This window comes from Salmo trutta, chromosome 3 (genome assembly GCF_901001165.1).
Source record: "Salmo trutta chromosome 3, fSalTru1.1, whole genome shotgun sequence".
NCBI classification, from domain to species: domain Eukaryota; kingdom Metazoa; phylum Chordata; class Actinopteri; order Salmoniformes; family Salmonidae; genus Salmo; species Salmo trutta.
This window is the reverse complement of record NC_042959.1, coordinates 16,241,613-16,313,701: the sequence shown is the minus strand read 5'-3', so window position 1 is coordinate 16,313,701 and position 72,089 is coordinate 16,241,613. Positions and strand designations below refer to the sequence as shown.

At 41.9% G+C, this 72,089-nt stretch overlaps 3 protein-coding genes and 1 long non-coding RNA gene across 7 annotated transcripts; all 4 read right to left on the bottom strand.

Annotated features, from left to right (window-relative positions):
- Positions 1-7,706: 7,706 nt before the first annotated feature.
- Positions 7,707-8,631, bottom strand: LOC115169300 (uncharacterized). Its single transcript, XR_003870839.1, has 2 exons — positions 8,207-8,631; positions 7,707-7,824 (listed from the first exon to the last, which is right to left on the bottom strand). It is a non-coding gene; the product is annotated as an uncharacterized LOC115169300 (long non-coding RNA).
- A 14,082-nt stretch (positions 8,632-22,713) lies between these two features.
- On the bottom strand, positions 22,714-25,921 carry LOC115169286 (uncharacterized). 2 transcript variants are annotated; one of them, XM_029724769.1, is made up of 6 exons: positions 25,699-25,921; positions 25,153-25,515; positions 24,617-25,000; positions 24,073-24,189; positions 23,664-23,710; positions 22,714-23,399 (listed from the first exon to the last, which is right to left on the bottom strand). In XM_029724769.1, the coding sequence occupies exons 1-6, from the start codon at positions 25,739-25,741 to the stop codon at positions 23,280-23,282; spliced, it is 1,074 nt and encodes a 357-aa protein (XP_029580629.1). In that variant the 5' UTR covers positions 25,742-25,921; the 3' UTR covers positions 22,714-23,279. The 2 variants fall into 2 exon arrangements, with proteins under 2 accessions (XP_029580629.1, XP_029580618.1); XM_029724758.1 differs by having other exon boundaries at positions 23,664-23,713; positions 25,699-25,918.
- Positions 25,922-36,355: 10,434 nt separating this feature from the next.
- On the bottom strand, positions 36,356-40,453 carry LOC115169277 (uncharacterized). Of its 2 annotated transcripts, none has more exons than XM_029724737.1 (6): positions 40,351-40,453; positions 39,679-40,029; positions 39,120-39,476; positions 37,404-37,520; positions 37,213-37,271; positions 36,356-36,980 (listed from the first exon to the last, which is right to left on the bottom strand). In XM_029724737.1, the coding sequence occupies exons 1-6, from the start codon at positions 40,391-40,393 to the stop codon at positions 36,849-36,851; spliced, it is 1,059 nt and encodes a 352-aa protein (XP_029580597.1). In that variant the 5' UTR covers positions 40,394-40,453; the 3' UTR covers positions 36,356-36,848. The 2 variants fall into 2 exon arrangements, with proteins under 2 accessions (XP_029580597.1, XP_029580605.1); XM_029724745.1 differs by having other exon boundaries at positions 37,213-37,268.
- A 9,915-nt stretch (positions 40,454-50,368) lies between these two features.
- LOC115169260 (uncharacterized) lies at positions 50,369-56,021 on the bottom strand. Of its 2 annotated transcripts, none has more exons than XM_029724724.1 (5): positions 55,781-56,021; positions 54,756-55,103; positions 52,050-52,178; positions 51,670-51,731; positions 50,369-51,425 (listed from the first exon to the last, which is right to left on the bottom strand). In XM_029724724.1, exons 1-5 carry the CDS (start codon positions 55,821-55,823, stop codon positions 51,294-51,296), a joined length of 714 nt encoding a protein of 237 aa, XP_029580584.1. In that variant the 5' UTR covers positions 55,824-56,021; the 3' UTR covers positions 50,369-51,293. The 2 variants fall into 2 exon arrangements, with proteins under 2 accessions (XP_029580584.1, XP_029580589.1); XM_029724729.1 differs by having other exon boundaries at positions 51,670-51,728.
- Between the last annotated feature and the right edge of the window lie 16,068 nt (positions 56,022-72,089).

Here is a 72,089-nt window from a genome sequence, read left to right as displayed (position 1 = left end):
ATTAATTTTACTGACTCAAAAAGATCCCACCATGTCGAACAAACAAATTATCTGTTGCCATTTTTAAATTGAAACGTCCTGTTTCCATCATAGCTGTCATTATTTATTTTATATGGTTACACACTTCCTTTTCCATTTCTTTTCTACTTCTCTCATTTTCTGTATCCCCCATCTCAATTCTATTCAATTCAAGGGGCTTTATTGGCGTGGGAGAAACATATGTTAGCATTGCCAAAGCAAGTGAGGTATATAATATACAAAAGTGAAACAAACAATAAAAATGAATAGTAAACATTACACTCACAGAAGTTCCAAAAGAATAAAGACATTTCAAATGTGTATATACACAGTGTTGTAACAATGTAACGTGACCCTGGACAACACCCTGTCGTTCTCCACTAACATCAAGGCGGTGACCCGATCCTGTAGGTTCATGCTCTACAACATTCGCAGAGTACGACCCTGCCTCACACAGGAAGCGGCGCAGGTCCTAGTCCAGGCACTTGTCATCTCCCGTCTGGATTACTGCAACTCGCTGTTGGCTGGGCTCCCTGCCTGTGCCATTAAACCCCTACAACTCATCCAGAACGCCGCAGCCCATCTGGTGTTCAACCTTCCCAAGTTCTCTCACGTCACCCCGCTCCTCTGCTCTCTCCACTGGCTTCCAGTTGAAGCTCGCATCCGCTACAAGTCCATGGTGCTTGCCTACGGAGCTGTAAGGGGAACGGCACCTCCGTACCTTCAGGTTCTGATCAGGCCCTACACCCAAACAAGGGCACTGCGTTCATCTACCTCTGGCCTGCTCGCCCCCTACCTCTGAGGAAGCACAGTTCCCGCTCAGCCCAGTCAAAACTGTTCGCTGCTCTGGCACCCCAATGGTGGAACAAGCTCCCTCACGACGCCAGGACAGCGGAGTCAATCACCACCTTCCGGAGACACCTGAAACCCCACCTCTTTAAGGAATACCTGGGATAGGATAAAGTAATCCTTCTAACCCCCCCCCCCTAAAAGATTTAGATGCACTAATGTAAAGTGGTTGTTCCACTGGATATCATAAGGTGAATGCACCAATTTGTAAGTCGCTCTGGATAAGAGCGTCTGCTAAATGACTTAAATGTAAATGTACAAATGGTTAAAGTACAAAAGGGAAAATAAATAAGCATAAATAAAACGCACTAGACGACCAGTTCTTATAGCTTTTAGCCGTACCCTTACCCTATTCCTCCTCTGATCCTCTGGTGATGTAGAGGTTAATCCAGGCCCTGCAGTGCCTAGCTCCACTCCCATTCCCCAGGCACTCTCATTTATTGACTTCTGTAACTGTAAAAGCCTTGGTATCATGCATGTCAACATTAGAGGCCTCCTCCCTAAGTTTGTTTTACTCACTGCTTTAGCACATTCTGCCAAACCGGATGTCCTAGCCATGTCTGAATCCTGGTTACGGAACATTTTCTGACAAGATAGAACTGCCAAAGGGGGAGGAGTTGCAATCTACTGCAGAGAAAGCCTGCAGAGTTCAGTCATACTATCCAGGTCTGTGCCCAAACAATTAGAGCTTCTACTTCTAACAATCCACCTTTCCAGAATCAAGTCTCTCACTGTTGCCGCTTGTTATAGACCACCTTCAGCCCACAGCTGTGCCCTGGACACCATATGTGAATTGATTGCCCCTCATCTATCTTCAGAGCTCGTACTGTTAGGTGACCTAAACTGGGACCTAAACTAGGACACCCTACAATCCTACAATCTAAGCTTGATGCCCTCAATCTCACATAAATTATCAATGAACCTACCAGGTACAACCCCAAATCTGTAAACACGGGCACCCTCATAGATACCATACTGACCAACCTGCCCTCTAAATACACCTCTGCTGTCTTCAACCATGATCTCAGTGATCACTGCCTCATTGCCTGTGTCCATAATGGGTCTGCGGTCAAACGACCAGCCCTCATCACTGTCAAACGCTCCCTGAAAACTTCAGCGAGCAGGCCTTTCTTGTCGACCTGTATCCTGGAAGGATATTGACCTCATTCCGTCAGTAGAGGATGTCTGGTAATTCTTTAAAAGTGCTTTCCTCACCATCTTAAGCGTCAGCTGTCAGAGCAGCTCACAGATCATTGAACCTGTACATAGCCCATCTGTAAGTAGCCAATCCAACTACCTCATCCCCATCTTATTTTTTTTCTCCTTTGCACCCCAGTATCTCTACTTGCACATTCATCTTCTGCACATCTATCACTCCAGTGTTTAATTGCTAAATTAAACAACTACGACCTATTTATTGCCTTACCTCCCTAATCTTACCTCATTTGCACACACTGTATATAGATTTTTTTCTGTTGTGTTATTGACTGTACGTTTGTTTATTCCATGTGTAACTCTGTGTTGTTGTTTGTGTCGCACTGATTTGCTTTATCTTAGCCAGGTCGCAGTTGTCGTAGCTCATCGTTCAGCCTGCCAGCCTCTTCTCTCTGACGGTTTTGTTTTGCTTATCATTTATGGTCACTGTCGCCCCCATGTGGAGATTGTCAATTACTGCAGCCTGAAGATCAGGATCATGCTGATTATGGCAAATGTTTAAATGTTCCGTTGTACATGTGCATTTATGCTTACACAAGCACACATGCCAAGGGAAAGAAAAGCAAGTGTCCTGGAAGGCTGCGACCTGTTCAGAATGAGTCTGATGTCAACAGATAATTTCCATGTCAATGCCTGGAGGTCAATAAGAATTGATGTTGACCTCAAGACATATGTGTCTTACACCATTGTAGTGTCAATAGGTATGAAGGAGTCTATTCCATAGCTATGTTATCCATGGAGGAGCTAACCTCAGAGTGAAAAAAATGGACCCGGAGAAGAAGGCTTACGTTTTACGTGTCCATATTCAATTGTGTTTTTTGTTTGTTTCTTTGTGCTGTTAGTAGCTTATTTTTTTACTTATTTTGTACATATTGTAGCTACCGTCTCTTATGACCGAAAATAACTTCTGGACATCAGAACTGCGATTACTCACCAGGAACTGGCAGAATCCTTTTTTTCCTTTATCGAGTCCGACGAGCCCGATGTGAATGACATACTGCTTTTCCGGGAACAGACACAGATCCCCGTCATTTGCTTGAAGAGAAGGCGAAGTATAAGGGTCTGGAGGGCGGGCGGGCTGCCTTCTGAGAATTTGTAGGCAATCGAACAAGCCCCCACTGCCTTCCACTCTGCTAGCAAACGTACAATCTTTGGAAAATAAAATAGATGACCTTCGCGGAAGATTAAACTACCAACGGGACATTAAAAACTGTAATATCTTTTGCTTCACAGAGTCGTGGCTGAATCAACATAGAGCTGGCTGGTTCTACGCTGTAATGGCAGGATAGAACAGAGGCGTCTGGTAAGACAAGGGGCGACGGACTAAGTATTTTGTAAATAACAGCTGGTTCACGATATCTAATGAAGTGTCAAGGTTTTGCTCACCTGAGAAAGAGTATCTCATGATAAGCTGTAGACCACACTATCTACCTAGAGTGTTTTCATCTGTATTTTTCATAGCTGTCAACATACCACCACAGACTGATGTTGGTACTAAGACCGCACTTTGAATGAGCTGTATTCGCCATAAGCAAACAGGAAAATGCTCACCCAGAGGTGGCTCTCCTAGTGGAAGGGGACTTTAATGCAGGGAAACTTAAATCCGTCTTTCCAAATTTCTATCAGCATGTTAAATGTGCAACTAGAGGGAAAAAAACTCTGGACCACCTTCACTCCACACACAGAGATGCATACAAAGCTTTCCCTCACCCTCCATTTGGCAAATCTGATCATAATTCTATCCTCCTGATTCCTGCTTACAAGCAAAAGTTAAAGCAGGAAGCACCAGTGACTAAATAAATGTGGTCAGATGAAACAGGACTGTTTTGCTAGCACAGACTGGAATATGTTCCGGGACTCCTCCTATGGCATTGAGGAGTACACCACATCAGTCATTGACTTCATCAATAAGTGCATCGATGACGTCATCCCCAGAGTGACCGTAAGTGCATACCCCAAACGGAAGCCATGGACTACAGGCAACATCCACACTGAGCTAAAGGCTAGAGCTTCCACTTTCAAGGAGCGGGACTCTAACCCGGAAGCTTATAAGAAATCCCGCTATGCCCTCCGACGAACCAGCAAACAGGCAAAGAGTCAATACAGGGCTAAGATCGAATTGTAATACACCGGCTCTGACGCTCATCGGATGTGGCAGGGCTTGCAAACAGTTACAGACGACAAAGGGAAGCACAACCGACAGCTGCCCAGTGACACGAGCCTACCAGATGAGCTAAACTACTTCTATGCTCTCTTCGAGGCAAATAACACTGAAACATGCATGTTGCGGAAGACTGTGTGATCACGCTCTCCGCAGCCGATGCGAGTACGACCTTAAAACAGGTCAACATTCACAAGACTGCAGGGCCGGACGGATTACCAGGACGTGTATTGCGAGCATGCACTGACCAACTGCAAAGTGTCTTCACTGACATTTTCAACCTCTCCCTGTCTGAGTCTGTAATACCAACATGTTTTAAGCAGACCACCAGATTTCCCTGTGCCCAAGAACACCAAGGCTGGTCATGGCTCACATCAACACCATTATCCCAGAAACCCTCAACCCACTCCAATTTGCATATTGCCCTAACAGATCCACAGATGATGCAATCTCTATTGCACTATTCCACACTGCCCTTCCCACCTGGACAAAAGGAACACCTATGTGAGAATGCTATTCGTTGACTACAGCTCAGCGTTCAACACCATAGTGCCCTCAAAGCTCATCAATAAGGTGAGGGTCCTGGGACTAAACACCTCCCTCTGCAACTGGATTCTGGACTTCCTGACGGGCCGCCCCCAGGTGGTAAGGGTAGGTAACAACACATCCGCCACGCTGATCGTCATCACAGGGGCCACTGAGGGGTGCGTGCTCAGTCCACTCATGTAGTCCCTGTTCACTCATGAGTGCACGGCTAGGTATGACTCCAACACCTTCATTAAGTTCGCCGATGACACAACAGTGGTAGGCCTGATCACTGACAACAACAAAACAGCCAATAGGGAGGAGGTCAGAGACCTGGCCATGTGGTGTCAGGACAACAACCTCTCCCTCAATGTGATCAAGACAAAGGAGATGATCATGGACTGCAGGAAAAAGAGGACAGAGCATGCCCCCATTCTCATCGATGGGGCTGTAGTTGAGCAGTTTGAGAGTTTCAATTTCTTTGGTGTCCACATCACCAACAAACTAACATGGTCTTAGCACACCAATACATTCGTGAAGAGGGGACGACAAAACCTATTCCCCCTCAGGAGACTGAAAAGATTTGCAATATGCCAAGCTGATCTGGCGCCTTTGATCCTCACCCAGGAGAGAGAGTCATGACACTGCCTTGACCTGCCTTGACATGTGATTCCTCATAAAAGGATGCCTTCAATGTATTTTTTTTTGTATTATTTAATTGTATTTATTGATATAAGTGCTGTTTTATTTCGATGCAGGAATTGATTGGAAGTGTTAGGGGCAGTATTTCCCCAAAATTCTGGTCCTGGAGGTCACCTATATCTGCTGGTTTCTATGGAATGTGCATCTCAGATGACAACCTCCTTGTAACATTGGCATGTTGTAAAGTTAATGTCCATTTCATTGTTCATCAGTCGCCAGTTCATTGTGGAATCGTTGGCTTATCATCAGTTTAGGGCTCCTTCAAACCAGACAAACTGATGCGTAAAAAACACTGAAGGAAAGTTCATGTTTTTTTTTATGGGAGCAGTGCATTAGGGAGAGGATTATGTTGAGCTGTCTGTCAGAAAGATTACGATGACATGTCCTTGAAACAATTGGACGAATAGAATAGCATTTTTACTGAATACTTTATCCTCACCACACCTCTGCATTGGACATGCATTTCATGCTTCTTCGTTTGAAGGCGGAGATATTAACTAGCGATATTTGAGAACCACTGGATCGGCCTTCGTACAAAGTTTCCCTTGAGATCTCCTGTGGAAAGATTGTTCCTGGGACTCATGATAGGTTCGGAGAAGCGTGTGTGGTGTTGTATCGTTTGAGAAAGGCTTAGTAAAAAAAAAGTAACGGGGTGTTGATAGGGGAGGATCCAAAATGGTGGTCAAAACATTCTTTAAACTTTTCTATTTACTTTTCTGAAAAGCAACAAAATCCCAATGGTAGATTGGTTGAATGAGTTAGAATAGCGGAGGATGAGTGGTAAAGAAATGTGAAAGAGTGAAAATAGAGGTGTGGTGAGTGTTGTCTTAACCCTACAGTAAATCCACCTCAAATGTAGCTCTCATACAGGTTTGAGTGGGTTACTTTCTAAATGTAATCCGTAACAGTTGCTAGTTTTCTGTCCGAAATTGTAATCAGTAACGTACCCAAACTCAGTAACACAATCTGATTACTTTCAGTTACTTTTAGATTACTTTCCTCTTAAGAGGCGCAGGTCAGCGTTTTTTGTCATGAATCTTTTCTGGAGGCAGCTCTACAGAGTGGTCACTATAGCTGGCACAGCCACAAAGTCATAAAATCTTAACCTTAACCTTAGCCACACTGCTAACTCTAATGCCTAACCCTAAATTAAGACAATTTTCATAAATATTTACAATATTGACCATTTTTACTTTACAGCTGTACCATCTAGTGGAAATCACTCGTCCCAATAAACGTCAACCTGCTTAAGAGGCATTAGAAGAAGACAAAGATGAATATTACCAAATGAACGACATCTGTTGCAGGATAATCAATCTTAGAGTTTACATAGCTGGATGACTTTTGGGATCTGAGGTGTAGGTGGTCCTGCTGTGTTGATTATGATTGGACAATATGCAAGGACTTATGGGATAGCCAATCATAGAAAATGTGACTTCCCTTATGCATGAATACATTTTTGACAATAAGATTATTTAGGGCATTTTGTGCTTATTTCAACCACATTTATGATTACATGTCTCTCTTTCTCCTCTAGAATAACCAAACACATCCACTGTCATTGTGCTGATGATCAAATAGGAAAACTAAATCCTTCCTCAACCCAACCATAACAACCAACCTCAGCTGGTTCATGTTCAATACGATTACCTGGAGATATCCAATAAGAAATGCATTTTTGTTCCATTTCAAAATGTTTTGGAGGTCAACTAAGGGCACGAAAAACAATCGAACTCTGCCCCTTTCTAAATGTTCAAATCAAATTTGTGGTGTGCCTTTGGTGTTTTGTTGAAGTGTCATTCTGGTCATGCGCACCTCGACCAACGTAGCTTGTTCATTAGCTAAGCTAGCCACTTTAGCTAGCCACTAACTCCTCCAGCATGTTTTTCTTCCCTGTGGCTCAGTTGGTAGAGCATGGTGTGTGCAACACCAGGGTTGTGGGTTCAATTCCCACGGGTGGCCAGTACAACAAAAAAAATGCATGAAATGTATGCATTCACTACTGTAAGTCGCTCTGGATAAGAGCATCTGCTAAATGACACAAATGTAATGTGTTAATGTGACGTAGCTAGTTCATTAGCTAAGCTAGCCACTTTAGCAAGCCAGTAACTCCTCAAATATGTGTTGACATCATTTCACAGAATTTGTTTTTGGATGGAAGCTGTAGAGATCGATAAACAATTGCACTTCTGTATTACACATGAGTGGAAGCATGAGTGGAAGCAAACAAACCATCTTTGTGGAGCTTGACATGCTCACAGCTCTTAGAATCAATGGTGAGCTCACACTTGTAGATTCCTCCAGTAACTTCAGCTTTGGTCAATGACTTGGCACGTGGTGCTCCAAACAGCAATCTAGGAAAATACAATAATAATAATACAATAAAATATTCAAACTAAGAACAACTTTGTCACTGCTGGTCTGAGTTGTATCAATCAATCAACCAAACAATCAATATTACTTTATAAAACCCTTTTTACATCAGCAGTTGTCACAAAGTGCTTTACAGTTATCTGGCCTAGACCCCAAAGAGCAAGCAAAGCAGACGTGAAAACAGAGAAGCCATGAAAATCTCCCTAGAAGAATGAAACAGAGGAAGAAACCTAGAACGGAACCATGCTCAGAGAGGTTGCCTGTTCCCTTCTGGCTGTACCAGGCAGAGATTCAGAGTAGCCATGAAGCCCAGATAATAGTATGTATGGACACTGTTAATCATTTCTTATGAGGTCAACTCACAGTTTCTTATTGACAGGATTCAGTTGTTGGTGCAGTGCCAGGGAGAATCCAAACAGGCTTCCCGGATCACCATTTTTCCTCAGAACATGCTTTGTGTCCGTGTCCAGATTGAAAGCTGAGATGTGAAATGGTAGGCAGGACAAAAGAAATCACAGGTCCAGTAGGAGGCCCCACCATTGAATTGTCACGTTGGTGTTGTTGGTACAACTCTCTGGTCTAGCTAACCCAATAGCTTCTTCTGTGGTGTCCTCGTGCTGTGAAGCCGAATGGGAGGGCAACACTACAGAAATGGAATGTGACACAGCACTGGCTGTGGTATACAGTGTTTGCTGCAGAAGTTGACAGATAAGGAGTGGTTCAAGGGGAATTTATCTCAAAGGACTCAAGCACATGTTTATGGTTTGATTGTTTTTGTTAATATTCCATTCTAAGGACATGAGGAACTTCACACCCTTGGATCAAAAGTCTGGTGGTTGTGTTCACAGCGGCAAACCAGTGATACTGTACTGTACAGTGTTGATCACTTGATAATACTAAAGAGAAAGGTGTGAAAGTCCATGAGAAATGGCTAAAGGGAGAACATGTACAGTATGTAGCTGCTCACTTTCATGATCACTGTCATGGTAACAACTGTTATTTGTCTAAAGTAGTGAAACTTGACAATAGATGTGAGAAAGGAGTAAGGAACGATACCAACCACACTTTACTATTGTAAGACATAACAGAGTGGTGTAACATGAACATGGTCACATTTCTGTCAATGACATTACAATTGATACAGCATCAGGGAGGAACATTTTACATGATGATGTTCTGGTAGTCTTTCACCAGATGGCAATGTTGCACTAGGACAGAATTCTCTCACCAGTCTCAAAGTCTGACCTTATGTCAATGTGGTGATGATTTACAATTATGAAGCATGTTGATGTTCCTTCTCAGTTGTAATCAATCTATACTGCTAAAGCGCTGTAGTCTGTTGGTCATGGTTTATGCAACACATTTTAATGATTTTGTTAGCCTTCACTGTTGTATTTAGAAAAATGAAATTATCAAACATACACTCCCCTCTGTATTTATTTGAACAGTGAAGCTAAAATGTGTAAATGTGGCTCTATACTCCTGCATTTTGGATTTGAGAGCAAATGTTTCATATGAGTCTCCAATACAGAATGTGACCTTTTATTTGAGGGTATTTTCATGTCTGTTTTACCATTTATAAAGGAAAGCACTTCATGTATCTCGTCCCCCCATTTTTTTAAATTAGTATTTCGAACACATTATTCACATATAGTGTTTTAAAGTAGTCTAATGTTTAGTATTTGGTCCCATATTCCTAGCATGCTGTTACGCTCGATGTTGGAAGGATTGGACCAAGGTGCAGCATGGTAGGCGTACATCTTACTTTATTAAATGAACACCATTTTTTTTTTTATAATACAAACGTAACGTATAGTAAGGCTAAACAGCACAGTACCAAAACAAGATCCCACAAACTACAGGTGGGAAAAAGCTGCCTAAGTATGATCCCCAATCAGAGACAATGACAGCTGCCTCTGATTGGGAACCATACCCGGCCAACAAAGAAATAGAAAACATAGATTGCCCACACTAGTCACACCCTGACCTAACCAAATAGAGAATTAAAAGGATCTCTAAGGTCAGGGCGTGACACATGCAATGACTACATAAAGCGTGTGACTCTACAAACTTGTAGGATGCATTTGCTGTTTGTTTTGGTTGTGTTTCAGATTATGTTGTGCCCAATAGGAACTGAATGATGATTAATGCATTGTGTCAATTTGGAGTCACTTTTATTGTAAATAAGAATAAGTTTCTGAAAACTTCTAAATGAATGTGGATTCCACCATGATAATGGATAATCATGAATGAATCGTGAATAATAATCAGTGAGAAAGTTACAGAGGAACAAAGATTATACCCCCAAATATGCTATTTTCCGCTGAATATGCTATTTCCGCTGCTATTGGTAAGGATGAGAGCTTAGCATGTTTTGCAGGCACGATCTTTGTGCATATGCAATATCTATTGACCTTGTAGTCAAATGTAATATATCATATTGTTTGAGAATAGCAGCAGGGTAATATAGAGTTATAGCGAAGTGATTCTTCATAATGGGTAGAAGTAGCTACATCAGTGGATATGGCGAACATGGTTAGGGGTCACATTCAGGGGAATAAAACCAAGAGGTTATCTATGTTTGGCTTGAATAAGGAGGGAGGGCTTCCAGAACGAGAGGGCTGTAACATTTTCCACTGCGGTCTTTTAGCCATCCGCAATGAAACCAACAAACACAAAACAGGTTCAGAGACAAACAATAATGCCTGGAAACTTGAGCATCAGTTTGGTTTTGGTGTTAGAGGTGTGAATTCTACAGAAGCTACTCTTCCTGTAACAGACTCGCTCTCACACGAAGAGCACTGTGGGTGGAAAATATCAAAGAGACCATCACATTCTCACATGAGTTTGAGTCCAGCGTTCAAACAACACTTATGTGCCATTGTATATAATTTGCTGGATTTCTATTTTGATGAGAGCACCACATGATGTTGACTGTACTTGTGTGTTTGTATGCGGCATAACACAAGTGCATGTCATTCAGATATTCTATAGAGTAGCAGCAAGACTATTGGAACCTATTGGTGGATTCAACGAGTAGTTCTGATTAACATTTGGTGGAGTGGTCAACTAACTGTGAATTCAAAGTGAAATCAACAGCAAATGTCAGCATGTCATTGGATTTAGGTTAAAGTTGGTTGAAAAAAAGACAAAATGCCCTTACATTAATGACTTTTTGCAAATCCAATCAGTTTTCCATGTTGATTTAACATCATCACATTGATTGTTTTGGTTGAAATGATGCTACATCCAGTTTTTGCATAGTGGGCAGATTCACAGACCCAGATTAAATAAATTCTCCAGGACGCTTGAAAAGTACAGCGGTAAAGCGGTATGACCCCATAAACTATGAGTTTCTTTAAAGGTGTTTGCAATAATGACTTGATTTCAGAAAAGTATGCTCTCTTTCACAGCATATATCATCATCATTGTTATTATATCATCATCATCAATTTAATCACCATCATTATTATCATTATTATCATCATCATCAGTATCAGTATCATCATCATCATAGTCATTATCATCAGAATCATCAATATAGTCACGATACTCATCCTCATTATCATCAATATCATCATCATCATCATCTTAAATACCTAAATTACCTCGACTAACCTGTGCCCCCGCATATTACCTCTTTACTTGTACCCCCTGTATATAGCCTCGTTACTGTTATTTTATTGTTGCTGTTTAATTATTTGTATTTATTTATTGTTTACTTCAGTTTATTTAGTAAATACTTTACATGTGAACTTTCATGTGCCTTAATAAGTCTTGAAATCTTTGGTTGTTTACTAACCTTACTCACTCTGTTTAGCACATGGCCTCACATGTGAATCCTTAAAGAGATGGGTGGGGCTAAGGAGTAAGAGGGTCTGAAAGATGCTAAATAGGTGTAGACAAAGAAGGGCTCTCCAGTACGTGTGACAAAACTTTCAAGGGCCAATTTCTCAAAAGTGGAGTTACAAGATTAGCAACTTTCAATGCAGAATTACTTTCCCATTGTTCCTCAACTGCAGTGTATGATATACAATTTCGTAGCTCTGTCTCTATACTTTGATCCAATGTAAAAAACAACATTTCAAATGTTGCTGCAAAAGAGTGAATCGAGGTGGTCGGTCACATACGTTATAAGACTACCCAATAATAATTAAAGAGAAGGTGTTAATAATGTAGCCTATGCTCAAGACACTCATTTTGTAAATAGACTATGGGGTAATTTGAATGTGTCTAACCAGTTGCTTCATCTGCCAGTGTGCTTTTAGCCCATTTAAAAACAGACGTCTTAAAATGCACCCTATTCCTGATATAGTGCTCTACCTATGGCCCTTGTCAAAGTAGTGCACCGTATACAGTAGGGAATAGGGTGCAATTTTGGACACACAAAGGACTGGCACTTTGGAACAGAGTTTTATTGTACAGGGAGCCTGTCTCTACATCCGGTAAGTCATAGAAACAGCTCTTTCTGAAAATAGGTCACAATAAGGTGGTGAGTCTCAGAGAGTTACTGATTAACCCAATCACACTCCCCCAGCACACATGTCATCCTGGCCAAGCAGCTGAAACTAAGTGGGGCTTTTCAGTGTTCATTGTTTCTGTAACAGCCTCCCTGTATAAACGTGAGCATACTATGATCTTTGCCAAGAGTTCTGAGCCATAACTGCAGGGTTGCTGGTTGGAACCCTGCTCTGACAGTTCCCTCAAAATCACTACATTGATGGAAGCTTTGGGATAATACTCAATTCTTCTCGGGAGAAGAGGACGACTGTTGCCTTAATTTAGGTAAATGAACATGCTACGGCCCGCCCTCAGTAGATTGTAGTACAGAAAAATTGGATGGAAAAACGGACTTGCCAGTCCCACTTTAGTACTGTTGTTTGAACTGACGTAAAGTTACAGTGCTCGTAACCTGGTCTCCAGGCCAGCCGGCTGGTGGATGACACTATGGTACAAGTGCATTAATGAAGAGACTGTTCCATATGTAGGCCTAGCACATTGCAGATATCAGTTGAAAAGCACATCTTGAATGTAGGACATGTCATGACAATGTCATATACATCAATGAACAGGTCTGTATAGGTACCTCATGACCAGTTTTCATATGTTTGCATTAAACACTGCATTAACAACATGTTTTACATGTACTCCTAGAGGACTTTGACTAACTGTCTATAAAAGTCTGCTTTATATCAAAAACATTAGAACTACATTAGATCAAGACTTGTTGAGGGTAAAATATAGACATTTACATAGTGATAGCAAGGCTCACTCCAAGCTTTAATCTATGTCAGTGAAGCTGGCCCTACAACTCTCAAGTTAACAGGTTTGCTAAAATTAGCTTGTTTGTCAAAGTCTCTCACAGTCATAACATAGCTGTGCATCTTGCGGCTACCCACACAGGCAGGGAAGGCAGGCCTGTAGTGAGCAAACAGCTCAGAGGTCTGTCCAAAGTGAAGAGATGGCCCACCACAGCCTACGCCTACGAGCTAAAGCACCGTGGACTGGCTAACCACTTGACAAGCGTGGGCGTGCAAAGTGTTTCTACAACAGTGCTGCAAAACAAAATAAGGTTTTATTTAACTAGGCAAGTCAGTTAAGAACACATTCTTATTTACAATGACAGCCTACCCCAGCCAAACCCTAATCCAGATGGCACTGGGACAATTGCGCACCACCGTATGGGACTGAACCAGGGTCTGTAGTGACACCTCTAACACTGAGATGCAGTGCCTTAGACAGCCGCGCCACTCGGGAGCCCAACATTGTAATGGCCAGCAAGGTTTAACTCATATTGGCTGTTCCTTATGAATGTTGATGCACACACTTGCATGCAGAGACATGCAAGTACCATACACACATTTACACAAATGCATACATTTGCATTTTTATTTAGGTATTTAACAAAGGGAATGTTACAAACAGATGAAATCATTACAGATGCTTGGTCATACAGTCCCTGAGTCATGTTCATGTTCTCTTCTGTGCATACGTGTAAATGCTACCTGTTACAGCTGAGACAACATTAAACTCAGCTGACACAACCTGTTACAGCTGAGACAACATTAAACTCAGCTGACACAACCTGTTACAGCTGAGACAACATTAAACTCAGCTGACACAACCTGTTACAGCTGAGACAACATTAAACTCAGCTGACACAACCTGTTACAGCTGAGACAACATTAAACTCAGCTGACACAACCTGTTACAGCTGAGACAACATTAAACTCAGCTGACACAACCTGTTACAGCTGAGACAACATTAAACTCAGCTGACACAACCTGTTACAGCTGAGACAACAGTAAACTCAGCTGACACAACCTGTTACAGCGGAGACAACATTAAACTCAGCTGACACAACCTGTTACAGCTGAGACAACATTAAATTCAGCTGACACAACCTGTTACAGCTGAGACAACAGTAAACTCAGCTGACACAACCTGTTACAGCTGAGACAACATTAAACTCAGCTGACACAACCTGTTACAGCTGAGACAACATTAAACTCAGCTGACACAACCTGTTACAGCTGAGACAACATTAAACTCAGCTGACACAACCTGTTACAGCTGAGACAGCAGTAAACTCAGCTGACACAACCTGTTACAGCTGAGACAACATTAAACTCAGCTGATACAACCTGTTACAGCTGAGACAGCAGTAAACTCAGACAGCTTATATGCCCCAAGAGCATGAACAACACAATCAAAACAACAGACAACCACAAAATGAGGGCCTTGCCATTAAAGGGGCAATCTGTGATAGGTACATACATTTTTGACTTTTAAATTAATGATATATACCCATTGATTCTTGAGGAATATATTTATAAATGCAAGTTCAATTGTCGTACCTCATCAGAACCCAACATATACGCTGATTTTACTCAATCGTTTGTAAACATTGTAATTTTAAACAAACACTGTATACCCTCAAAATATGGTTAAAACTATAATTTTGTTATCATGGATGGTCAGCCCTTGCATCCATATTTCTGTCTATGAATTTCTCCAGCTCAATTGCTCAGCGGTTTACCCAAACAGTGGAGAGTGCCCACTTATTTCTTGTTAAGCAAACAGCTGGAGGCAGGGATTTCTCCTATAGAGCTCCATTTTTATGGAATGGTCTGCCTACCCATGTGAGAGAAGCAGACTCGGTCTCAACCTTTAAGTCTTTATTGAAGACTCATCTCTTCAGTAGGTCCTATGATTGAATATAGTCTGACCCAGGAGTGTGAAGGTGAACGGAAAAGCACTGGAGCAACGAACCACCCTTGCTGTCTCTGCCTGGCCTGTTCCCCTCTCTCCACTGGGATTATCTGCCTCTATCCCTATTACAGGGGCGGAGTCACTGGCTTACTGGTGCTCTTCCATGCCGTCCCTAGGAGCGGTGCGTCCCTTGAGTTGGTTGAGTCACTGACGTGATCTTCCTGTCCGTGTTGGCACCCCCCCTTGGGTTGTGCCGTGGCGGAGATCTTTGTGGGCTATACTCAGCGTTGTCTCAGGATGGTAAGTTGGAGGTTGAAGATTTCCCTCTAGTGGTGTGGGGGCTGTGCTTTTGCAAAGTGGGTGGGGTTATATCCTGCCTGTTTGGCCCTGTTTGGGGGTATCGTCGGACGGGACCACAGTTTCTCTCGACCCCTCCAGTCTCAGCCTCCAGTATTTATGCTGCAGTAGTTTATGTGTCGGGGGCTAAGGTCAGTCTGTTATATCTGGAGTTTTTCTCCTGTCTTATCCGGTGTCCTGTGTGAATTTAAGTATGCTCTCTCTAATTCTCTCTCTCTTTTTCTCTCTAATTCTCTCTTTTTCTCTTTCTTTCTTTCTTTCTTTCTTTCTTTCTTTCTTTCTTTCTTTCTTTCTTTCTTTTTCTCTCTCAGAGGACCTGAGCCCTAGGACCATGCCTCAGGACTACCTGGCTAAATGACTCCTCGCTGTCCCCAGTCCACCTGGCCGTGTTGCTGCTCCAGTTTCAACTGTTCTGCCTGCGGCTATGGAACCCTGACCTGTTCACTGGACGTGCTACCTGTGCCAAACCTGCTGTTTTCAACTCTCTATAGACAGCAGGAGCGGTAGAGATACTCTGAATGATTAGCTATGAAAAGCCAACTGACATTTACTCCTGTGGTGCTGACCTGTTTCACCCTCGACAAACACTATGATTATTGTTATTTGAACCTGCTGGTCATCTATAAACATTTGAACATCTTGGCCATGTTCTGTTATAATCTCCACCTGGCACAGCCAGAAGAGGACTGGCCACCCCTCATAGCCTGGTTCCTCTCTAGGTTTCTTCCTTGGTTCTGGCCTTTCTAAGGAGTTCTTCTAAACCTGCATTGCTTGCTGTTTGGGGTTTTAGGCTGGGTTTCTGTACAGCACTTTGTGACATCAGCTGATGTAAGAAGGGCTTTATAAATACATTTGATTGATTGTTTGAACTGCAGATTTCCAAAAAAGATAAAACCTTGGCACATGCTTGACACCAACACAGGCCTGCACACAAACACAAAGGCATACACACCAACACACAGGCCTACACACCAACACACAGGCTTACAGACCAACACACAGGCCTACACACCAACACACAGGCCTACACACCAACACACAGGCCTACACACCAACACACAGGCTTACAGACCAACACACAGGCCTACACACCAACACACAGGTCTACACACCAACGCACACGCCTACACACCAACACACAGGCCTTACACACCAACAGCAAACATAGACAAACACACACATGCATGATCAGTCTCACTCACACCAATGTGTACCTACTTACACAAATATACCAGCATATGGTTACACACAGAGAGAGACACTTATTTCCATCCTGCACACTCCATCACTTACTCCCACACACAGTCTCACAAATCAAATCAAAGTTTATTTGTCACGTGCGCCGAATACAACAGCTGTAGACCTTACAGTGAAATGCTTACTTACAGGCTCTAACCAATAGTGCAAGAAAGGTGTTAGGTGAACAATAGGTAAGTAAAGAAATAAAACAACAGTAAAAAGACAGGCTATATACAGTAGCGAGGCTATAAAAGTAGCGAGGCTACATACAGACACCAGTTAGTCAGGCTGATTGAGGTAGTATGTACATGTAGATATGGTTAAAGTGACTATGCATATTTGATGAACAGAGAGTAGCAGTAGCGTAAAAGAGTGGTTGGCGGGTGGTGGGTGGTGGGACACAATGCAGATTGCCCCGGTTAGCCAATGTGCGGGAGCACTGGTTGGTCGGCCCAATTGTGGTAGTATGTACATGAATGTATAGTTAAAGTGACTATGCATATATGATAAACAGAGAGTAGCAGCAGCGTAAAAAGAGGGGTTGGAGGGTGCACACAATGCAAATAGTCCCGGTAGCCATTTGATTACCTGTTCAGGAGTCTTATGGCTTGGGGGTAAAAACTGTTGAGAAGCCTTTTTGTCCAGGACTTGGCACTACGGTACCGCTTGCCATGCGGTAGTAGAGAGAACAGTCTATGACTGGGGTGGCTGGGGTCTTTGACAATTTTTAGGGCCTTCCTCTGACACCGCCTGGTGTAGAGGTCCTGGATGGCAGGCAGCATAGCCCCAGTGATGTACTGGGCCGTACGCACTACCCTAACCACCATGACACACGATAGTGACATGATTGTGAAGTGGAGAGGTCAAACAGGCCTGGGAAATAGATCTGCTGGTCTCTAGTGGGGAGGTCAAATAGGGCTGGGTAATAGATTTGCTGCTCTCTAGAGGGGAGGTCAAACAGCCCTGGGTAATAGATCTGCTGGTCTCTAGTGGAGAGGTCAAACAGGCCTGGGTAATAGATCTGCTGGTCTCTAGTGGGGAGGTCAAACAGGCCTGGGTAATAGATCTGCTGGTCTCTAGTGGGGAGGTCAAACAGGCCTGGTTAATAGATCTGCTGGTCTCTAGTGGGGAGGCCAAACAGGCCTGGTTAATAGATATGCTTCTCTCTAGAGGGAGGTCAAACAGCCCTGGGTAATAGATCTGCTGCTTCATATCAAATAGCAGTGTTTTTTATGCAAAGTTGACTTACTTATATCAGGGTGATGGTGGCACATTACCTAAAGAGCTTAAAGAAATTGAAGCAATGCGTGCTGTAAATATTTGAATAACTAGCCACACTTTTTCACATTTCTGATGTCATCAGGTGACCAAGGATTACAAAACAATATTACTGGTTATAATAATGAATAACTTCCGTTAATAAAGCTTTTGGTTAAACTAAGCTTAAGTTATTTAAGGCTTTGTTAATTAAGGATAATTGAAATAACTAAGTGGAGTGGGTTAATGTAGAATCATTTATGAGAACATGGTTCTACTTGCAGCAGAACACGTTACATTTCCACACTTCCACACACTGACAGGCTTTGACTAGGAGTTCACATCTTTGCTTTGAAGTGTTGAGTCCCTCTGCTGGCTCAGAGTGAAGGTTTTATCTTGTCAATGCACGTGTTTGCCAATTCATCTATGTGTGAGACCCCAACTGAAGGTTAGTCATCCTGTGTGGGTCTTGCTCTCTTGCTCGGTCGAAACCGGGTGGAAAATTACAGGGTGATTATCGTCACACACCAAACTGGTGCCAGGAAGAAAGTCACAAACAAACAACAACCCCTTTGATCTACAAATGAACGTTTTCCTTATATTGTAAACTGAAACTGGTGGTGCTGCAGTTCTGTCACTGAAGGTACTGACATCACATGATATTAAGGATAATCAGTTTAACACACTAGACGCTATTTACTAGTTCAAGGGTGATACATACAGTATCAACATCAAGTCGAACCTTTCAATTGTGGTAGTGTAGTGGTGATCCTGCCATCATCCTCCTAGAAACTGTGAGCAGTCAGCATGTATTGATGCACCTAGCTATATACAGGGGATACAGTACCACATGAGGTTGGAGGCTACTTAATTGGGAAGGAAGGGCTCGTGGTAATGGCTGGAGCAGAATGACTGGAATTGTAGCAAATACATCAAACACATGGATCCAGGTTTCCATGTGTTTGATGCCATTCCATTCCCTCCATTCCAGCAATTACTATTAGCCGTCCTCTCCTATAGTACCATATGGAACCACCTAGTTATATACAGGGCATACAGACCAACTAGTTAAATACATGGCAAATGGTACCACCTACTTGCTGTATATACAGGTCATACGGTACCACCTAGTTATATACAAGATATATGGTACCACCTAGTTATATACAAGGCATACGGTACCACTTAGTTATATACAGGGCATACGGTACAACCTAGTTGATGTATATAAAGGGGATACGGTACCACCTAGTTAATGTACAGTTGAAGTCGGAAGTTTACATACACCTTAGCCAAATACATTTAAACTGACATATAATCCTAGTAAAAATCCCCTGTCTTAGGTCAGTTAGGACCACCACTTTATGTTAAGAATGTGAAATGTCAGCATAATAGTAGAGAGAATGAATTATTTCAGTATGTATTTCTTTCATCACATTCCCAGTGGGTCAGAAGTTAACATACACTCAATTAGTATTTGGTAGTATTGCCTTTAAATTGTTTAACTTGGGTCAAACATTTTGGGTAGCCTTCACAAGCTTCCCACAATATGTTGGGTGAATTTTGGCCCATTCCTACTGACAGATCTGGTGTAACTGAGTCAGGTTTGTAGGCCTCCTTGCTCACACACACTTTTTCAGTTCTGCCCACAGATGTTCTATAGGATTGAGGTCAGGGATTTGTGATGGCCACTCCAATACCTTGACTTTGATGTCCTAAAGCCATTTTGCCAAATCTTTGGAAGTATGCTTGGGGTCATTGTCCATTTGGAAGACCCATTTGCGACCAAGCTTTAACTTCCTGACTGATGTGTTGAGATGTTGCTTCAATATATCCACATAATTTCCCCCCCTCATGATGCCATCTATTTTGTGAAGTGCACCAGTCCCTCCTGCAGCAAAGCACCCCCACAACATGATGCTCCCAACCCCGTGCTTCACGGTTGGGATGGTGTTCTTCGGCTTGCAAGCGTCCCACTTTTTCCTCCAAACACAACGATGGTCATTATGCCAAACAGTTCTATTTTTGTTTCATCAGTCCAGAGGACATTTCTCCCAAAAGTACGATATTTGTCCCCATGTGCAGTTGCAAACCGCAGTCTGGCTTTTTTTTTATGTCGGTTTTGGAGCAGTGGCTTCTTCCTTGCTGAGCGGCCTTTCAGGTTATGTTGATGTAGGACTCGTTTTACTGTGGATATAGATGCTTTTGTACCTGTTCCCTCCAGTGTCTTCACAAGGTCTTTTGCTGTTGTTCTGGGATTGATTTGTACTTTTTGCACCAGAGTACGTTCATCTCTAGGAGACAGAATGCGTCTCCTTCTTGAGCGGTAGGATGGCTGCGTGGTCCCATGGTTATTATACTTGAGTACTATTGTTTGTACAGATGAACGTTATACCTTCAGGAATTTGGGAATTTCTCCCAAGGATGAACCAGGCTTGTGGAGGTCCATTTTTTTCTGAGGTCTTGGCTGATTTATTTTGATTTTCCCATGATTGCAAGCAAAGCGGCAATGAGTTTGAAGGTAGGCCTTGAAATACATCCGCAGGTACATCTCCAATTGTCACGTCCTGACCCTAGTAAGATGTCATTTTCTATAGTAGAGTAGGTCAGTGCGTGACAGGGGGTGTTTTTCTAGGTTTTCTATTTCTATGTTTGTGTTCTAGGTTTTCTATTTCTATGTTGTTGTTTTTGGGGTTGATCTCCAATTGGAGGTAGCTGGTCCTTGTTGCCTGGGATTGGAGATCATATTTAAGTAGGGGTTTTTCTTCCTGGGTTTTGTGGGTAGTTGTTTTTCATTTTGTCAAGTGTACCTGACGGAACTGTTGGCTGTCGTTTTGTTGTTTTTTTGTATTCAGTGTTCATTTTAATTAAAATTTACGACACGCTGCGCCTTGGTCCCTTTATACGACCCGCGTTACACCAATTGACTCAAATGATGTCAATTAGCCTATCAGAAGCTTCTAAAGCCATGACAACATTTGCTGGAATTTTCCAAGCTGTTTAAAGGCACAGTCAACTTAGTGTATGTAACCTTCTGACCCACTGAAATTGTGATACAGTGAATTATAAGTGAAATAATCTTCCTGTAAACAATTGTTGGAAAAATGTATTGTGTCATGCACAAAGTAGATGTCCTAACCGACTTGCCAAAACTATAGTTTGTTAACAAGAAACTTTGTGGAGTGGTTGAAAAACGAGTTTTAATGACGCCAACGTAAGTGTATGTAAACTTCCGACTTCAACTGTATATGTAGGGCATATGGTACCACATATTTATATACAAGACATACGGTACCACCTAGGGATATACAGGGCATAGACCGATTTTCATAATGCTTCCTGGTCTGACAAACAGCAGTGTAGCTCTGCTACTTTCCACCGCAGAGGTGGAAGGGGGACATAAGCCAATGTGAGGGATTGAGACGCAGCCCTTGCAAAAAACAGACATCTCTAGCTTAAACTGACAGATTTGAATCTGGATTTTTTTAATGTTTCTTAGATTGACGCACTGGTGAATCAATTTAAACAAGTTCTTCACACTTGAATTGTATTTTACTCAACATTGTAGGCTAGCTGTATGCATTACCAGGTAAGTACTAAGCGTATTGGCTGTCTTTGGGGCAAATACTAAATCTCAAAAAGGACTCTGAAGTATAGCTAGCAACAAACACCCACTCCAGTTAGGTCTTCTACTACTTATTCTATTGAGTAAAACAAACCATTGTATGTTATAGCTATTCACACTTTTTATGCCTATGCCTTTGCAAATTAAGAAATGATGTTCAGATGAAACCAAATAATTATCTCTTTGAACTGCAGACCACTGACTGACTAGTCCATGTTTTGCTAAACTAGTTTGGAGCATAAGTGGAACCCCCCCTGATGCGTGGAGCTAAATGCTATAACACTTTGCTACACCTCCTTTAGGGGTTGGTCAGGACTCTCTCACTCGGATTGTGATTGCTTGCAATATTGTACGTTTTGTTAAATTGTCATATTACCCTCTTTGGACCTCCTCTTTTATAAATGTTGTGTTTATTTTGTGTCATATTGGAGTGTTCAGAATCAGTTAGCCAACACTCTAACCATACCCATTAATGCGGAACCATCATGGGCAGGCTCAGATCAATTCTTTTCTCATTGTCCTTTCCAGCACAGTTCTAGAAACAACGGTGGATGTGTGCGCAGGCCAGCCCAGTACAGCTTGGCTCATAGCGCGATAAGGGAATCGGTTTGATACATCATCAGTCTAATCTATCAACCTGGTCTCAGAGCATTTTGTATTATTCTAATAGTAAATCAGTTTTGTATTAATTAATTTGTCGATGTCCATCATCTATTTTGATTGACATGTTACAAATGACAATTTCTATGATATATTACGCATTTGCAAACGTACAATAATTTACAAAATTCCAATTTGTTGTGGCTAGTTGGCTAATGCTAATGTTAGCTAGCTGGCTAACGCTAGCTAGGCTGTGGGTTAGAGTTAAGGTTAAGAGTTATGTTAAAGAGTTACGTTTAGGGTTTGAGGAAGGGTCACATAAAAGGGTTAAGTAATATTTGGTCTTATGTAACCATACCAAACGTAACATATCATACTAATATCAGTGCCCCGGATTTACTTTTACTATGTTACGTCTAGTCTATAAGACCATGCAGAACCTATGCATCTGGGGAGGCTTTTTTATGTTCTTAACATTATGCGTCAATAAATGAATGGGATGTGCTATTACACTGGTTGCTTCTCCTCCACATCTGTTTCACTCAAACAGCCACCCACACAGCTCTACAGCACCGCCCCTTAGCTTTACAACCATTTATTTTCTAATCCAAACAGCAAGAATGAAAAAAGAGCTTCAGCAGAACACAAAAAGCTTGTCTTGTACCACGTGGTCTGGATCCCAGGGTACCTGTCTCTAGTCTTAAATCATGAGTTTGACAAGAGTAGAACACTTTCAGTACAAAGCTAAACGTGTGATGATGATGATGATGACGATGATTTAAAATGCGTATGATTCAAAACACAAGTTCATTACACAATATTAGATGTTTACAGAAAGTGCTCTATTTTGTTAACTGCTGACATGCACAATTGTTTGGGACTGTATCAACACTGGACTAATAAACAAAATACTAAAATATGTGTTTTGGAGAAACATGTCCCTTTTTAGAACACTATTGCTTTTCTTTCAATTAGTTAATTTGTGTTCGGATTGATCATGATTTTTATCAAACATTTATTACATTTGTCATGTTATCATATTTTCAAATTGTCTTTGTACAAGGGGCACTGACTAACACATTTAAAAGAAAAAAAGTATTATTAACACTACATTTTAGAATGATTAAGCTAAGTTTATCCTAGCCTTAACACCTGACTTCAGAGTACACACTCTCCTGTGGCATCTCTCTCTTCTTTCTCCCTTTTTTAGTTTCCTTCTCAGAGAAATTCAATGCAGCATAATTCAACGTATCTCCATCTTGATCCTAAGGAGGAACACATTTTAGAAACATAGAAACACCATGATTATTACACATAAATACTTGTCAGATAGATGTTGTTCATATCACTTGGCTATGTTCATTGAAATAAAAAAAGTTTATATGAGTCAGTAGGCCACAGATTGGTTGGAAAATAGATAATTACTGGCTCAATATTCATCACATAGAGTAGTTTTCAAGGGTTATCATGAGCTATTGAGGGATTTCAACCTAAAATTGGAATCGAACCATTTCACAATATAAATATACCTGTTCTCCCCGTAATCTGTCATGTCTGCCAACCTGAGAGGCACCTACTGCTTCAACAGAAGAACAACAAATCTAATAAAACGTTGCTGTCTGTTGAAAACATCTTATCACCTAAACAGAAACTTTCCAGGATTTTTTTTAAATTACCTGATTTTCCCATTAAAAAACATAAAATTTTGAAATTTCAGAAGCTTTTTTAAATATATTGTCATGGTCCTAGAGTCATGAAATGTTCAGAGTGCATTGAGGGGCGTTACAGCTTTCAATAAATGTAAAGACAAATTAAAGTTACAAGGTTTTCATCAGACAGTGACCAAAAGGCAAGATCATTTTCCATGTCAATTCAAAACTATTGTTATGTCAGCACAGCAAAAGATATCTAGCATATTTTCATAATCATATTGCTTACCTTTGCAATTTTCACAGATTTGCTCTTTTTGTCTGGTGCAGGCAAGGAACATGATCCCAATCCCACACAACACCAATGCCACTGTCAAACCTACAACAACCACTACCAGAGCCATTTCTGAAACAAACATAAAAAGGAATGTCATAAAGTACATATTTACATTTTTACTCAAGAAATGTATAAAGACTGATAGCCAGATTTATTTTCATATATTGGCACTATAACAGAATGATGCACTATAAAACATTAGGCTTACAGATGTAGGATCTTAATTTGATCAGTCTTTTGTTCCTGATAACTTTCCTGCACAACGTGTGGTGTATTGGAGTTATAAAAAGGCTTGTAAAGTTTGTAATTTCCACTTTTAAATCTCAGACTTGATTTGCCTTAACAAAAAATGTATTAACCCTTACTAAAATGTCAAACAATTTCAATCGACATAATAATCCACATTTCCTGTAGCTGCAGGATTATTTTCCTGACTGGAGCGACCTGGCTCAAATTAAGATCCTACATCTGTACACTTCAATTAACCTGATTCTACCTGACACATTCACTTCCGCGTTACTGGCCAGGTCCAATTTTGTTCCTTTGCCAAAAAGGATCTCCCCACATATGGCCACAGCACAGTAGTAAGTCCCAGCATCAGAGGGGCTGAGGTTGTTCTTAGAGAGGCTGTAGACACAGCTCTGTGTAGGAGAGGGAGTCTCAGGGTTCTTCTGACACTCATCTCTCCTGTTCCCAGGGGTGTAAATGACTCCTGGATGGGATTCTCCTGATCCGGCTCTGAACCAGTACACACTGTGTTCTCCTGTACAGGTCTCAGAGAGTACTGTACACTGCAGAGTCACATTTTCTCCTGGGTGGAATGGGTCAGAAACTGACCTCTGTACCACGGTCTTGTAATCAGACCTCTGGTGATTCTTGCCTAAAAGGTACATTTAAGGTTTCATATAAATCAATCTGAAACAACACTTTCTATAATGCACATGAATGTTAAAACCACACAGACACATAGAAAACATATGAAGACGTAAGAACCCTGAACAAAAAATGAAGGGCATTAATATCTCAAATTACCTTTCAATATTAAAAAAGTTCCATTGATAAAGTTGACTTCACAGTCTGTGATATAGGCACAATAATAAATAGCTTCATCCATTGGTTCCATCTTTTGGATTGTAAGACAATATATCCCGTCAGCTTGAGCCTTCTCAATACTAAGATGTGAATTTCTAAATTCCTTGTGCAGTTCAGGCCTTGACTGATTTTTCTGCATCTTTGCAACAACATGAGGAGTTTCCCCTGTTACTTGCTTGAACCAGAACATGTTTCCCTCATTGTATACTTGCTTTGAGAAAACACAGTAGAGAATCACTTGGTCACCAATTTGAACCCTCTGAACTTGAAAATGCCGCGGAACATTGTTGCATTGTGTCACATCTAAAAATGCAAAAACAATGTAAAAGTTTAGGTTAATGAGAAGGGCGAGGACTGTAGGACTGAAGAAAACTGAACGGTATCAGAAACCCTATAAAGACAAATTCCCCCTCAAATGCTTACATTGTGAACTGAACTGAATCACATTATGGTTAGACAAGTCATGTTAGGAATTGCAAAACTTACATATTGTACTGAATAATACCACAACAACCCCGATTCTGATCATCTTGGTGTGTAGCTCCAACTTCAGGTTAGTCCTCTGACCGGTGGAGAAAGGCTTAATAAAAGATGTACCAATATGCAGGTTTGAAGTCAAAGATCTACTGGACCTGATAGGCTGTTACAAAAAATAAAACAGAGTACTTCCTGTAAAATTTTCCAACTAGCAACAGTGTTTTTGGTTACCCAAACACCTACAGTGTTTCATTTAGCCACTATTCTGTGATTTGCTGAAGCTGTTGCACTTCTCAATGTATCTATTATATAGAGGTCTGCCACTCTTTCCTGAAATGCTTTACAAGAGGGTAATATCACAGTGCCATCCATTTTGTCACCAAAGCCCCATATACTACCCACCACTGCGACCTGTACGCTCTCGTTGGCTGGCCCTCGCTTCATACTCATCGCCAAACCCACTGGCTCCAGGTCATCTACAAGACCCTGCTAGGTAAAGTCCCCCCTTATCTCCGCTCACTGGTCACCATAACAGCACCCACCTGTAGCACGCACTCCAGCAGGTATATATCTCTCTGGTCACCCCCAAAGCCAATTCCTCCTTTGGCCGTCTCTCCTTCCAGTTCTCTGCTGCCAATGACTGGAACGAACTACAGAAATCTCTGAAACTGGAAACACTTATCTCCCTCACTAGCTTTAAGCACCAGCTGTCAGAGCAGCTCACAGATCACTGCACCTGTACATAGCCCATCTATAATTTAGCCCAAACAACTATCCCTTCCCCTACTGTATTTATTTATTTTGCTCCTTTGCACCCCATTATTTCTATTTCTACTTTGCACTTTCTTCTACTACAAATCTACCATTCCAGTGTTTTACTTGCTATATTGTATTTACTTTGCCACCATGGCCTTTTTGCCTTTACCTGCCTTATCTCACCTCATTTGCTCACATTGTATATAGACTTATTTTTCTACTGTATTATTGACTGTATGTTTGTTTTTACTCCATGTGTAACTCTGTGTTGTTGTATGTTGTCGAACTGCTTTGCTTTATCTTGGCCAGGTCGCAATTGTAAAGGAGAACTTGTTCTCAACTTGCCTACCAGGTTAAATAAAGGTGAAATAAAAAAATAAAAAAATATCAAATAGGCTTCATTGCTATGTGTACATCTTTTAGATAATGTTATGCCAAAGGTAGTCACTGCCAAAAGTTTGTGAAGGGGAATAGCCAACCAAAAGTTATCAAAGTTGTGAGCTCAATGTAACTTTATTGTACAGGTAATATACTGTAATAACCATGATGGCACATCACCAACTCTATTATATTTTTTTCAGAAATTACACATAGTTAAAGGTAATTGTCTAGCAAAAAAACCCTGCAGCAACAGGACATTTTAATAATAATGTGTATTATAATTAATGTAGATTTTTTTAGTGGTTGATAATTATTTTGTGAGAGAAAATTAAATCTGAAATGTTTAAATAGAAATGACAAACTTCTGAAGCCATTTTAAATCTCAAATACACCTCAAGTAAAAAAAATGTCAGGGTGATCAAATTAAGATCCTACATCTCTATGCCAGGCAACCAGGGCGGTGCAGTAAAGCTCAGTTTAGCAGTGTGAACAGGGTATAAGTGAAACTGCAGTGTGGTTATCTTGCATGAATTGTAAGAGGGGGTGTTGTCAAGTCCTTGAATGGAGACTGTACCATGTGGATATAAAGTATGTACATGGGTGGAAAGGGTGCCCAGATGACCTCCATGAAGCGATATAGGCTATGGTGGTTTTACATGATTTCATTATGACATTATTGATGCAACTTTGTGAGACTGCACTGGGTTCACATGGAAACAATCATTTATTGGTGAAATGTGTTTTAATAGGAAATGGTACATTTTGTAACATAATAAAGAAAAATATGCTGTACATCAACCGATTAATAAATTCAAATTTGGACTGGGGGTGTAACGCAGAGGACAGGCGTGCCGACGAGCCAATGAGGGTGCAGAACGCCTTCCAGAACCGAGACGAGAACTGAGGGCCCTGGTCGGAGACCATGTCCACGGGCGGTCCATGGATGCGGAAGACGTGCTGCACCATAAGCTGGGCCGTCTCCTTGGCCGAGGGTAGTTTGGGGAGAGGAATGAAGTGGGCGACCTTGGAAAATTGGTCGACCACCGTCAGGATGGCAGTATTGCATAAAAAATAAATTGCCCTTGCTGAAGACATCTATATCAGTCCGCTAATACAGGACTAGTAAAGGCCCAGTCCACTGCTTTTGTGAAAAAATGAAATGTATTTCAGTGTAACCAGCAGTTTTTTTATCTGATAAATCTTAATATAATAGAATGAATAAATAAATATAAAAATATAAAAATATCTGCTGGATATGTTTCCTATGTTTTCCAGCAAATGAAAATTATTTCTACGTGATAACATTCCTTTTCCTAGACGCTTATCCAGAGCAATTTATGGTAGTGAATGCATATATCTTCATACTTTTTCTACTGGTCGCCCGTGGGAATCAAACCCACAACCCTTGCATTCCAACTGAGCCACATTATCAAATCACATCATCACAAACTACTTGATGTCTCAATGTACACAATTACTGTACTTATTTTTCTTGATGGTGATGGAAAGTCTACAGGGACAAACCTAGATGACCAGATTATGTACAATACAGTAATGTACATTTACATTAAGTGGTTTGTAAGGATGGTAAGTTAATACTGCACAAACAGTGATTGTTTTCCATGTTATTTGATATAGAAAAATATTTAATTTGATGCTGTCACGCCTCTTCCCCCCGGGCACTCGAGGGCGCCAGGCTCCCCAGCACTGCGCACTCCTGCCACCATCATTACGCACACCTGCCTTCCCCCAGTCACGTGCATCAGCGATTATTGGATTCACCTGGACGTTATCACCTCTGTCATTACCTTCCCTATATATGTCTGGTTTCCCGGTCTGTTCCCTGCTTCAGCATAGATTGTCGTATGTCCTTGTTTACCGACGCTGTGCTCGTCTTGTTACCTGTTTGTTTCTGATTAACTGGTAGGGGGTTGACTCCCCCTACCTGCTTCTCATCTCCGGCGTCGGTCCTTACAGATGTGGATGTTTTGTGACTTTGCACCTTCTGATGTAAATGTTTGAGGACAGGATTTTGTACCTTTCTGGATTCCATTAGAATTATATATTGCAGAGAAAGGGACAGGGCAACAACTCATCCAATTCCACCCATTCAATACTGCAAGATACTGTTCTTAATTATACAATTACCTATTTTGCTGAAGCAGAGATGCTGAAAAAGTGTTTTGCCTGTGATACAGACATTCTATTTCAGTCCGCTAATACAATAAAGGCGAATATGGGATACAGGTCTATAGTTTTTGACGTCAGATGAGTTGAGTGTTGATTTCTTGAGGAGGAGAGCGACTTGGGCCATTTTGAAGTGAGAGAGGACGCAGCCAGCGGTCAGGGATGAGTTGACGAGGGAAGTGAGGAATGGGAGAAGGTCTCCAAAGATGCAGAGAGGGAGGGGAGAGCGTAGAGGATTAAGGAGGGAGGAGAAGGTGGAAAATAGTTTTCTAGGGTTAGAGGCAGAAGCTTAACCGTTTGGCTGTTTTGTTCTTGCGTTCAAGACACTATCCGAACGGTGATACGCCGGAGCGTATCGTGACAAAAAATTCTAAATATTCCATTATCGTACTTCGAAGCATGTGAAACGCTGTTTAAAATCAATTTTTATGCGATTTTTCTCGTAAAAAAGCGATAATATTCCGACCGGGAAACCCTGTTTTTGTTCAAAGACTCAAAGTTGAAAATAGCCTCGTCTCGTGCACGCGCACGCCCTCTCATTGTTCTCAGATCGACCACTTACCAAATGCGCTACTGTTTTTCAGCCTGGGGCTGCAAAGTCATCATTCAACGTTCTGGCGCCTTCTGAGAGCCTATGGGAGCCTCAGGAAGTGTCACGTTACTGCAGAGATCCTTTGTTTTCAATAAAGAGAGTGTAGAAGGCCAAGAAATGGTCAGAGAGGGCACTTCCTGTACAGAATCTTCTCAGGTTTTTGCTTGCCATATGAGTTCTGTTATACTCACAGAAGCCATTCAAACAGTTTTAGAAACTTTAGGGTGTTTTCTATCCAAATCAAACAATTATATGCATATTCTAGGTTCTGGGCAGTAGTAATAACCAGATTAAATCGGGTACGTTTTTTATCCGGATGTGAAAATACTGCCCCCTACCCTAGAGAGGTTAAGGCACAGTCAACTTAGTGTATGTAAACTTCTGACCCACTGGAATTGTGATACAGTGAATTATAAGTGAAATAATCTGTCTGAAAACAATTGTTGGAAACATTACTTGTGTCATGCACAAAGTAGATGTCCTGACCGACTTGCCAAAACTATAGTTTGTTAACAATACATTTGTGGAGTGGTTGAAAAACGAGTTTTAATCCCTCCAACATAAGTGTATGTAAACTTCCGACTTCAACTGTAGATAGTAAATGAGCTGGGCTTTACGGGAGTATCTGGAAACCCTGTATCTGTCGTAAAATGTAGCTGCTAACCTTGTACGACATTATACCTTTTCCTTTTGGACAAAAATTATAAGAATTTTCAGTTACATTTTTCAAATATTGAACTTATAATATGGCTACAAATACTGGAAAAGCTATATCAAACTCCAAGTATACAGATTTGACAATATTCTTGCAGAAAAATGTAATATGAATGCAAATTCGTCCTTCACAATTTCCCAAATGTACCTGGGTGACTTCACACTAAATGTCATGTAGTTCGCCCATACGTCAACTTATCCATCTGAAACTTTGCACATACACTTCTGCCAACTTGTGGACACCATAGGAATTAAAACCAGAGTGATGGCTTAAACTGGTACCTTTCTGTTGCATTTCGAAAATGGTGATAGAAAAAATGATTGGTTTTTTCTTTGTATTTTCTTCTACCAGATCTATTGTGCTTTATTCTCCTACATTCAATTCACATTTTCACAAACGTCAAGGTGTTTCCTTTGAAATGGTACCAAGGAAATGCATATCCTTGCTTCAGGGCCGGAGTTACAGGCAGTTAGATTTGGGAATGTCATTTTCGGCGAAAATTTTAAAAAGGGGGGCTATATTAAAAATGTGACTACCAAAGATTTCCAACGTTATCGATTGATTCTGTGAAGACATGAAAAAATGAATGAGAAAGTTGTATGTGTGTATAATCGATTACTAGAGATTGATGAAGTAGTACTGGGAATATGAGATGCAACTTAAACAATCAATACGTTTTTATGGATAATTAGTTAGAGATAAGGTTAAGGATTTGCCCCTTTTTTTCAATTTTTACCTAAAATGTCATACCACAATCTAATCTTGAGTCAAGAATATGTATATTACTTGGTACCATTTGAAAGGAAACACTTTGAAGTTTATGGAAATGTGAAAAGAATGTAGTAGAATATAACATAATAGATCTGGTAAAAAATAATACAAAGAGCAAACCAACAATTGTTATGTATTTTGTTGTACAATCGTCTTTGAAATGCAAGAGAAAGGCCATAATGTATTATTCCAGCCAAGGTGTAATTTAGATTTTGGCCACTAGACGGAATCAGTGTATGTGCAAAGTTTTAGACTGATCTAATGAACCATTCCATTTCTGTTCAAAATGTTGTATCAAGACAGAGCCTAATTTTCCAAATGTGCCTAATTTGTTTATTAATAACTTTTCATGTTCAAAATTGTGCACTCTCCTCAAACAATAGCATGGTATTATTTCACTGTAATAGCTACCATAAATTGGACAGTGCAGTTAGATTAACAAGAATGTACGCTTTCTGCCAATACTAGATGTGTCTGTCACGTTCGTCGTAAGGATGGGACCAAAGCGTAAGGATGGGACCAATGTGAATACTCATCTTCTTTATTATGAAGAAAACCAAAATAAACACTTAATCAAAAAACAACGACGAGAAACAGTCCTGTAAGGCACACAGCTACACATGGAACAACTACACACAAAAACCCATAGTAAAACACCCCTACTAAATAGGACCTTCAATTAGAGGCAACGAGGAACATCTGCCTCCAATTGAAGGTCAACCCAATAAACTAAACATAGAAATACAAAAACTAGAACGAACATAGAAATATACTAACATAGAACATTAACCCAAAAAAACTGAAACACATAAAACAAACACCCCCTGCCACGTCCTGACCAAACTACAATAACAAATAACCCCTTTACTGGTCAGGACGTGACAGTGTCTGTTTTCCTGGGATTTTTTCTTATTACTTACAACCTCATGCTAATCGCATTAGCCTATGTTAGCTCAACCATCCCGTGGAAGGGACACCGATCCCAAATCATTTTTTTAAGAACAAATTCTTATTTACAATGATGGCCTAGGAACAGTGGGTTAACTGCCTTTTTCAGGTGCAGAATGACAGATTTTTACCTTTTTTTTACCTTTTTACCAGCTGATGGATTCGATCTAGCAACCTTTCGGTTACTGGCCCAACGCTTTCGGTTACCTGCTGCCCCCTTTTCCATAATTACTATCAATACAATCCATCAGAAAGTAAAGGTATGAATTCCAGGAACCTCACAATTTATATTGCAGTTAAATAAAAAATTCCTCAACAAATCAATCATATTGTCTTGGCTACAAAGAATCTGAATATACATTTGCAGTTGACATCATCTTATTCAGCTACAAAGTATTTTACTATTGCAATGCAAGTTTTCAGACTATATCGTTTTTTGAATACTTAGCATTCAAAAATACTTAGCATAAATGAGAGTGGTCTGTTGTTCTTCTGTGAATCTGTTATCCCACAATCATACAAAGATGTTACTAGTTCATTGTAATTGTGCTCCCCCATATGTTTGTAGTTGGGATGGACCAATGCTATGCCCTGCTTCCAGTTGGTAATGGTCTGTGTGTAGCATTGATATTTGATTAATTGAATAACTGGTGCTATAATTTAATAACCATTGCTATAATTTAATAACTTGAGGTATAATCTAGTCTTGACGGTCTCGTCCCGTAAGCGGGACGGACATCCAGCGAAAAACTCCTATCGACATTAGCATAACGAAATGTAATATTTTTTTTTTTCAAATATAGGACTGTCTCATATCGTTTTATAGATACACCTCTCCTGAATCGAACCACGTTGTCCCATTTCAAAAAGGCTTTACAGCAAAAGCAAAACATTAGATTATGTTAGAGGAGTATATCGTAAAAGTAGCCACATAGCCATTTTCCGACCAACCACATGCATCACAAATAACCAAAAAACAGCTAAATGCAGCACTAACCTTTTACAAACTTCATCAGATGACACACCTAGGACATCCTGTTACACAATGCATGCATTCTTTTGTTCGATAAAGTTCATGTTTATGTATAAAAACAGCATTTTACATCGGCAAGTAACGTTGACTAACTATTTTCCCTCAAATGCATCCGGTGAAACAGTGCTACAATTGACTAAATTACTATTCGAAAACATTTTTAAAATGTAATATTGTCATTCTAAGATTTATAGATGAATATCTCTTGAAAGCACCTGTAATGCCAGATTTAAAAATAACTTTACTGGGTAATCACACTTTGCGATAAAAGGGGATGCGATACTCAGAAAATGACCTAGTAATACAGGTCTGCGCCATCTTGGAAGAATCGCATTTCACATCTAGTCTTGTATACTATTGTCAATAATCCCTTACCTTTGGTTGTCTTCATCAGAAAGCACTTCAAGCAATCCCAGGTCCACAACAAATGTATTTTCGTTCGAAAAAATTACTCCTTTATGTTCCAAGAGCTTGTTCTTGTTAGCGCGTCTGAAGGCTGATCCAAATGCTCCGTCGGCCACGGGACAGCTATTTTGAGAAAATGCTTTTTTTCCCCCATTTAGGTTCGTTCAAACACGTCAAACGTTGTATAACATAAATCTTCAGGGCCTTTTTCAACAAGAGAGCCAATAAGATTCGAGGGGGACGATTGCATTGTGTTTCAAAACGTTTCGAAAGGGGAGGGAAGCCAGGGCCGCCGGCGTCATAATGGTGATGGCCCTCCTCATGTGACCAATTTCAACAGCGTCTCATTCATTCAGTTTTAACAGTAGGAGACTCAAACCACTTTGTAAAGACTGGGGACATCTAGTGGAAGCAATAGGAAGTGCTCAATGAACCATTGCTCACTGTGTGGATTACAGGCAAAGATGTGAAGTTGAGTCCACAATTCAGAATTCCACATCCTGTCTCGGGGTTTTGACTGCCATATGAGTTCTGTTATACTCACAGACATTTACATTTTAGTCATTTAGCAGACGCTCTCATCCAGAGCGACTTACAGTAGCGAATGCATACATTTCATACATATCATACATTTTTTTTCTGTGCTGGCCCCCCGTGGGAATCGAACCCACAACCCTGGTGTTGTAAACACCATGCTCTACCAACTGAGCTACAGGGAAGGCTACGTACGCCATTCAAACAGTTTTAGAAAATTTAGGGTGTTTTCTATCCACAAGTATTAATTATATGCATATCCTAGCTTCTGAGTTTGAGTAGGAGGCCGTTTAAAATGGGCACGAATTTTTTTCAAAAATCGCTGTAGCGCCCCCTATCCTAGGGGAACGCCAAGAGGTTTTAATAACAGGTGCTATAAAAAAATTGACTACATGAAACATTCAATTTTTAACGATTCATTAATTTTGTTCTATTTAACCCAAACATCATGTCGGGAGGTTATTGATTTTAAATAACATATAGAATATAGTTACTTCTGTATTCATTCTGTTGTTAGAACAGGTTCCACCTCTCTGCAAATCTGTGATGGGCCTCTCATTGCTAACCACTTGGGTCAACAGGTACAAAGACTAGGCTACACAGGCATATAAGGGATTACTATCTTAATTACATTCATTGTTTTCTCCATGTTTCATCTCAGGGATTCAGTGGTGATTGTCTACAATACACTGCAGTGACCTTTACCACCAAGACAACTGGCACCCTGAGAAATAAATTAACAGGGGGTATCCCAGTCGGTCCACCACTGTAAGTTGCAACCTGACAGAAACAAGCAATACTTTTTCATAGATATCAATTACAGATTGTTTTCTACAGTTTAAAGGAATGTAATTCCCAGAGTTACTAGCCAATCCTATATACAGTGTCTGGCTTGTGCTTTATTGTTTCACTAATTATTTCAGAAATCAAGTGTGAATACATTTGCAGTATGTTAAATTAGTAGGCAATTTCAGAGTTGACCTTTCCTGACAGTTTTGCAAATTACCATTATAAAAGCTCAATTTTAAATAATGTGATGAGTTAGATAATGTTGAATGATGAATTGGTTTGCTATCTTATTGTATGTTTTAGGGGTTACAGTACATACTGTGTTCTCCTGTACAGGTCTCAGAGAGTAATGTATACTGTAGAATCATAGTCTCCTGGATGGACTGGGTCATACTGCCTGCTGCTTGACAGTCTTACCTACATAAGTGTAAAATAGATTTGAAAAATCAATATCAATTGTTAAGTATTTTTGTAAAACTATGCATTCAAAGAAACTTCAAATATGAAATATTTTCAAATTAAATAATGTGAACTAAAAAACCCTGTACATAACTGCAACCAACCCAGTTTCCCAGAACCAGATAAAACCTAGTAATAACAATCATTAGAAGATCTCTATTGAAAATGCTTTTAATTCCAGGACAAATCTTAATCTGGTTCCCTCAATGTTCAGGTTGGAAATGCACTTACACAATATACTGAGAAGTACGATAATAACCCTGCTTCTGGTCATCTTGTTGAGTAGCTATTACACTATGCCAATGTCATCTGACAATAACATGAAGTGTGTCATACGTAAATGAAAATCAAAGACCAACCTGATAGGCTGGTGATGACACTCAGTGCTTCCTATAACATTGTAATGGTCTTGTTTTGTACGTTCAACTTGTTAAACAATGCTGTTCTGTATCAATGCTATTTAAACCAACTGATCATCTTTTGATGTTCGGTTTCCCAGACAGAGTCAGCCTAGTCTTGCATTTAAAAGTATTTTCAGTGGAGAATAGTCCTTGAACATGATTCTTAGTGTACAATCTTGCATAATCTGTATCTGGGAAACCTACCTGTAGAGTTTAAATGAAGCCAGAAGTTGCCTAATTAGAGCTGTTATGTCATTATGCAGCGTTCTTTGAATTGTTTGTTATCAATCTAAATATTGTTGATAAAATGGAGTAGGCCTAATTCCATGTTAGTTCATCCAGTATGAGGAGAAGACAAATGTGGCTTTTTAAGACAACGTGAGTGATTTACTCAGCTACGACTTTGAGGTATCATACAATTTAATAGAATGATATGCAAAAATGTATTTGGAGTTACTAAGTATTGTACTTTGATAGGAATTGGTACATTTTGTTTAATTACAGACTTATTCAATAAACAGAAATATGTGGCTGAGAACTAAGAATGTCTTAAACATCCCTAATTCTAAAAAAGTTAAAAGCAATGGGGGGGAGAATGATAATGAAAGTACACTGATAATGAGATCAACATAACAAAGACTGCAAAAATGTAAATGTAGGAATAATTTGTTAGAAACGTTCACAGAGACAGAACCCAATATCAGGATTATCCATGTATGAACAGGTTTCCATTGTTTATTGTACACTTGTGCTAAACATTGAACAGGAAAGTTCACTGATAAAAAGTACAGTAGAAGCTAAAATATTAGGAACCTCTACGGACTGACACGTCAACAAAACAGGTAATATGAAGCCGGGACATTATACAGTTACAAAAACAACTTACTTTGTGTAGGCAAATGTAAATGCTGCTTTCATGTGCTAAAACACATCAAGCATTTACAGTATCTAGATACATGGTTAGAAAACAAATACACATGCTATTAATATTTTCTTTTAAGGTTTAATTTAGTTTTAAAGTCAAATTCAAAGTACCAGACATTTCAGTGTTCTTTTCCGTTTTTGCTGTTCTGCTGTGTTACCTTTTCATGTGATAGATAAAACACAACATTTATTGTAATAAATGAAACATTTGAGAGATTAATGACTTAACTAGACCCACTACTCAGTACCGTAGTTGAAACAATTTCAGTCCCAATCTGAGTGCCTGACATCAGAGTACACACTCTCCTGTGGTGTCTCTCTCTTCTTTCTTCCTCTTTTAGTTTTCCTCTCAGAGAAATTCAATGCAGCATAATTCAACGTATCTGCATATTCATCCTGTGAATAATCATATTTTTTTGCCATACTGGTAACATAAAGCATATATGTGATGGCATAAACTCACTGCGTCATAACTGAGATTTGTTAGAGCAATTACACCTACATCATCTCGTTGCGTTTTCTTTTTGTACTCTGAATGGTATATTAAATACTTAATAATAAAAAGTACAAAAGTAATGCCAACAGCCAAATCAATGGGCAGCAAAGTTATACAAATCAATTTATTTACCTGGCCGTTTAACTGTTCCACTGTTGAGCTGTCATGTCCTATATCCTGAGAGGCACCTACTTTTTCCATGAGAGAAAACAAGCAACAAGCATAACCATGACAGGATACTCCCAGAGAAGCAAGACATTTGGCTACATATATCCGAAAATGTATTTGTGCCAATCTACAATTTGCAATTCTCAACAGCTCACCATAACAATGTTCACAAATTGGCCTTGTATTTCTGGTGCAGACAAGGATACTGATCACAGTCACACTTAAAGCCAACGTTGCTCCCAGAGCGATAATGACAGGATCAGCTGCTTTTTCTAAACCAAAAAGAATTTGCATGTTCAATGAACTAGCTTATTACAATATTATAAGTAACTGAAGTGGTATGATGATCAATACAGTACACAATATATTCCCTATATAGTATACTGGCAGTAAAGTATTCGAGAAATCAGATTTTCTTTCCTCACTTTTTTACAATTTCATTTGAGAATAAAACTTCCTTCATCTTTGCATATACACTACCGTTCAAAAGTTTGGGGTCACCTGGAAATGTCCTTGTTTTTGAAAGAAAAGCACATATTTTGTCCATTCAAATAAATTAAAAGAATTACAGTGTTGACATTGTTAATGTTGTAAATGACTATTGCAGCTGGAAATTGGCATTTTTTTTATGGGAATATCTACATTGGCATACAGATGCCCATTATCAGCAACCATCACTCATGTGTCCCAAATGCACGTTGTGTTAGCTAATCCAAGTTTACCATTTTAAAAGGCTAATTGATCATTAGAAAAACCTTTTGCAATTATGTTAGCACAGCTGAAAACTGTTGTCCTGATTAAAGAAGCAATAAAACTGGCCTTCTTTAGACTAGTTGAGTATCTGGAGCATTATCAATTAGCCTTTTAAAATTATTAACTTGGATTAGCTAACACAACGTGCCATTGGAACACAGTAGTGATGGTTGCTGATAATGGGCATCTGTACGCCTATATAGATATTCTATTAAAAATCAGCCGTTTTGAGCTACAATAGTCATTTACAACATTAACAATGTCTACACTGTATTTCTTATCAAAATGATGTTATTTTAATGGACAAAAAATGTGCTTTTCTTTCAAAAACAAGGACATTTCCAAGTGACCCCAAACTTTTGAACGGTAGTGTATATGGCATTTAAAAAAAATAAAAATCCCTTTAAACTACACTGAGTATACCAAACGTTAGGAACACCTACCAAATATTGAGTTGCACACTCCCCTTTTGCCCTCAGAACAGCCTCAATTTGTCGGGCATGGACTCTACAAGGTGTCGAAAGCATTCCACAAGGATGCTTGCCCATGATCAATCAATCAATCAATCAAATGTATTTATAAAGCCCTTTTTAAATCAGCCAATGTCACAAAGCGCTGTACAGAAACCCAGCCTAAAACCCCAAACAGCAAGCAATGCAGATGTAGAAGCATGATGACTCCAATGCTTGTATCAAGTTGGCTGGATGTCCTTTGGGTGGTGGACCACTCTTGATACACAAGGGAAACTGTTGAGCATGAAAATCCCAGCAGCATTGCAGTTCTTGACACAAAATGGTGTGCATGGCACCTATTACCATACCCCCTTCAAAGGCACTTAAATCTTTTGTCTTGCCCATTCACTCTCTGAATGGCACACATAAACAATCAATGTCTCAACTGTCTCAAGGCTTAAAAATCATTATTTAATCTGTCTCCTCCCCTTCTTCTACACTGATTTGAAGTGGATTTAACAAGTGACATCAATCAATAGCCTATGTAGTGGAAAGAGCAGGTGTTCTTAATATTTTGTATACTCAGCATAAAGTGTTGCACAGTAGGCAAGTTATTACACATCTGTATTTCACCTTCATTATTTGTAAATAATATTCATCACCTACCAATGTGCAATTTTGTTCCATTGCCTAACAGAATCTCCCCACATGTGGCCAAAGCACAGTAGTAAGTCCCAGCATCAGAGAGACTGAGGTTGTTCTTAGAGAGGCTGTAGACACAGCTCTGTGTAGGAGAGGGAGTCTCAGGGCTCTTCTCACACTCATCACTCCTTTTCCCAGGGGTGTAAATGACTCCTGGATGGGATTCTCCTGATCCGGCTCTGAACCAGTACACACTGTGTTCTCCTGTACAGGTCTCAGAGAGTACTGTACACTGCAGAGTCACAGAGTCTCCTGGATGGACTAGGTCAGACTCTGGTTGCTGCTCCAGAGTTATCTTGGTAAACCTCTTTCCACTGTCACCTACATTGTGCATTTTGTTGGATGAAGGATATTCTCAAGTTTAAATGAAGCAGGATCTATAGCATTAATAGCACATCTTTGAGACAGTATGCATTTAAAACAATGTACCAAGATGAACTTTATAATATCCACTGAGGACTATACTGTACACTGAAAATAATATACTGATGAACAATAAAATATACAATTCAAATGAAATTACCATTTGTAGCCAAAAAGGTTCCATTTCTATAATCCATTTGATACTTTGTTCCCACTGCACAGTAATAGGTTGCCTCATCTGATGTGCTGATATTGCTGATAATGAGATGAGATACGTCTTCAGCTTTGTCCACTTTAAAACGTAGGTTATTAAACTTTCCAGAAAGAACAGGTTTGGAAGAATCAGTAATAGCTGCCACAACGTGGGGCATTTGACCAATAGTTTGCTTGTACCAGTAGAGGACTTGAAAACGTTTGTTATCAGCGAATAGGCATGATAGAGATATGGAGTCTCCGAGCTGAACAGTGGTCAGTGGAACTGGCTGATTAACTTCTTCATTTTGAATCAGGTCTGCAATAAATTTGAAAGAAGTTTTGCAGATATATTAACTTTGCCAATTCAGACATCAATTTGTAGAATATTTACCAAAGTGGTCAGAGCTATCAGGAAATGGGCTAGGACAAAGCCTAATCAATGTCCTTAAAACCATGGAAAACATACTGATTTGGTGATATTTCCTCTCATAGCTGTCAAAACTACATTGATGTAACTACAGTATTCCATCCTGTTTCTGCACTACTAAACTACTTTCCAATAGTCGAAGACGTAGGTTACACATTCAGTTAAAAAATTATGCAGTTCAGTAAGACAATTGGTTAGGCATGCACTTACAAAGTTGAGTGAGAAGTACCAAAATAAAGCTGGTTCTGATCATCTTGCTAAGTTCTTTCCCTTAACCATGAAACACGCAATGACTGATGTGACAAAAGGAGAATAACTATTCATTTTGCTTGGTGCCATGTAAGAATGACTTGATTGGTTGTTCAACATTTCCTGTAGATGGTTTTCCACCAACAAGGGTCTGGACATGGTATCACTTTAAAATACACATTTAACTATAGTGTGATTTGTTGGCCTTATGTATTGATCATTGATGCCATTGCCGTATGTTGATTTTGAACCAGTCCAATGATTATGAATCTGTCACAGCCCACTGGGCACAGACGTCAGTTCAATGTATAGTTTTGATTTACATTTGGTTGAGTCGTCAACAAACGTGAATTCCATGTGAAATCAACCAAAAATGTCTCCGTCTTATTGGATTAAGGTTATTAAAAGTTGGGTGAATAAAAGCTAGGGGGACCCCAGCCCCGCAAAAATAGTAGAATACACCAGCTGCAATTTTGACATTTGGTTGTAGATCATTCAGTAGTTTTTCTCTTGTTATGTCAGTCACTGACACTCACTCAATTAGCATGTCAGCTAAAAATATTTTGATTGGTAGTTAGTCTAGCCATCTATCTAAACTTGTAGTAATCATGGCTGAATAGATAGATAGAGCAAGCTGGGCACGTGACGAGGGCCCTGACCTCCAGGATGGGCCCCATTGTTTATGTTAGTCATTCTCACTCAGATATCATATTAACATGGCAAAAGTAATGGCAAAACGTATAAAATTACAATAAATTTGTAATGGTTTCTATTGAGAAGTGGAGGAGTCAGGCGCAGGACACAAGAATAAGTGTAAACCAAAACGTGTTTACTCAGATTTATCAATAAACTTCTCACAGAAAATAACATGGTTTAAAAAAAACAACAACCACAAAACAGGAAACAATCACGGACAAGACAAACAGGAAAGGCAAAGGGTTAAATAATGAACATAATTAGGGAAATCAAAAACAGATGTACACAATAAAGACAAAACCAAACGAACAGTGAAACATTCATCGGTGGTAACTAGTAAGCCGGTGACGTCGACCGCCGAACGCCGCCCGAACAAGGAGAGGGGCCGACTTCGGCGGGAGTCGTGACAGTACCCCCCCTGACGCGCGGCTCCAGCAGCGCGCCGACACCGGCCTCGGGGACGACCCGGAGGATGGGGAGCAGGGCGATCCGGACGGAAGCGGTGAAAATCCTGGATTAACGATGGGTCCAGGATGTCCTCCGCCGGTACCCAGCTTCGCTCCTCCGGGCCGTATCCCTCCCACTCCACGAGGTACTGAAGGCCCCTCGCCCGACGTCTGGAGTCCATAATGGCTCGTACTGTATACGCCGGGGCCCCCTCGATGTCCAGAGGGACGGAGGAACCTCCCGTACCTCAGACTGCTGGAGCGGACCAGCCACCACCGGCCTGAGGAGAGACACATGCAACGAAGAGTTAATATGATAATCAGGGGGAAGTTGTAATCTATAACAAACCTCGTTCAATCTCCTCAGGACTTTAAATGGCCCCAGAAACCGCGGAACAAGCTTCCGGCAGGGCAGGTGAAGGGACAGGTTTCGGGTCGAGAGCCAGACCCGATCCCCCTGTGCATAAACCGGGGCCTCACTGCGGTGGCTGTCGGCACTCGCCTTTTGCTGCCTGATGGCTCGTTGAAGACGTACATGGGCAGCGTTCCATGTCTCCTCCGAGTGCCGAAACCATTCATCCACCGCAGGAGCCTCGATCTGGCTCTGATGCCATGGTGCCAGGACCGGCTGATACCCTAGCACACACTGAAAAGGGGTCAGGTTAGTAGAAGAGTGACGTAGGGAATTTTGGGCCATCTCTGCCCAGGGGATAAATGATGCCCACTCTCCCGGCCGGTCCTGGCAATAGGACCGCAGAAACCTACCCACTTCTTGGTTGATTCTTTCCACCTGCCCGTTATTTTCGGGGTGGAACCCTGAGGTAAGGCTGACCGAGACCCCCAGGCGTTCCATAAACGCCCTCCAGACTCTAGACGTAAATTGGCGACCCCGATCAGACACAATATCCTCAGGCACCCCATAGTGCCGGAATACATGGGTGAACAGGGCCTCCGCAGTCTGTAGAGCCGTAGGGAGACCGGGCAAAGGAAGGAGACGGCAGGACTTAGAAAACCCATCCACAACAACCAGGATCGTAGTGTTACCCCGTGACGGGGAAAGATCCGTCACGAAATCCACCGATAGGTGTGACCACGGTCGTTGCGGAACGGGAAGGGGTTGTAATTTCCCTCTGGGCAGATGTCTAGGTGCCTTGCACTGTGCGCATACCGAACAGGAGGAGACATAAACCCTCACGTCCTTGGCTAACGTGGGCAACCAGTACTTCCCCGTAAGGCAGTGCACCGTCCGACCGATACCAGGATGACCAGAGGAGGGTGATGTATGGGCCCAACAGATCAAACGATCGCAAACATCAAACGGCATGTACATGCGCCCAACGGGACACTGGGAGGGAGTGGGTTCTGCACGTGACGCCCGTTCGATGTCCGCGTCCACCTCCCATACCACCGGTGCCACCAGGCATGAGGCTGGAATTATGGGAGTGGGCTCTGTGGACCGCTCCTCTGTATCATACAGCCGGGACAGTGCGTCTGCCTTGACGTTCTGGGAACCTGGTTTGTAGTAAAGAGTGAAAGAAAAGCATGTGAAAAACATAGCCCACCTAGCCTGGCGCGGGTTCAGTCTCCTCGCTGCCTGAATATACTCCAGATTTCGGTGGTCAGTCCAAATGAGGAAAGGGTATCTAGCCCCCTCAATCCAATGTCTCCACGCTTTCAGAGCCCCGACAACAGCTAACAACTCCCTATCCCCCACATCATAGTTTCGCTCCACCGGGCTGAGCTTCTTCGAAAAGAAAGCACAGGGGCGGAGTTTTGGTGGCTTACCCGAGCGCTGAGATAGCACAGCCCCTATTCCAGCCTCGGATGCGTCCACCTCAACTATGAACGCTAAGGAGGGATCAGGATGCGCCAGCACTGGAGCCGTGGTAAACAGAGCCTTCAGGTTACCAAAAGCTCTGTCCGCCTCAGCCGACCACCGCAATCGCACCGGTCCTCCCTTCAGTAAGGAGGTAATGGGAGCCGCCACCTGGCCAAAACCCCGGATAAACCTCCGGTAGTAGTTGGCAAACCCTAAAAACCGCTGCACCTCCTTTACCGTGGTCGGAGTCAGCCAATTACGCACGGCTGAAATGCGGTCAGTCTCCATCTCCACCCCTGACGCGGACAAACGGTAGCCAAGGAAGGAGACGGACTGTTAAAAGAACAGACATTTCTCCGCCTTGTCGTAAAGGTCATGCTCCAACAGTCGACCAAGCACCATTCGTACAAGGGACACATGCTCAGCGCGGGTAGTGGAGTATATTAGAATATCATCTATATACACCACTACACCCCGCCCGTGCAGGTCCCTGAAGATCTCATCCACAAATGATTGGAAGACGGATGGAGCATTCATTAACCCATACGGCATGACGAGGTACTCATAGTGCCCAGAAGTAGTGCTAAATGCCGTCTTCCACTCATCCCCTCCCTTGATACGCACCAGGTTGTACGCTCTCCTGAGGTCCAATTTTGTGAAGAAGCGCGCCCTGAGCAATGACTCTGTCATACTGGCGATCAGAGGCAGCGGGTAACTGTATTTAACAGTAATCTGGTTCAAACCTCGATAGTCAATGCACGGGCGTAAACCTCCATCCTTCTTCTTCACAAAAAAGAAACTTGAGGAGACAGGTGAAATGGAGGGCCGAATGTATCCCTGTCCCAGAGATTCAGCGACATATGTTTCCATCGCCGCCGTCTCCTCCTGTGACAGAGGATACACGTGACTCCTGGGAAGTGCAGCGCCCTCCAGGAGATTTATCGCACAATCCCCCGGTCGATTGGGTGGTAATTGAGTCGCCTTCCTTTTACAGAAGGCGATTGCCAAATCGGCATATTCGGGAGGAATGTGCATGGTGAAAACCTGGTTTGGACTTTCCACCGTAGTGGCACCTAAGGAAACACCTAAACACCTCCCTGAACACTGACAGGACCATCCCTTGAGAACCCTCTCTTGCCACAAAATAATAGGATCATGAGAAGCCAATCAGGGAAGACCCAACACAAAGGGAAACGCAGGAGCGTCAATCAGAAAGAGACTAATACTCTCTTCATGACTCCCCTGCGTTACCATAGCAATGGGAGCTGTGACCTCCCTAATCAGCCCTGAACAATAGGAATCCCTAATCTATGGGCTAAGGACCGATCAATAAAGTTCCAAGCTGCGCCTGAATCTACTAGTGCCTTATGCTGGGAATGCGGGGAAAACCCCGGAAATCCTATAGATACTCACATGTGAGCAACAGGGGGGTCTGGGTGAGTTGTGTGCCTACTCACCTGAGATGAACCACCAGTGTTCCGCCTACCACCTCGACTACCTGGAAAACCTCCCCAGCACCGACCAGCAGTGTGCCCTCTGCGGTCACCTCTAGTGCCTGGAATAGTCTCCCCTCCGGTCTCCCTAGTACCAGCCCCTCCCAACTCCATAGGAGTTGGATCTAAGGGACTGGGGGATGGAACCAACGGACCCCGAGCCGGACGTCCACGGGAGGCCAGCAGGTTATCCAGCTGGATTGGTAAGTCCACCAGCTGGTCCAGGTGGAGGGTGGTGTCCCTGCAGGCTAGCTCACTACGAATGTCCTCTCGCAAACCACACCTGTAGTGATCGATCAGGGCCCGCTCATTCCATCCTGCACCAGCCGCCAGAGTTCTAAAGTCCAGTGCAAACTCCTGAGTGCTCCTCATCTCCTGTCTTAAATGTAACAAGCGCTCTCCCGCCGCTCTCCCTTCTGGTGGATGATCAAAAACTGCCCGAAAGCGGCGGGAGAAGTCCTTGTAGTCTTCCAGAGTCGGGTCTTCCTCTTCCCAGATGGCGTTGGCCCACTCCAGGCTTTACCAGTCAGACAGGAGATGAGGGCGCTCACTCTCTCGCGTCCCGAGGGTGCTGGCTGGACAGCCGCCAGGTAGCGCTCCAGCTGGAGTAGGAACCCCTGGCACCCGGCAGCTGTTCCGTCATACGCTCCTGGGAGCGAGAGCCGAATCCCACCGGATAATGACGACGGATGGGTAGAAATGGGTGTATCGGGAGGTGCGACTGGCGGTGGTGTGGCTGGGTTGAAGGGAAATCTTGATCTCTCCACTCTCTCCATGGTCTGCAGCACGCAATCCATAGCTGTCATGAGACTCTGTATATTACTCGCTTGCTGCTGGACGCGCTCCTCTACAGTAATAGGAAAGCTGGCTGCTCCTGCTGACTCCATAGTCATGGTCCGTGATTCTGTAATGGTTTCTATTGAGAAGTAGAGGAGTCAGGCGCAGGACACAGGAATAAGTGTAAACCAAAATGTGTTTACTCAAATTTATCAATAAACTTCTCACAGAAAATAACATGGTTTAAAAAAAAACATCAACAACCACAAAACAGGAAACAATCACGGATAAGACAAACAGAAAAGGCAGAGGGTTAAATAATGAACATAATTAGGGAAATCAAAAACAGGTGTACACAATAAAGACAAAACCAAACGAACAGTGAAACATCGATCGGTTGTAACTAGTAAGCTGGTGACGTCGACCGCCGAACGCCGCCCGAACAAGGAGAGGGGCCGACTTCGGCGGGAGTCGTGACAAAATTAGATTTAAAGCTGCACAAATCCCTCTCCACCCCATGGCAAAATTGATAGAATTAAGAAAATAGCAACATGAGTAGAATTTCATGAAAAGTATTATAAAATAGGGGGTGGGGCGCAACCAAATCTTGAACAGGGCCCCTAAAGTGTTGGAGCCGGCCCCGAGAACACTACAGAGATCGTCCTTGAAGCTGAGAGCAATTGATGGAAGAACATTTTTCTGATCTCTTAGAACCTCATTTGTTTAAACTTGGGGCAGATTTTAGATCCCCTGACAAAGGAGCCCCTCACACAGAATATACCAAGTGGGGTGTTTCACTGCGGCTTCACAAAGCATAGCAAATAGCACATGATTTGCTTTGGCTAAGAGCCCTTGTCACTCTTTTTGGAGAAATGCCTACCACACATCTCAGCTGGTTTTGCTGGATTGCATAAATTCAGAGTTCAGGTCAAAAATGATGTAAAATGTAGGCCTAAGCCAATGAAGACATTGCGGCGCCGACAGAGATGGCCGCCTCGCTTCGCATTCTTAGGAAACTATGCAGTATTTCGTTTTTTTATGTATTATTTCTTACTTTGTTACCCCAGGTAATCTTAAGTTTTATTACATACAGCTGGGAGGAACTAATGGATATAAGAGCAACGTCAACTTACCAACATTACGACCAGGAATACGACTTTCCAGAAGCGGATCCTCTGTTTGGTCCACCACCCAGGACAATGGATCGGATCCCAGCCGGCGACCCAAAACAACGGCGCCGCAGTAGGGACAGACGGAGCGGTCTTCTGGTCAGGCTCCGCAGATGGGCGCATCGCGCACTGCTCCCGGGTATACTACTCGCCAATGTCCAGTCTCATGACAACAAGGTAGACGAAATCTGAGCAAGGGTTGCCTCCCAGAGAGACATCAGAGATTGTAACGTTCTTTGTTTCACGGAAACATGGCTCACTCGGACACGTTATCAGAGTCGGTACAGCCACCTGGTTTCTTCATGGATCGCGTCGACAGAAACAAACATCTCTCTAGTAAGAATAAGGGCAGGGGTGTATGCCTTATGATTAACGAGATGTGGTGTGATTATAACAACATACAGGAACTCAAGTCCTTTTGTTCACCTGACCTACAATTCCTTACAATCAAATGCCGACCGCATTATCTACCAATAGAATTCTCTTCGATTATAATCACAGTCGTGTATATCACACTCCAGTCTCCTTTTCACCTCATTTACCACCTGATTTACTTAACAAAATGCACATCTCAATAGGTAGTCCAGCTGTCCTCATGACATGGAACAAGTTGGGGGGTGGGCCTTTCCTCTTTTGTTCTCTATTGCTCCTCTACTGTTCCTCAAGCAAGGGAGGTGGCTGATGACATCAGAGGGCACCATCAGACCAACTCCTTGAATGCCCTACTCCAGCTTGCATTTGTGTCACCCTTAAGTGTGTGTTCATTACTGTATTTATAAATGGGATATTGTAAAAAAAAAAAAGAAAAAAAGAAAAGGAAACCAATTATTGGATATTGTAAGAAATAAGAAACGCTAACAAATAGTTGGAGGGCGTCTTTAAGGGACTCAGACTCCTGTCTTTACTCCACCATCCAAGCACCCACTCCTCCTTCTCATAGTCCATGGCTTGTCCAGGGCCGGATTAAGAAAATCGAAGGTCCCGTGGCTTTTTATAAACCCTTTATAATAAAGCCATAATAACATTTGCAATGTGATATAGGCTACAGTTGAGCAGACACGTTTTTGCGATTTCCATACATGGGGAACATTTGGTAACAGGTTCTTTAAAAACAAATTACATGCAATTCTAAATAATTTACATGATAGAAGACATTAGCTGAATCGTTTTAATAGCACACTAATGACCGAAATGAGTGGCTACTCTGACACTGACACACTGAGATCAATCTGGTCTTGAATTCAAACAAACAATAGCCCAGGCCAATGAAGCGACACTCAAATTGTATATATATATATGTAATAGCCTACAGTAGGTTACTAAATACCATTGACAGGGGCACACTGACTCACGCACTCACCTAATGATGAGGATGAAGCCATAGGCTACTACTCAAGGTGATGGCCGATGCGCGCGTCGTGGGAATAGCCTATCTAAAGATGAGCTACTTTGAAAAACAGTGATGTTGTTCACTATAAATTGGGAGTTGTTGAGATTTTTTTCCTTCTATTCTAAAGACATATTAGTGTTCTCTTTTCAGCAGTAGAATTTTGCTTTCCAAACTGTATATTTTTCCCACAATTGTATATTGAAATTTGCAAAAAGCAAACAGACAACCACAACCAACCATAGAAATATAATCCATAGAAGGCAGTTCCGAATTCAAGTCAGGACTGGCAGCCAGTGCTAGTGTACCCATCAGTTTCATAGTGAAATTGCCAGGGTAAGAGGTTCCAATACCCTTCTATGGATTATATGTCTATGGCCACAACACAACATTGCCTCTTGGGTCCCATGTGGGCTTTGGCCCAGCCCCTGACTCACATTATTGACCAGTCAAATGTATTTATTATGCAGTTCATTTTATTTTAATAAACAGTTACCCAATCAATGGGGACAAGTCAGGAAGACAGGTCTGAAGCAATTTACTGTATATCGGCACACCCCTTGCCAGCCTATCTGTAGGTTCTGTGCTAAACTGCTCCACAAACACATAGTGTGATGCCGCAGCTAGGGACTATGACACGTATACACACTTGTAGCTGCACATATATATTTTTTTAAAGCCATGGAACTATATTTAACTATCAATTATGCTATAGTCCTTTCAAATACACTACATGACCAAAACTACACCTGCTAGTCGATGTTAATATGGAGTTGGTCACCACTTTGCTGCTATAACAGCCTCCACTCTTCTGGGAAGGAGATACACTAGATATTGGAACATTGCTGCTCGGACTTGCTTCCATTCAGCCATAAGAGTATTGGTGAGGTCGGGCACTGATGTTGGGGTTTAGGCATGGCACGCAGTCGGCATTGCAATTCAACCCAAAGGTGTTCGATGAGCATGAGGTCAGGGCTACTTGCAGGCCAATCAAGTTCTTCAAAACTGATCTCGACAAACCGTTTTGTATGGACCTCGCTTTGTGCAAGAGGCATTGTCATGCTGAAACAGCAAAAGGCCTTCCCCAAACTGTTGCCACAAAGTTGGAAAAACAGAATTGCCCAGACTGTCATTGTATGCTGTAACGTTAATATTTCCCTTCAATGGAACTAAGGGGCCTAGCCATAACCAGGAAAACAGCCCCAGACCATTATTCCTCCTCTACCAAAATGTTTCACTTTGCACACTGCATTGGGGCAGTTAGCGTTCTCCTGGCATCCGCCAAACCCAGATTCGTCCGTCGGACTGCCAGATGGTGAAGCGTGATTCATCACTCCAGAGAACGTGTTTCCACAGTTCCAGAATCCAATGGCGGTGAGCTTTACACCCCTCCAGCCTACGCTTGGCATTGCATATGGTGATTTTAGGCTTGTGTGCGGCTGCTTGGCCATTGTGCTGATGTTGCTTCCAGAGGCAGTTTGGAACTCGGTAGTGAGTGTTGCAATCGTGGACAGCCAATTTTTACCTGCTACGCACTTCAGCACTTGACAGTCCCGTTATGTAGGCTTGTTTGGCCTACCACTTCACAGCTGAGACGTTGTTACTCTTAGATGTTTCCACTTCACAATAACAGCACTGACAGTTGGCCGAGGCAGCACTAACAGGGCAGAAATTTGACGAACTGACTTGTTGGAAAGGTGGCATCCTAAGACGGTGCCACGCAGGCTCTTTAGTAAGGCCATTCTACTGCCAATGTTTAGCTATGGAGATTGCATGGCTGTGTGCTCAATTTTATACACCTGTCAGCAACGTGTGTGGCTGAACTAGCCAAATTCACTCATTTCAATTGGGGTATTACTTCTAATACAGAAATAAATTCACTACTCCACTTGTTCAAACTTGTCATTACTACAAATTTGCACTGATGGATCAACATTGCAAGATTCTTTTCAGTGTTCCCAAAATTCCTCAAGAACCCATCCACGTGTAAAATATAGCCAGGGTTGTGCAGGGGAGTCCTCAGCAAATAAATAAATGTATCTGTACACACAGGAAATGTAATTGACTTAGCACAGTTTAGCTGTTTTTATGTAAAACCATCCTCCCATCACCTTAGAATAGAACGGGTAATGTCTATGAAATATATCTGTAGTAGTCAGGAAAGTACATTTTGTAAGAAAAAACACTAGAACTTTATTTGAAGCGGCAATTTATTTTTTAGATATATTTAGCATATGAACATGTTGTGTATTATATAGCAATAAGGACCGAGGCGGCCAGAGTACCTTAGTGCTATTATAAATTTGTTACCAACATAAATAGAACATGAAACAAGTTTTTTGCGTCATACCTGTGGTATATTGTCTGATATACACATGACTGAAATGCTGTTTCACCCATCAGCATCCAGGACCCAAACTACACAGTTTATAATGTTGTATAATCACCTTTCGGTTTAAAAAACATGGAAATTAAACACAAAGACTGAGTCTGAAATTAGAAGGAAATTCACAAGAAACAACATATAGACAGGTTCAAACCTTCTCAAACAGCCTAAGACAGAGATATTCCACCATTTACGTGATTTATACTGTATATTAAGAATTGGGAGGAAAGGCAACACTTTATATTAAGAACTGGGAGTGAATGCAACACTGCTGAACTGGGAAGGAAGGCAACACTGTATATTAAGAACTTGGAGAGAAGTCAACACTAACTCTGAGTGCTATGATTCTGAATCTCAATTCTCAATCACTACTGCCATCTCTTGGTAATAGGTGGCATGACATATGGAAGAGGAAATTGTTAATTGATAATATTCAGACTGTAACAGAAAGATTGTAACAAGAGTTTGGTGATGATATCAACACTATATGATAATGAGTACATGACCAATTTGTTTGAGAAAACAACATTCAAATCTATTTCAGCATAATCCTAATGAAACAACACTTTTACCACTAGTTATTACCTATTGTAACAAGCAACAGCAATGAGCTTCAGCAAAGAACTATGTCACACATAAATCACACTATTCTGACAGAAACATAATTGTAGAAACAATGGCAAAAAATGTAAGATCTATTTGCTGGATGATTAGCATTGAATTAGTCAATTTCAGTCACATCCAAAGCTTTTCACATCAGAGTAGACACTCTCTCCCCCCATCGCGTCACTCTTGGCCTTGGCTGGAGTTGTGTTTTGAGGGAAAGACAGAGCAGAGTACTGCAGCATGTCCTCACCGTTTCCCTGAGAAGAAAAATATATAATAACACATTACTGAGACAAACAATTAGAACATCTACACATTAAATCTAAGATTTCTCTGAATTATACTTCATCCTGCACATGATTGATTATTGAATAGATCTGATTAATGCTCTATACTTATGCCTTGGTCTTAGCTACTGCCAAAACATAATACTGTCTGTGAATAGTTGTGATGATTGCATGGCCAGTAGTTAATTATAATTCAGATAAAATCATTTCATACCTGATCGCTTTGCTGACTGGAATTGGGAACTTCACTACCGGATTGAAGTGGAATGGTTCCTGCTTCAGTAAGAATACATCAAATTACTAGCTTTGATCAGTTAATTACCATTCCTGATCAAACAAGCAAGTATTTTTCACAATTAAGGCTGGGTGAAAAAAACATACAGAAAATAACTACAGAAGTATGCAGTGTAATCATATGCCAAATTACAGGAAACACATTCATATTATGTGATTTAATTAATTTTACCCATGGGGATGTCCAAATACTTACAACCATGAACCTGATTATTTAATACCAAACGTAAAAACGAAAACATATATACAAATCAACCAAATGCTTATAAGAAAAAAACATTATAATGACAATTGACTTACCATTACAACAGTCACAGATCTTCTTATTCTTCCTTGTGTACATGAGGTAGATTATCAGAACGATACACATTAAAAGTGCTTCCCCAAGGATGAATGTTACTGGAATCAGCACATTCCTTCTGGGGTTTTCTGTTAACAAGGAAGACAAGAAAGCAGTCAGTGTCAAGTCCTGACCAGTAAAAGGGGTTATTTGTTATTGTAGTTTGGTCAGGACGTGGCAGGGGGTGTTTGTTTTGTGTGTTTCGGGGGTTTTGGTTTATGTTTTATGTTGTCTATTTCTATGTTTGAATATCTATTTAGTCTATTTCTATGTTATTTGGTTAGGGCTTCAATTGGAGGCAGCTGTTCTTCGTTGCTTCTAATTGGAGGCCATATTTAAGTAGGGGGTTGTTGTCACTGTGTTGGTGGGTATGTTCCATGTATAGCCGTGTAGCCTTACAGGACTGTTTTTCGTCGTTGTTTGTTATTTTTGTTAAGTGTTCACGTTTATCCAAATAAAAAAGGAAGATGAGCATGATACCCGCTGCGCCTTGGTCCGCTTTTTACGACGTATATGACAGAACCACCCACCATAAGAGGACCAAGCAGCGGAGGAAGGAGCAGCAGGAGGAGTATAAGGAGTCATGGACCTGGGAGGAGATACTAGCTGGAGAAGGACCATGGAGGAAGGCTGGAGAGGACCGGGAACGTTATGCGGGAATACGACTGGCAAGGAAGCCTGAGAGGCAGACCCCACAAATTTTTTGGGGGGGGCACACGGGAAGATTGGCTAGGTCAGGCGATAGACCTGTGCAAACTCCCCGTGCTTATTATGGGGAGCGTTTGGCGGTGAGAGCACCGTTCTATGCGGAAGTGCGCAAGGTCTCGCCCATCCGCACGCACAGTCCGGTGCGAGCGATACCAGCCCCCCGCAGGTGCCGTGCTAGAGTGGGCATCCAGCCAGGGAGAAGTATGCCTGCGCAATACATCTGGCCACCAGTGCGTCTCCTGGGCCCAGGCTACCCTGTTCCTGCTCTACGCACGGCAGCCACCTTGCCTCAGCACAGCCCAGTTCGCCCTGTGCCAGTACTCCGCCCGTGCTGGGCTACAGAAAAAATCCAGCCAGGACAGGTTGTGCAGGCTGTGCGCTCCAGACCTCCAGTGCGTAGTCAAGGCCCCGTGTATCCAGTTCCTGCTCCTTGCACTAGCCCTGTGGTGCGCATCCCTAGTCTGGCGCCTCCAAAGCCAGCCCCATGCACCAGGCCTTTAGTGTGCCTACCCAGTCCAGTACGTCCTGTTCCTGCTCCTCGCACTAGCCCTGTGGTGCGTGTCACTAGTCTGGCGCCTCCAAAGCCAGTCCCACACATCAGGCCTTCAGTGCGCAGTCTCCGTCTAGAGCTTCCGGTGACAGTGCCCCGTCTAGAGCTTCCGGCAGCAGTGCCCCGTCTAGAGCTTCTGGCGGCAGTGCCCGTCTAGCGCTTCCGGCGGCAGTGCCCGTCTAGCGCTTCCGGCGGCAGTGCCCGTCTAGCGCTTCCGGCGGCAGTGCCCCGTCTAGCGCTTCCGGCGGCAGTGCCCCGTCTAGCGCTTCCGGCGGCAGTGCCCCGTCTAGCGCTTCCGGCGGCAGTGCCCCGTCTAGCGCTTCCGGCGGCAGTGCCCCATCTAGCGCTTCCGGCGGCAGTGCCCCGTCTAGAGCTTCCGGCGGCAGTGCCCCGTCTAGAGCTTCCGGCGGCAGTGCCCCGTCTACAGCTTCCGGCGACAGTGCCCCGTCTAGAGCTTCCGGTGACAGTGCCCCATCTAGAGCTTCCGGCGACAGTGCCCTGTCTAGAGCTTCCAGCAACGGCCCACAGTCCGGAACCGACAGAGAAGGCCCACCAGTCCGGCGCAGCCAGAGTCGCCTGCCAGTCCGGTGCAGCCAGAGTCGCCCTCAGCCCAGAGCCTTCAGCTGTGGGCTACAGCCCTGAGCCTTCAGCATGGGTGGACAGGTTAGTTAAGCCCGGAGCCAGAGCCACCTCCGTGGGGGGAGGTTTGGGAAGGGGGGGTGTAGCACAGGAACCGTCGGTGACGGTGGCAACCCTCCCTTCCCTCCCTTTATTTTGGGCTTATTGTTTTGTTAGTTTTTGTTTCAGGTGCATCCGGGGTCTGCACCTTTGGGGGGAGGGGTACTGTCACGTTCTGACCAGTAAAAGGGGTTATTTGTTATTGTAGTTTGGTCTGGACGTGGCAGGGGGTGTTTGTTTTGTGTGTTTCAGGGTTTTTGGTTTATGTTCTATGTTTTCTATTTCTATGTAGGTTTTCTAGTTTTTCTATTTCTATGTTAGTTTTGAGAACGACCTCCAATTAGAAGCAGCTGGTTGTCGTTGCTTCTAAGTGGAGGCCATATTTAAGTGGGTTTATTTTCTCTTGTGTTTGTGGGTGGTTTTTCCATGTATAGTATTAGTATCTTACAGGACTGTTTTTCGTCGTTCTTTTGTTCAGTGTGCATTTCTTTAATAAATCAAGAAGATGATTCACATCCCCGCTGCAGTTTGGTCCGATCATTACAACGCACATGACTATCAGAAGTTAATCCCATCATCATATGGAATGCATAATCAGAAATACTGAAAATCTAGTGTTCTTCACAATAATTTCATTATGTACTGTATATCAAGATAGTGAATGACTGTTCAACAGGGCCAAACACGTTAGCTGATATTAAATAAATATCAGTTACCCTTCATCACCTACCAATATCCAATTTTGTTCCATTGCCAACCAGGATCTCCCCACATATGGCCACAGCACAGTAGTAAGTCCCAGCATCAGAGAGGCTGAGGTTGTTCTTGGAGTGGCTGTAGACACAGCTCTGCGTAGGAGAGGGAGTCTCAGGGCTCTTCTTACACTCATCACTCCTGTTCCCATGGGTGTAAATGACTCCTGGATGGGAATCCCCTGATCCAGCTCTGAACCAGTACACACTGTGTTCTCCTGTGCAGGTCTCAGAGAGTACTATACACTGCAGAGTCACAGAGTCTCCTGGATGGACTGGGTCAGACTTTGCCTGTTGCTCCATGGTCTCGGAGTTGGACTGTGAGCCTACCAAATACATTTGTTTTTAATTTATTCCAAATGTAACAGTATTTCAACCCAATATCTTCCTATCAACAATGTTTTTTGTGAAGTGGTGAAAAAAGCAACAAAGATACTTTTCAAAAGGACAAAAGTTAAACAGCATTAGTTTGAATTATTGTTATTATAGACAGGACTCAATAGTCTTACTATGTGCTTAAGAAAACTTAAAGAACACAAGTTGAAGTCATATAATCAAATGAGTTAACTAGCGGTTCTTAACTTGTGAAAAGAGAAATCATAATTTCCGTGGACAATTTCACATTTGACTTTATCTGTGTACATGGCTGCTCAATAGTATATAGCTGAATAAATTAGCTTTTCCTCTGAAATGAGCACATTAAATAATTTTTGCTCATGTATTACATTGATATGCTGAGGAATTGTAAACCGTTCCTTGTATGTCACATCACTTGAACTTGTATTGTATATTGCAATGACTTCAGTGTACTTTCTAATAACACGTTTAAACCAGAAGATGGATAGCAACTTTTCAGTTAGTTGGACACATTCAAGGATCAAACACTCCCCAAGCTTAATGGTCACTGTATGGAGATGGTCAGTGACAGAGTCTGTTAGAGAAACATAAAATACTACACTTGTTGAACTTAACTGAAAATAATGAAGCATTGGGTCATACTTACAGACTGTGTTGACCAAAAGGATAAATACACAGGGTTGGATCATCTTTGCAGCTTCAGACTACTAAAGAAACCAATACACAGGGCTGGATCACTTCTGCAGCTAGTAAAGAAACCCCCATTTGAATTTTTTTGCTGTACTAAGGAGAGGTTGGCTAAACTTATTAGCCATTTTGATTGGTTGTCTCAGGTTAGATGGTCTGTGAAAGGCCAACGTCATCCACAAGACATATTGCTATATTGGGCTTAGAAATGTTATGCAAGTTGGTTGATATGAAGCACATTTTTGTCATATGTTTGGACCTTTTATAGGCCCAGTTTATGGCTAGTGAAGAGAACAATCCATGGAAAACGTAAAACATGACAGAGATGGAGCCATGCAGAGCTACCAATGATGCTAGGTACAGAACATTTTAGTCTGTCTTATTTTATGAGCAAACCTCTAAGCCAGCTATTTAATTTAATTATCAACTACAGTGTGTCACATTCTCATAGTCATTATTGTCACTAACATCTATAGGACAGTCACAAGGCTAACATTTATAGTTGTAGGGTTCACGGCAGGTTCAATATTTTCTATTTAGATTCAGGAGACTTTTTGTCATCTTGTCCGAGATGTTGTTTTTAGAGTATAAATATACAATGTGGTTGTGTGTTCAGAGATGGACAGATATATGCAGGGCAGGTTTACCAGACCACAGACAGCAGCTAAAAAGTGAGACACTAACTTCAATGTTCAGATAAATGTGTGCAAAGTTCACACAACCATTGTTGTTGACATTTTGCAGTTAAAACCTTGTTTTGCTTGTCAAAGGAAACTGAAACTATTTTGCGAACAGGGTAACCTTTGGTATAACAAATATTGGAGAAATAAGATTTTTGATTTAACTGAAGAGCCTGTGTGAAATAAATGTTTTATACAGCAAAATACATGTCTTACAATAGCTGCATTGTCTTTTTGTATTTTTTTATTTCACCTTTATTTAACCAGGTTGTCACGTCCTGACCAGTATAAGGGTTATTTGTTATTGAAGTTTGGTCAGGACGTGGCAGAGGGTATTTGTTTTATGTGGTTCAGGGTGGTGGTTTATTTAGTAGGGCGTTTGATTTATTATTTCCGGGTTTTTGGGTAATGTTCTATGTTTGTATTTCTATGTGGTCTCTGGTCTTTTGTATTTCTATGTCTGGTTTATTGGGGTTGGACTCTCAATTGGAGGCAGGTGTTTTCTCGTTGCCCCTGATTGGGAGTCCTATATATGGGTATGTGTTTGGTTTAGTGTTTGTGGGAGATTGTTTCTTGTTTTGCGTGTGTGAGCATGACAAGACTGTTTTGTTGTTCGTTCGTTCTTCATTTTGTTATTTTAGTGTTTTCTTGGTTTAAAAATAAATACAAGATGAGCATCCACATTCCTGCTGCGTTTTGGTCCTCCATTCCCGACGACAACCGTTACACAGGTAGGCTAGTTGAGAACAAGTTCTCATTTGCAACTGCGACTTGGCCAAGATAAAGCATAGCAATTCGACACATACAACAACACAGAGTTACACATGGAATAAACAAAACATACAGTCAATAATACAGTAGAAAAAAAAGTCTATATACAGTGAGTGCAAATGAGGTAAGATAAGGGAGTTAAAACCTCTACGGGCTAGGGGGCAGCATTGTGAATTTTGGAAAAAATATGTGCCCATTTTTAACTGCCTCCTACACCTACCCAGTAACTAAAATATGCATATACTTATTATATATGGATAGAAAACACCCTAAAGTTTCTAAAACTGTTTGAATGGTGTCTGTGAGTATAACAGAACTCATTTGGCAGGCAAAACCCTGAGACAGATTCTGACAGGAAGTGGATACCTGATGTGTTGAATTGACTTTGAGCCTATGCCATTGAAAAACAAAGGGGCTGAGGAATATTTTGGCACTTCCTATTGCTTCCACAAGATGTCACCAGCCTTTACAAAGTGTTTTGAGTCTTCTACAGTGAGATCTGACCGAATAAGAGCCATGGAACGTGATGGCCCATTAGACACCTGGCGCGCGGGTTGATGGTGGGTACTCTCATTCCGAAACGTTTTAAAAGAGAACCCAATGGTCCGCCTTGAATTTGACTCATGTTCTGGTTAAAAAAGGCCCTAATGATTTATGCGATACAACGTTTGACATGTTTGAACGAACATAAATATATTTTTTCCGTTCGTGATGTGAAGTGAAGTCCGGCTGGCTTAGATCATGTGCTAACAACACGGAGGTTTTGGGACATAAATGATGAGCTTTTTTGAACAAAACTACATTCGTTATGGACCTGGGATTCTTTGGAAGTGACATCTGATGAAGAGAATCAAAGGTAATGGATTATTTACATAGTATTTTCGATTTTAGATCTCTCCAACATGGCGGTTAGTCTGTATCGCAATGCGTATTTTTCTGGGCGCAGTGCTCTGATTATTGCAAAGTGTGATTTCCCAGTAAGGTTAATTTTAAATCTGGCAAGTCCATTGCGTTCAAGAGATGTAAATCTATAATTCTTTGAATGACAATATAATATTTTACCAATGTTTTCTAATATTAATTAATTATTTTGTTGTGATGACTTGACTGCCGGTATTGGAGGGAAACGATTTCCTGAACATCAACGCCATAGTAAAACACTGTTTTTAGATATAAATATGAACTTGATAGAACTAAAAATGCATGCATTGTCTAACATAATGTCCTAGGAGTGCCATCTGATGGAGATTGTAAAAGGTTAGTGCATAATTTTAGCTGATTTTATGGTTTTGGTGACGCCTGTCTTTGAATTGACAATACACTACACACAGCTATTGTCAATGTACTCTCCTAACATAACCTAACTTTATGCTTTCGCCGTAAAACCTTTTTGAAATCGGAAAACGTGGTTAGATTAAGGAGATGTTTATCTTTCAAAGGGTGCCAGATAGTTGTATGTTTGAAAAACTTGAATTTTGACATTTATTTGGTTTCAAATTTGCCGCTCTTGAAATGCACCTGCTGTTGATAGGGTGCGCCACAGGTGGCACGCTAACGTCCCACATAGCCCAAAGAAGTTAAAGGCAATAAATAGGCCATGGTGGCAAAGTAATTACAATATAGCAATTAAACACTGGAATGGTAGATGTGCAGAAGATTAATGTGCAAATAGAGATACTGGGGTGCAAAGGAGCAAGATAAATAAATAAATACAGTATGGGGATGAGGGTAGTGTCACGGCTGTCGAAAGGATCAGACCAAAGTGCAGCGTGGTTGTAGTTCCACATTTTATTAAATCCGTGAAACTTTGCAAAACATAAACAACTGAATGTACAAAACCAGAAACCGTGACGCAGAGAGAAACAAACACTACTCAAAAGATAATCACCCACAAAACCCAGGAAGAAAAACCCCTAATTAAATATGATCTCCAATCAGAGGTAATGAGGACCAGCTGTGCCACGTCCTGACCAGTAAAGGGGTCATTTTGTTATTGTAGTTTGGTCAGGACGTGGCAGGGGTGTGTTTGTTTTGTGTGTTTTGGGGTTTTATGTATGTTCTATATTTCCTATTTCTATGTTCATATCTATGTTGTGTATTTCTTTGTGTTGGCCTGGTATGGCTCTCAATCAGGGACAGCTGTACATCGTTGTCGCTGATTGGGAGCCATACTTAGGCAACCCTTTTTCCACCTGTCTTTTGTGGGAAGTTGTTTTTGCATTGCTGTGTGTTAGCCTGCAAAACTGTCTAGCTGTCGTTCGGTTTCTTGTTTTTGTTTAAGTGTTCAATAAAAGTTAAAAATGAGCACTCAACCCGCTGCGCCTTGGTCCATTCACTACGACAACATAGAAATAGAAAAACTAGAACTTTAACATAGAAATAGAAAACATAAAAAACACAAAACACCCCCTGTCACTCCCTGACCTACTCTACCATAGAAAATCACATCTTACTATGGTCAGGACGTGACAGGGAGATAGATGGGCTGCTAACAGATGGGCTATGTACAGGTGCAGTGATCTATGAGCTGCTCTGACAGCTGGTGCTTAAATCTAGTGAGGGAGGTAAGAGTCTCCAGCTTCAGTGATTTTTGCAGTTCGTTCCAGTCATTGGCAGCAGAGAACTGGAAGGAAAGGCGACCAAAGGAGGAATTGGCATTGGGGGTGAAAAGTGAGATATACCTGCTGGAGCGAGTGCTACGGGTGGGTGCTACTATGGTGACCAGTGAGCTGAGATAAAGCGGGGCTTTACCTAGCAGAGGTTTGTAGATAACCTGTAGCCAGTGGGTTTGGTGACGAGTATGAAGCGAGGGCCAACAAACGAGAGCGTACAGGTCGCAGTGGTGGGTAGTGTATGGGGCTTTGGTGATAAAAAGGATGGCACTGTAATACACTGCATCCAATTTGTTGAGTAGAGTGTTGGAGGCTATTTTATAGATGTCATTGCCGAAGTCAAGGATCGGTAGGATGGTCAGTTTTACAAGGGTATGTTTGGCAGCGTGAGTGAAGGATGCTTTGTTGCGATATAGGAATCCGATTCTAGATTTAATTTTAGATTGGAGATGCTTAATGTGAGTCTGGAAGGAGAGTTTACAGTCTAACCAGACACCTAGGTATTTGCAGTTGTCCACGTATTCCAAGTCAGAGCCGTCCAGAGTAGTGATGCTAGACGGGCGGGCAGGTGAGGGCAATGATCGACTGAATAGCATGCATTTAGTTTTACTTGCATTTAAGACCAGTTGGAGGCAACGGAAGGAAAGTTGTATGGCATTGAAGCTCGTCTGGAGGTTAGTTAACCTGTTATGGATAGGGGGCAGTATTTTCACGGCCGGATAAAAAACGTACCCAATTTAATCTGATTATTACTCCTGCCCAGAAACTAGAATATGCATATAATTATTAGCTTTGGATAGAAAACACTCCAAAGTGTCTAAAACTGTTTGAATGGTGTCTGTGAGTATAACAGAACTCATTTGGCAGGCCAAAACCTGAGAAGATTCTGTACAGGAAGTACCCTGTCTGACCATTTCTTGGCCTTCTTGATCATCTCTATCCAAAACAGGAGATCTCTGATGTTACGTGACACTTCCTACGGCTCCCATGGGCTCTCAGAAGGCGGCAAAAAGCTGAATGGTGGCTTTGCAGGCCCTGGCTGAAAAACATTAGCGCGTTTGGATAGATGTCTGTCAGAGTACTATGAGGCTGAGGCGCGTGCACGAGTCGACTCCATGTTTACTTTCTCTCTCTTTGTACTAAAACACGGTTTCCCGGTCGGAATATTATCGCTTTTTTACGAGAAAAATGGCATAAAAATAGATTTTAAACAGCGGTTGACATCCTTCGAAGTACGGTAATGGAATATTTAGAATTTTTTTGTCACGAAACGCGTCGGGTGCGTAACCCTTATTTACCCTTTCGGATAGTGTCTTGAACGCACAAACAAAACGCCGCTATTTTGATATAACTATGGATTATTTGGGACCAAACCAACATTTGTTATTGAAGTAGAAGTCCTGGGGGTGCATTGTGACGAAGAACAGCAAAGGTAATACAATTTTTCTTATAGTAAATCTGACTTTGGTGAGTGCTAAACTGGCTGGGTGTCTAAATAGCTAGCCCTGTGAGGCCGGGCTATCTACTTAGAATATTGCAAAATGTGCTTTCACCGAAAAGCTATTTTAAAATCGGACATAGCGAGTGCATATAGGAGTTCTGTATCTATAATTCTTAAAATAATTGTTATGTTTTTTGTGAACGTTTATCGTGAGTAATTTAGTAAATTCATCGGAAGTGTTCGGTGGGAATGCTAGTCACATGCTATTCACATGCTAATGTAAAAAGCTGGTTTTTGATATAAATATGAACTTGATTGAACAAAACATGCATGTATTGTATAACATATTGTCCTAGGCGTGTCATCTGATGAAGATCATCAAAGGTTAGTGCTGCATTTAGCTGTGGTTTTGTTTTTTGTGACATTATATGCTAGCTTGAAAAATGGGTGTCTGATTATTTCTGGCTGGGTACTCTGCTGACATAATCTAATGTTTTGCTTTCGCTGTAAAGCCTTTTTGAAATCGGACAGTGTAGTTAGATAAAGGAGAGTCTTGTCTTTAAAATGCTGTAAAATAGTCATATGTTTGAAAATTGGAAGTTTTTGTATTTTTGAGGAATTTGTAATTCGCGCCACGCCTATCATTGGATATTGGAGCAGTTGTTCCGCTAGCAGAACGTCTAGATGTAAGAGGTTAACACAGTGTCCAAAGAGGGGCCAGAAGTATACAGAATGGTGTCGTCTGCGTAGAGGTGGATCAGAGAATCACCAGCAGCCAGAGCAACATCATTGATGTATACAGAGAAGAGAGTCGGCCCGAGAATTGAACCCTGTGTCACCCCCATAGAGACTGCCAGAGGTCCGGACAACCGGCCCTCCGATTTGACACACTGAACTCTATCAGAGAAGTAGTTGGTAAACCAGGCGAGGCAATCATTCGAGAAACCAAGGCTGTTGAGTCTGCCAAAAAAAATGTGGTGATTGACAGAGTCGAAAGCCTTGGCCAGGTCAATGAATACGGCTGCGCAGTAATGTCTCTTATCGATGGCGGTTATGATGTCGTTTAGGACCTTGAGCGTGGCTGAGGTGCACCCATGACCAGCTCTGAAACCAGATTGCATAGCGGAGAAGGTATGGTGGGATTCGAAATGGTCGGTAATCTGTTTGTTAACTTGGCTTTCGAAGACCTTAGAAAGACAGGGTAGGATAGATATATGTCTGTAGCAGTTTGGGTCTAGAGTGTCACCCCCTTTAACCTCTTACATCTACACGTTCCGCTAGCGGAACGTCTGCTCCAATATCCAATGATGGGCGGGGCGCGAAATTCAAACTCCTCTAAATCCGAAAACTTACACTTTTCAAACATATGACTATGTTACAGCTATTTAAAGACAAGACTCTCCTTTATCTAACCAAACTGTCCGATTTCAAAAAGGCTTTACAGCGAAAGCAAAACATTAGATTATGTCAGCAGAGTACCCAGCCAGGAATAATCACACAGCCATTTTTCAAGCTAGCATATCATGTCACATAAACCCAAACCATATCTAAATGCAGCACTAACCTTTGATGATCTTCATCAGATGACACACCTAGGACATTGTGTTATACAATACATGCATGTCTGTTCAATCAAGTTCATATTTATATCAAAAACCAGCTTTTTACATTAGCATGTGACGTTCAGAACTAGCATTCCCACCGAACACTTCCGGTGATTTTACTAAATTACTCACGATAAACGTTCACAAAAAGCATAACAATTATTTTAAGAATTATAGATACAGAACTCCTCTATGCACTCGATATGTCCGATTTTAAAATAGCTTTTCGGATGAAGCACATTTTGCAATAATGTAAGTACATAGCCCGGCGTTACAGGGCTAGCTATTTAGACACCCACCCAGTGTAGCCTTCACCAAAATCACATTTCCTATAAGAAAAATGTTCTTACCTTGCTTGTTCTTCATCAGAATACACTGCCAGGACTTCTACTTCAATAACAAATGTAGGTTTGGTCCCAAATAATCCATCGTTATATCCAAACAGCGACGTTTTGTTCGTGCGTTCTAGACACTATCCCAACGCTAAATCTCGGCCACGAGCATGACGCAAAATATGACAAAAAATTTCGAAATATTCCATTACCGTACTTCGAAGCATGTCAACCGCTGTTTAAAACCAATATTTATGCAATTTATCTCGTAGAGAAGCGATAATATTCCGACCGGGAATCTGCCTGTCTGTAAACTGAGGAAAAAACCAAAAGCCGGGGGCGGGGCGTGTCACGCGCCTAAGGCTTAGTCCATTGACTGACCACTCAGCATTTGCTCTCGTGTGCTTCAGCCAGGGCTTTGAATGACATCATTCCTGTTTTTCCCGGGCTGTGAGACTCCATTGTTGACGTGAGAAGTGTCACGTAAGAGCAGAGATCCTTTGTAAACGACAGAGATAATAAAGAAGGGCAAGAAATGTTCAGACAGGGTACTTCCTGAACAGAAGCATCTCAGGTTTTTGCCTGCCATAGGAGTTCTGTTATACTCACAGACACCATTCAAACAGTTTCAGAAACTTTGGAGTGTTTTCTCTCCAAAGCTAATAATTATATGCATATTCCAGTTTCTGGGCAGGACTAATAATCAGATTAAATCGGGTACGTTTTTTATCCAGCCGTGAAATTACTGCCCCCTAGATGTAACAGGTTAAAGAGGGGGATGACCACGGCAGCTTTCCAATCTTTGGGAATCTCAGACGATATGAAAGAGAGGTTGAACAGGCTAGTAATAGGGGTTGCAACAATTTCGGCAGATAATTTTAGAAAGAGAGGGTCCAGATTGTCTAGCCCAGCTGATTTGTAAGGGTCCAGATTTTGAAGTTCTTTTAGAACTTCAGCTATCTGGATTTGGGTGGAGGAGAAATGGTGGGGGCTTTGGAAGGTTGCTGTGGAGGGTGCCGGGCAGTTGACCGATTAGGGGTAGCCAGGTGGAAAGCATGGCCAGCCGTAGAGAAATGCTTATTTAAATTCTCAATTATAGTGGATTTATCGGTGGTAACAGTGTTTCCTAGCCTCAGGGCAGTGGGCAGCTGGGAGGAGGTGCCCTTATTCTCCATGGACTTCACAGTGTCCCAGAACTTTTTTGAGTTTGTACTTCTGGATGCAAATTTCTGTTTGAAAAAGCTAGCCTTAGCTTTCATAACTGCCTCTGTATATTTGTTCCTGACTTCCCTGAAAAGTTGCATATCACGGGGGCTATTCGATGCTAATGCAGAACGCCACAGTATGTTTTTGTGCTGGTCAAGGGCAGACAGGTCTGGAGTGAACCAAGGACTATATTTATTCCTAGTTCTTCATTTTTTGAATGGGGCATGCTTGTCTGTTGTGTTCACAGGTAGATTATAAGGTCATTCTACACAGGATCTAATGTAGAATCAAGCTGTATCCAGGCCGTGATTGGGAGTCCCATAGGGCGGCCCACAATTGGCCCAACGATGTCTGGGTTTGGCACGTGTTCTTAACTGACTTGCCTAGTTAAATAAAGATTAAATTAAAATAAATAAATAAAAAGCTGACATTGCAACACATTGTTGGTAATAAATTGGATAAGAGCCTCTGCTAAATGACGTAAATGTAAATGTTAGATGTGAAACTTCACTTATTCCTCATTAGCAGAACATCACTGCCATCATGTGGCTACAGAATGAACAGAATCTAATCTAAGAACAGGGTTGTCACTAGTTACCACAGCCACAAAGTCAAAATTGACTGCACTGTAAAAATGTATAAAAACAAAACTGTGTTTTTTGGTCTTCATTTAAGGTTAGCGTTAGGTATAAGGTTAGCAGTTTGGTTAAGGTTAGGGTTAAGGTTAGGTTTAAAATCAGATTTTAAGAAGAGAAGTTGTAGAAATAAGTGGCAGGGTTTATGACTTTCTGGTTGTGGTAACTACTGACGACCCAGAAAAGGGAATCAAGTATAGCAGAAATTATATTTTCCTGCAATCGAAGCAATCACTATAAGGGAAGAAACATGCAGTAAAAAAAATCATCAATGGAACAAGAGTTTGAGGATGAGATCATGGTAGGGCCACCACACAAAGCCTCTATTAACAACACCACAAATCTACCTGGGATGTATACTTTTATACTTTATGGTTGAAGTGGTTGGTTGAATTGTTTGGATGAAAGCAGTGTTGTCTTATGCTTTTGATTTAAGTTTATAAAAGTAAGAAAATGCGAAATATCTCATTGGCAAGAGTTTTTTTGTTGTTGACCAAACTCATATCAAACTATTCAGGGAATTTGGAGGAAAACCTTTTTCAATCAAGCATAAAGCTAATTCTAACATGTGGAAGTTCAGTTTTCAGTAAGGTAAGCCTAACACAGCTGTACATTTGTTTGGAATTCATCCAAGTTTGTTTACAGTCCAGTTCAAGACAACTTGGAGCTCACAAAAAATAGCTCTGACTGGGAAAATACACTTTGAATGTTCATCCAACTCGGAATTGCAAGTCGGGAATTCAGGCCTATTTCTAGAGCTCCGACCTGAGGATCACTGACGTCATGATTCGACCTTGTTTTTTTTATTTCCCATTTGTCCCGAAATCACCACAAATCCAGAGAATGCCAGGCCTTGATGACAAAGTTTCATGACAACATTTCCCGACAAGAAGGACCCCTACGCCAACTTCCTGTTCAAGCGAGCACAGGACAGCTGTGAGTCCAAAAACGTCTTGTATGCTGTTGCATAAATGATGTAATATGCCAGGGAGATATGTATACTGTAGCTAAGAAAGTAATGCTAAGTGTATGTTGTGTAGTAAGCTGTTAGTAGCCCATGTTTCTCACCCCAATATGTTGGTCCATTTCCACCTCTTAACTTAGTCTACAGTTCTGACTTGGTGGTGTACATGTAGCCTATAGCCTGCTTTAGAGAAATGTCATCATCAAATATTGTAAGAGCTTTCATTTTCTGCTTATATGCCCCCTTTACTTATCCTACAGTTCCGACTTGGTGTACAGGGAGAATATTGTTAGAACGGCCCATGTTCTGAATTATACCGCTGTACATTTCAAAAGTGTTGAACAAATAGTTATATTGACTACGTCCGTCTTAGCTCGCTGATTAATGTCTTAATCAAAATTATGGATTGCCTCTTCTCCGCTCATCGTTCCCTTATGCCATAGTTTGTACATCTCAATTGCCACATATGTTTAAGCAAGTCTGCCATATAAGCTATGTTTTTTTAAAAGGCAGTAAATGAGGCTGAATGAATTTTTTTGCTGACAGACAAAACTCCGAGGATAGCCAGATGTAGCAGTGGTAAGGATTCACTCCATGGTGCTGAAAAGAAATCTCTGCTGTTGGGACAGCTTTATGTACACCCTAACAGTTTGTGGACACTGTTTGTCACTGTAACATTTATTTCACCTTTCTTTAAATAGGTAAGTCAGTTAAGAACAAATTCTTATTTACAATGACAGACTACATCAGCCAAATCCAGACAACACTGGGACTCCCAATCACAGCCAGGTGTGATACAGCCTGGATTTGAACCAGGGTATCTGTAGAGAAACTTCTAGCACTAAAGATGCAGTGCCTTAGACAGCTGCACCACTTGGGAGCTCGATGTATTATTTAGTGTTCTGTTATGTAGTGGCTTTGCTGGAATGCATCTAAAACAAGTTGGGGGAGTTTGCCCCACCAAGATGGACATGCTAAAATTGCCACTGGCTATTTCTTTGTTTCCCAATCTTAAATTAGTTTTTTTAATCTTTTACTTTCGATTTTGTACACCAGCTTTAAACAGCTGAAAATACAATATTTTTGGTAATTCAAAACATATTTCACAGCGTTTTAGATGGTACAATGATTCTCTACGCCATATTTGCATGTTTTGTTACATAAACTGAAAATAGGCAAACTATTCGAATTTTAGCAAACAGGATATGGCAGAGTGATTTCATCGTAGTGCATCGTTAAGGAAATGTTCTATATCCTCCTTTGAACTTTTGTTTACGGATTGATACAGTTAATGATAAAATGTTTTTAATAACAGTTGATTTCATAAGGATCCATTGTAGCTACGTACCATCTGGGGTCTGAAATCTATGGATGATACGTTTCTCTTTCTTAATTTTCCAAGCAAGCATTTTCCCTACACTTTCACCTTGCGTTGAGCAATTGTTGCTTGGATTTCATGCCAGCAATCCCTGCAGATCGGGTGATTATTGTGTTTTATTCAAGCTTCAAAGTGTTCAACAGTTGAAGGGTGTTAGCGTTTTTAAGTCGTGGATTTTCTTTTCTAGTATTTCTATTTATTTATGGGTGTTATTTTTCTTATGTGAAGAGTAAGATATGATACAACCTCTCATATTTGCATTAGTTGGGCATACTTCTTTATCTACATTTCTTTCCAAAAACATGTCTATATTTTTGTTGAAATTTAAGGTAAACTCCTTGTCTTCAAGTGACATTGTGCTGAATCACAATGTCTTTGCTATTGGCATAGCAGGTTTGCGCTTTAATTCGAAGGACAATGGACTACGGTCCGTAATTATTCTATGAAGCTATTTACATTCAGAAACACAGTCAATTAACTTTTTAAGGTATAGGGGGCAATATTTTTGATTTCGGATGAAAAGTGTGCCCAGAGTAAACTGCTTAATACTCGGGCCCAGAGTCAAATATTTGCATATTATTAGTAGATTTGCATAGAAAACACTCTGAAGTTTCTAAAACTGTTTGAATGATGTCTGTGAGTATAACAGAACTCATATGGCAGGCAAAAACCTGAGAAAAATCCAACCAGGAAGTGGGAAATCTGATCCTTGTAGTCTTTTCAAGTCATTGCCTATCTAACACACAGTGACTTTGGGTTCATTTTGCACTTCCTAAGGCTTCCACTAGATGTCAACAGTCTTTAGAACCTTGTTTCAGGCTTTTGCAGTGAACAGAGAGCGAACAAGAAGGCCGGGAATTTGGTGACTCTGAGAATTACATGAGTTCATTGGTGCGCATTGACGTGATGAGGTAGCTGTGCTCCATAACGTTTTTCAAGACATTGGAATCGTCCAGTTGGAATATTATTGAAGTTTTACGTTAGAAAGGCCCTAAAGATTGATGCTATACAACGTTTGACATGTTTCTACGAACGTAAATATAACTTTTTTTGACTTTTCGTCGTGAAATTTTTGGCACGCTTCCTACATTTGGAGTAGCTTACTGAACGCGCAAACAACAAGGAGGTATTTGGACATAAATGATGGACTTTATCGAACAAAACAACATTTATTGTGGACCTGGGATCCCTAGAAGTGCCTTCTGATGAGGATCATCAAAGGTAAGTGAATATTTATAATGCTATTTACGATTTTAGATGACTCCAAAATGGCGGGTATCTGTGTTGCCTGATGTATTTTTCTGAGCGCGTACTCAGATTATTGCAAAGTGTGCTTTCCCCGTGAAGCTTTTTTGAAATCTGTCACAGCGGTTGCATTAAGGAGATGTTTATCTATAATTCTTTGAATAACAGTTTAATATTTTATCAACGTTTATGATGAGTATTTTTGTAAATTGTTGTGCTGATTCACCGGCAGTTTTGGAGGCAAAATATTTTCTGAACATCACGCGCCAATATAAAATGGGGTTTTTGGATATAAATATGAAGTTTATCGAACACAACATACATGTATTGTGTAACATTCAGTCCTAGGAGTGTCATCTGATGAAGATCGTCAAAGGTTAGTGCTTAATTTTAGCTGTATTTCTGGTTTTTGTGACCCCTCTCCTGCTTGGAAAATGGCTGTGTGTTTTTTCTTGTGTTGGCACTGTCCTAACATAATCTAACTTTATGCTTTCGCCATAAAGCCTTTTTGAAATCGGACAATGTGGTTGGATTAAGGAGAGGTGTATCTTTAAAATGGTGTAAAATAGTTGTATGTTTGAGAAATTTGAATTATGACATTTTGTTGTTTTGAATTTGCCGCCCTGATATTTCACTGGCTGTGTCCCGCAGGTGGGACTGTAGCGTCCCACGTAGCCCATAGAAGTTAAAGAAAATGTACAATAAAAAAGTACATTCTTAGATATGAGTTGTGGACGTGTGTGACGGCAGTCGTCAGCAGAAGTGGACCAAAGCGCAGCGTGGTACGTCTTGATATTTCTATTTTATTTAGCTCACAACAGCAAATCAAAATAATAAACAACAAAAAACGAACGTCACGTTCTGCAGGCTTACTGAGCTGTACAAAAACAAGATCCCACACTGAAGGAGGGGAAAAAGGGCTGCCTAAGTATGATTCCCAATCAGAGACAACGATAGACAGCTGCCTCTGATTGGAAACCATACTAGGTCAATCAAAGGAAAAAAACAACATAGAAATATAACACATAGAATGCCCACCCCACACCTAACAACATTTACATTTTAGTCATTTAGCAGACGCTCTTATCCAGAGCAACTTTCATTTCATGCATTTTTTTTGTACTGGCCCCCCGTGGGAGTCATACCCACAACCCTGGCGTTGCACACACCATGCTCGCATTGCAAACACCATGCCCTACCAACTGAGCCACAGGGAAGGACAAATAGAGAAATAAAACGTCTCTCTCAGGTCAGGGCGTGACAGTAACCCTACCCCCCCCCAAAGGTGCGGACTACTGGCCGCAAACCTGAACCTATAGAGGAGGGTCTGGGTGGGCAGCTACCCATGGTGGCGGCTCCGGGGCATAGCCCCCACTCCGCCCACTGATCCCTCCGTTTTTGTGCCACCGGACCGTGGATCATCGCCGGAGGCTCTGTACTGCGGGCCACCGATGGAGGCTCCGGGCCGATGCTGGAGGCTCCGGACTGCGGGCCATCTCAGGAGGTTCCGGACTGCGGGACATCTCAGGAGGTTCCGGACTGCGGGACGTCTCAGGTGGTTCCGGACTGCGGGATGTCTCAGGAGGTTCCGGACTGCGGTCCATCTCAGGAGGTTCCAGGACTGCGGGCCATCTCAGGAGGTTCTGGACCGTGGGCCGTCGCTGCAGGCACCATGCCATGGATCATCACTGGAGGCTCCGCACCATGGATCACCACTTGAGTCTTTGTGCCATGGATCATCACTGGAGGCTTCGGGCCATAGATTATCACTGGAGGCTTTGTGCCATGGATCATCCCTTCAGGCTCCGGGCCATGGATCATCCTTACAGGCTCCGGGCCATGGATCATCCCTACAGGCTTCTTGCCATGGGTTATCACTGGAGGCTCTAGGTCATGGATTATCACTGGAGGCTTCGGGCCATGGATCATCACTACAGGCTCCGGGCCATGGATCATCACTACAGGCTACGGGCCATGGATCATCACTGGAGGCTTCGGGCCATGGATCATCACTGGAGGCTTCGGACCATGGATTATCACTGGAGGCTTCGGACCATGGATCATCACTGGAGGCTTCTTACGTGGAGCCGGAACAGGTCTCACCGGACCGGGGAACGTGCTGGAGGCTCCGGACTGGGGGACGTCGCTGGAAGTTCTGGACTGGGAACTGTCACCGGAAGCTCTGGATTGGGAACTGTCGCTGCAAGCTCTGGACTGCGAACTGTTGCCGCAAGCTCTGGACTGCGAAACTGTTGCCGCAAGCTCTGGACTGGGAACTGTCGCCGGAGGCCTGATGCGTGGGGCTGGCACAGGTGGCGCCAGACTGGTAACACGCACCTCAGGGCGAGTACGGAGAGCAGGAACAGGACACACCGGACTGGAGAGACTCACTGGAGGCCAGGTGCGTGGAGCAGGTACAGGTGGCGCCAGACTGGTAACACGCACCTCAAGGCGAGTACGGGGAGCTGACTCAGGTGGCACCAAACTGATAACACGTTCCTTTGGGAAAAATCCGTGCATCCTCCACCAACTCAACAACTCTCCCATATCTCTTATCTCCTGGATTGGCTCTGGTTCCCTCCTCGGCTTCACCGACTGCTCCATGTGCCCCCCCAAAAAATGATCTTGGGGTTTCTGTGGCCTTCCTTCCTGACTTCGTAGCTTTCCCTCCTTCGCTGCTTCCACCTGCTTCCCTGGCAGGCTCTTGTCTCCTGCCACTATTCCTTCCAAAGTCCAGGATACACTTCTCCTAATCTCCTCAAAAGTCAACTGATCCATACCACGCTGCTTGGTCATATTGTGGTGGGATCTTCTGTGAAGGCAGTCATCAGAAGAAGTGGACCAAAGCGCCCACGTGGTAAGTGTTCATATTTCTATTTAACTTAGAAGACTAAATCAAAATAATAAACAACGAAAAACGAACGTCACATTCTGCAGGCTTACTGAGCTGTTCAAAAACTAGATCCCACACTGAAGGAGGGAAAAAGGGCTGCCTAAGTATGAATCCCAATCAGAGACAACGATAGACAGCTGCCTCTGATTGGAAACCATACTAGGCCAATCAAAGGAAAAAAACAACATAGACATATAACACATAGAATGCCCACCCCACACCCTGACCTAACAAAATAGAGAAATAAAACGTCTCTCTCAGGTCAGGGCGTGACAACGTGAGAGTAACAGGAGTATTGTCTTCCAGTTGGATGTTTTTATCTCCACAGTTAACATACAACCATCTCTTTGGTGTTGTGGTTTAATACTTTAGACATGTTAGGAAGAGGATATACGCTGAGTATACAAAACATTAAGAACACCTGCTCTTTCCATGACATAGACTGAACAAGTGAATCCAGGTGAAAACTATGATCCCTTATTGATGTCATTTGTTAAATCCACTTCA

Coding starts and splice junctions, on each gene's coding strand:
- LOC115169277 (XM_029724737.1), bottom strand. CDS start 40,393: ATGATCAGAACCAGCTTTATTTTGGTACTTCTCACTCAACTTT. Junction 39,477..39,678: donor AACCTTTTTGGCTACAAATG/GTAATTTCATTT, acceptor TGCACAATGTAG/GTGACAGTGGAAAGAGGTTT. Junction 37,521..39,119: donor TGGAACAAAATTGCACATTG/GTAGGTGATGAA, acceptor TTTTTGGTTTAG/AAAAAGCAGCTGATCCTGTC.
- LOC115169260 (XM_029724724.1), bottom strand. CDS start 55,823: ATGATCCAACCCTGTGTATTTATCCTTTTGGTCAACACAGTCT. Junction 51,732..52,049: donor GATCTGTGACTGTTGTAATG/GTAAGTCAATTG, acceptor TTCTTACTGAAG/CAGGAACCATTCCACTTCAA. Junction 51,426..51,669: donor CCAGTCAGCAAAGCGATCAG/GTATGAAATGAT, acceptor TTTTCTTCTCAG/GGAAACGGTGAGGACATGCT.
- LOC115169286 (XM_029724758.1), bottom strand. CDS start 25,741: ATGATCAGAATCGGGGTTGTTGTGGTATTATTCAGTACAATAT. Junction 24,190..24,616: donor CGCGGAAGTGAATGTGTCAG/GTAGAATCAGGT, acceptor TGTTTGTTTCAG/AAATGGCTCTGGTAGTGGTT. Junction 23,400..23,663: donor ACAGATTACGGGGAGAACAG/GTATATTTATAT, acceptor GTTCCTCCTTAG/GATCAAGATGGAGATACGTT.